The sequence below is a fragment of the Benincasa hispida genome, chromosome 2, assembly GCF_027475165.1.
Source record: "Benincasa hispida cultivar pf3 chromosome 2, pf3_genome.v1.1, whole genome shotgun sequence".
NCBI classification, from domain to species: domain Eukaryota; kingdom Viridiplantae; phylum Streptophyta; class Magnoliopsida; order Cucurbitales; family Cucurbitaceae; genus Benincasa; species Benincasa hispida.
The window spans coordinates 33,622,546-33,694,634 of NC_143479.1; the positions used below are offsets into that span (position 1 = coordinate 33,622,546).

A 72,089-nucleotide genomic window follows, 5' to 3' on the forward strand; every position below is an offset into this window, starting at 1 on the left:
ATAACAGAAGGAATAATATCCCTCCATCTGCAGAATTACCATAACCATCAAGTGGGGACCACATGGCCGGAGTCAAAGGATCTGCTCCTATAAATACCCAGCGAATTTAGAGAAAATTATGCTATTTGATACTGGGCTAAGTGCTGTAAGATTTTAGAGAGAAAAAGGCTGAGTTGAGTGCTGAAAAGAAGAAATCCGGGAAGAGAAAGAGATAAAGCTGAGAGGTAAATCTCATATCCGACTAGCTGTATACCCGATCAAAGCTTTATGCAGAGACCTCTGCTACCGATGGAGTAAGCCTGCGAGGGAAGCTCTTCCTGCCATTAAAACCATCATATCCGGCAAGCAGATATCCATTGAATCTATGCCAAGACATTGGCACTTGATTGTATCTGTTCTATCTCTCTTTCACTGTATTCCATGTTTTCTTTATCTCTACATTCATACATCATGTATCAAACACTTAGTAGAAATATTAAATATTTCGATAGATTTCATTTACCATTCTCTGTCTATTTCCATTCACCCATTAGTCACTTTCTCCATGATGTTTTCTTAATCTCTTGATGAGCAATATGAATCACCAAGAACTTAATATGTATTAAAGTTATCAAATACTTTTAGCTAAAGCATGCTAGACGGCATCTTCACCTGTGAGAGCATAAGTGAAGATGTCATTCTGATCTATCGAAAGAAGGTCAGAAGAGTGCATTAACTTGCAAGTAGTACTTCTAGACATGGAAGCAACCTTGCATTCATTACGTTAGACTCTGTTTCACCACAGACATGTGGGAAACATGGCAGATCACTGAAAGGTGTACGCCAAGAGAAGAGCGGAACAGTATTTGTACCTTCAATTCGATTAAGAACTTGCCTTGTTTGTAATACTTATCTTTCTCTTTCTAATCTGTTCACAAGACTTGTCGTCGCATTCCACGTCTTTGCACAACCTTCACAGCTAGCCTTAATCCTAGTATGTTACACATAAACCCTATATCTTATAACATCGAGTTTAGGTTTATTGTATTTTCATGTTTTATCGCATCTTAATGCTTTCCTTTATTTTACTGTAATTTACATACTGTACACACTTCTATAAAGAATTAAAAAACCCAGTCGCATATACCATGAACATACCGCAATAACCGGCACCACTTCCCCATGTTCGACCTCGGATCACACCAAGAAACTTGCGGTGGAATTACACTTGGTTCCATCGTAAGGAAACTTGTGACAATGCAGGGCATACTACTTGAGCATCTCTTATTAACACATAAATAGTAGTAGTATCGCATCATCATGAGCATTGAATATCATACATATAAATCACGTTACAATTGGCAACGTTTATTGTTGATTATGTTTGTGGTATTTTGCAGGACAGATCTCTATTGTACTGTCTGTTTAACATGGAGAACAGGCTGACGGTGTATGAGTACTGAGACTGAACCAGAATTCGAAGCCGACCCAAAGATCGAGTGTATTTTTTGTGCACAAGTACGCGAGAACCGTATAAGGCGAAGAAGGAACATGGCTAACAACAAGGATAGGTCCGAGGGGAATCAAGGGGTAAACTGGCTAGTGCAAGATCCAGTTTTTCTTACTGCCGACCGCAATATCCCAATGAGGAACTATGCGGCGCCCAATTTATATGACTTCTCGCCCGGAATTGCAAGACCTACGGTGGAGGAGAATGCAAGATTCGAGATCAAGCCGGTCATACTTCAAATGATCCAAAATGTGGGACAATTTAGAGGTCTACAAGGAGAAGTCCCGCATGCTCACTTGACCAACTTTGTTGAAATGTTCAATACATTCTCCATTCCTGGCATGACTCCTGTAAGACTTAGACTGTATCTCTTCCCGTATACATTTTGGGATGAGGCAAAGAGATGGACTGATTCATTAGAGCCAAATGAAATTAACTCTTGGGACCAGTTGGTCGAGCGATTCATGAAGAAATTCTTCCCGCCCGCATCAGTTCAAGAAGATGGAGGAACGTGTTGAATTTTGAACAGATGGAAAATGAGACTCTCAACACCGCATGGGTGCGATTCAGAAGATTGGTGAAGAGCTGTCTACACATCAGGATTCCCAATTGCGTTCTGATGGACAGATCGACGCAAGTTGTTGTTGATGCCTCCACGGCAGGAGGATTGATGGACAAAACGTACACTGAAGCCAAGGTCATCTTGGATCGCATTTCGCGAAATACAGATGACTGGGTAGATGATGGGTATGGAAGAAGAGGCCCCGTACGAAGAAAAGCAAAAAGCACCATTGTACCTATTGATACAATGACCACATTGGCTACACAAATGGTCGCAGTTACCTCTCTCCTCCAAACGATGGCGATTAATCAGGGAACCCTCTCCTAGTGTGCAGTGCAAGCCAATGCGCTAACACAAGTGGCAGCGATAAGCTATGCACAATGCGGAGGGGGTCATTCAGTAGAAATGTGCCTATCAAACGCATAGACAGTGTACTCCATTCAGACCTTCCCCGAATGTAAAAAAAATAAAATAAAAAAAATAAAATAAAATATTGGGTTTGCAGAAACGTAAAATGCAGCAGCCTTAGTTTACGTTGATCTTAAATTCTGTGAATGAATGTTATAAGTGAACACCGCAATGTCTTATCAATTTGGTTTTGGGATAAGCATTGTGATGTTGGTGAAACATAAATAACATCCGGTATGCATTGCGACGACGGGTGTATCTTGCGCTAATGGATACACTTTGCGCTCATCTTCCAAAGATGCATTGCGTTGATGGATGAGTTGCGCACGTATGTATACTGTGCCCGTCCTCTGCAAATACGCACTATGTTGATGGTTGTGTTGCACTGGTAGAAATACCGTGTGCCCGTCCTCTAGAAATGCATTGCGTTGATGGGTGTGTTGTGCTAATACATACGTTGTGCCCATCCTCCGCAAATATGCATTTGCGGTAACGGATGCATTGCGTTGATCACTTAACATTGCACCCTCTTACTAAATAAGAGAAAAAAATGTTAAAATATTCGCAGAGAGAGTAGTCGAATCGCTTCAACTCCCAAGGGAATTATTACTTAGAAGACGAAAAGACGTCCTTTCCTGCTAAGTCATAATGGGAGGGGCGCGAGGCAGGATTTTTGGAATACCGAAGCTTGCCACGTAGCGATCGTGTTGGGCGATCAAGGCCTAACCTATAAATCGCACCTTCTTCAAACGAGGAGCTTATTTGTATCTTTTCACGAAAGAAAAAAACCCTAAGCACAAAGTTCTCTCTGTATACCCATCCCCTTCTGAGCTTCTTCCTAAGACAAAAAAATATATATATATATTCCAACTTCTTTCACTCAACCAAACAAATGGCTAGACAATCATCTCACTCTTCCTCCCAGCCATCATCCCCTTCCCATGCCCCCATCACCGTGTGGGAGGCGACTTTCCTCACTGCCAGCCGTCGCCTCGCTGGCCAGCCTAAACCATCCCCAAGAATCGCTAGAAAACCCCGGTAAAAAACCTCTGTAGCCGAAAAACCACCCACCAACGAGAGGGGCCGAGCACGGAGAGTGCCCCCGCCACTAGACCTGAGGTAGCGCTCCCAGTACTTCGACTGAAAGCAAACTGAAATGGAAAGACGACAAGGAGGTATACGGATCCTAAGGAGACTGTCCCAACAGACTCCAATGAGGGACCCATTAGAGCTGTTTTAGAGGTTGTAAAGGCGAAGAAGTAGTCGAGGACGACTGAAGATAAGAAGAAGAGAAAAAGTAAAGAAAAACGGGCAGAAGAAGATGAAACCGCCCGGCTGAAGAAGAAGAAGAAAGAAAAGAAGAGAAGTAAAAGAAAACAACGCAGGCGAGAAGAGAAGCGCCTGAAGAAAGAGGAGGAAAAAAGGAAGAGGGCGGAAACTTAAGATTTTGACGGAGAATCAACCACCGCAAGGGTGGAAGAGGGGGTGTCAGCGTAAGCTATAGCATCAGCACAACTACCAATTTCATCGCCGCATACCAAATTAGTTGCGTCTGAAGACAAAGAAGACCCTGACATCACCCCTCTAATATGGCGTCGCAAGGAGAATGCACCGCAAGGGTCCACAAGCGACCCATCATTATTTGAATGCATAATAGGAAGAAGAAGGCAAGAAAAAGAGAATTGGAGGAGAATAAAGAGAAGATGTCACGTGTGCGCCAAATCATCGCAGCAGGCGATTTGGCCAGAAAACTTCACGATGAGGCGGTGCACCGTGACAAAGCAAGGGAAAAAGAAGAAGAAAGAAGAAGGCTCGAGGATGAGCAACGCATTGCACTCGCCTAGGAGAAATTTGAAAGAGAAATGAGAGAAGAAGAAAAAGCAGATAAGTAGGAGAAGAAGGAGAAGGAAAGATGCCGCAAAGCAAATATGCAGTGCGTCAGAGAGAGGAAGAGAAAAGAAGTGGAAGAATGGGAAAGGGAAAAAGAAGAGCAACGCAAGGTGAGGGAACACAAACAAAGACAAAAATTCCACCTTGCGTCTGCTCAAGAAAAGGGCAAAGCTAAAATGGAGAGCAGCGAGCTTGCGTCGACTAGGAGGCACCCAGCAACCAAGAAAGAAAATGATGACTTATGGATGGAAATGGGCTTCTTTCCTGTGTCAGTGCCACTACCGGATTTAATCACCAGCGTTGTAGTGGAACATGGGTGGGAAACTTTCTGCCAATGTCCATCCATCGTTATTCCAACGGTAGTGAGAGCCTTCTACCATGGCCAGCTCCATGACACCGAAGCTGCGATGATCATCAAAGGGAGGGTAGTGCCATTTAGCGCAAAGGACATCAATGAGCTCTATCAGTTGAATACTTTCCCGGAAGCACCGGGTAACAAGCTGATTAATGATCCTGAAGAAGAGCATATGGAGGATGTGCTGTAAGTATTAACGCAACCGAGCACCAAGTAGTCGGTGTCATTAACAGGAATAAGAACCCTCGCCTTCAATAGGTTGCTGCCAAAAGTGTGACTTTGGGTCTATTTTGTGAAATAAAGACTCATCCCAACAACGCATGACAAAAAAATTTTAAGGGATCGAGTTATGGCCGCATACTGCATAGAGTGCGGCATTCCGATCGATGTAAGCCAGCTCATTATGAAGCAGATTCGAGGTTTTGTTGGCCGTGTGAGAGGTCAGTACTTCTTTTCGTGGACAATTTCGAGCCTATGCCTCTCTGTGGGCGTAGGCATTGACGAAGAGCCCATGCCTGAAGTTCACAACATCGTCCACATAAAGATCATGAGAATGCTTCTCAAGGATTCACCTTGCCCCGAGCTTCCAACAAAAAGGCCCCTCATTTAAATGTGCTGCAACCGCCAAAACCAAAGAAGCAGCGCCGCAATGATAAAGGAAAGGAAATCGTCCAAGGATGTTCACTGCAGAAGCAAACCAGTCTACCCTTGGACCCTTTGCCTTTAGTCATTTGCCCACCAAGCCCTCCAAATGAACCCCTTTTCCTTCTTCCCGAAAAATTCACAAACCTCCTCCTTGCCCCCGACTCCAACCCCATATCTCCAGTAGCATCCCCTCGCCATCTCTACCTCACTTTTCACCAACATCGCTGCATGTTGATGACCCACACGGTTTGGGAGTAGGCCCTTCCGCTCAACCTCAAATTGATGCTGGTGAAACATCGACGATGCAACCCACCACCGCATCCCTTGCTGCTACATTAGAAGATATGCAGGCCTTCTTATCTCAAGAGCTCACCTTCTTCTGCCATTCATTAATGGAGTTGCAAGAGAGCAACACAGAGTTGTGTGACAGCAACGCAATGTTGCGACAGACAATGGTCAATATTCAACGCAACATTTTTACCATTCGCCTGAATCAAAGACAGATGGCCGAGCGCAACCATGAGTACTTCAATTTCTTAACAGCATGTCTACATGGTCCCATGGTGCTTCCACATCTATAGCAACCTCTGCAATTTCAAGAAGCACTACAAAGAGCTCCTCCGCAACATCCTCCTCACCAAGAGCCCCCGCCGCAACTCTAAATTTGGGGGTGTACCACCTTCTCCACAATTTTGCATTTTTTTTTTTTGCGGCCATTCATTTTCTTTTTTATAGATAGCTATACCTTGTATTCTTTTGTACATGCTACAATTTTTTGTTTGCGATAATTATAATTCTTTGTGTACTTAGACAAATTTTATACAATAGAGTAATCATTCTTTCCTTATGTGTTGGCCTCTTTATTTTTATCATCCTTTGTCAATTTATTGTGGTAATTCTTTTATTTTCTTTTGCGTTGTTTATTTGCACTGCCATGATGAGCAGTATGTGTAATCTTAGCGAAATTTCTTTATACATTGCATTTTTTGCCTAACACTTAGACAATTCATCACAATAGTTCTACTTTACCTTCTCTATTTTAAGACTCTGCTCAAACCTTCTTTGCAATGAGGACCTTATGCATCTCTATATTTGGGGGTGGGGAAGGTCTGAGCACATGCGATCAAGCGGATGCGGTCATATCAGGCAAATGCGGTCATCATCATTATAAAAAAAAAAAAAAAAAAAAAACTCCATTGTCAGCGCAAGGGAAAATCCCAACCTGATAAAGTTGAGTTGTGAAAGGAACATGCTCATAGTTGGATGTTCGCATGACACCCATGGGAGCAAGCCAAAACGAAGTAGGTTACCAGGATAGATGTAATACAAAAAAAATGAGAGAAAATAAGAATTAAAGAGACAACTCCACTGACCAGCAAAAGTAAAACTTGGCTGAGGATCAAGAGTTGAAGTTGAGCTTGGTACACAACCGAAGTTGGATGCTTGCATGACACCCATGGGAGCAAGCCAAAATGAAGGGTGTAACCATGATCAACGTTCTCTATAGGATGACGCATAAAGACGCATTTCGTTGTTTTCGCAAGAAGAGGTAAAACATTCTTCTCAAAACTAAAAGGGAACTTTGGGCAGAGGTTTGTCTTAGATAAGAATAAAGTAGAGCATGTTGAAGAAATGTCAAAGGATAGAAGGAACTTGTAGGTGTGAGAAATTATGTAGAGGTGAAGCATTCGGAGTAGCCGATCGATGCAAAGTTAGGATAGGATTTGAGTTGAATTTCCTTAGTCGAGGATATGCTTGAGGACAAGCATATATCTAAATTTGGGGGTGTGATAACTTGTAGAAATACAAGTTATTTATATCTTTTTATTTAGATTATGCAGTAAAAAGAAGGAAAAGTTGCATCAATCGTATAGAAATTGGCTTAAAAACGTGAAAATTGTAAAGTGTCGTAAGCACACCCACTAACCCTATTACGATGGCAAAATGGAATGTCTAAGTCTTTGTTTTGTAGGAAACAGGTCACTGCATGCAATAATCGCTCGAGGGCAAAAAGAACAACGCATTATCATAGCATGCGGCAATCATTCAAGAACGAAAAATAACAACGCAATTGCAGCGCATGCGACGATCGATCATGGACTCAAACGATCAATACATTTCCACCGCATGCGACAATCGATAAAAGATCAAAATAATTACACCGCATGTGGCGATCGATCATAGATGTAAAGAACAACGCATTCGCAAGGACTTCTGACATTGTCCATCTTTTCTGTTGTACCATTCTGACAAATCAATCGTGGAGCAAAACAAATATTTCCACCAAGCCATGGTAGGAATTATTAGATTTTCAGAGCGGGACCACTAATACAGAATGAGCCAAGGTCTATAAATAGCTACCTCAAATTCAAAGAAAGAAGGCTGGTTTGAAGAGACAATTTAGAGAAAATTCGAGAGACAGATGAGACAAGACCGAGAGGTAAGTCTCTGGAGCAAGCAATTATTTCCATTCCCAAAGAAGAAGCTCTGTGCGAAAGGTCACTTCTACCTAGAAAGCAAGCTTGAGAGGCAAGCTTTCCACTTCATTTTTACCACACGCCGACAAGCAATCATCTCCGATCGGGATCTGTGTCAAGAGCTTGACACTCTTTCCGTATTTGTTCTTATTTTCTATTCATCTACCGTGTTCATCTCTAAAATTTCATTCATTATCTATAACAAACGCTTATCCTTAGATTTTAATATCATTATCGTATTCATCGTTATTTCTCTGTTCCTCTCCATACATTCATCATCCATTTTCTTCATCATGTGTAACTAATCACCAGGGTAAAGAGGAGGGATTAAGCGAGTAAGTTAATCCTTGTTAAGGAAATCGACTGAGTTTATCTAAAGCATGCTCGATGGCATCTTCACCTTTGAGAGCAGAAGTGAAGATGTTATTCCGCCTCTCGAAAAAAGGTTGGAAGAATGTGTTAACTAAAGCGAGAAGTATTTCTAAAGATGGAAACAACCTTGCGTTCATCACATTCATCCCTGTTTCACCATAGACATATGGGAACGCGGCCGATCACTGAAAGGTGTAAGCCAAGGGAAAGCGGAACCTTAGTTATGTCCTCAACAAGATTGACAAACTTGCGACGTCCTTTCCCTCAACCCATTCTCTTTCTGACTCATTTCACAAAACTTGCCACCGCATTCATCAGATTCCTTTGCACAACTTCACAGCCAGTCCTTAACTTGTATATTAATTGTTTAATTCATTTATTTTATCATCGCAATTTATATTACTGCAACTTATTTTATTACCACAATTTATTTTATCGCACTCTTTTTATCATCGCATTCTATTCTTTATCGCAATTTTACTTTTCATCGCATTTTACTTTTCGCAAATCAATTCATTATTCTTTATGTTTAACAGGTCGCATATACCACATCAGTATCGCATTAATCATCACAATCCCCGTGTTCAACCTCAGATCACTCTGAGAAACTTGCGTTGGAATTATACTTGATTTCAGCGTAAGAAAACTTGTGACACACGCACTACACGAACGCATACTACGAAGCATTTAAGCATCATCGCATACATTTAGAACGTAGTATCACATATTATCATTGTCCTAAAGCGCATACGTACATCAGCAACCTAACAAGTTGTTAGCGATACACAATCAATGCAATTCAATTCATTCAAATTTATCATTATAGTGATAAGTTCATTTGAAGCGTTCAAATAGAATTAAAGAAATTAGTAATATATGTGAAATAATTACGTGTTAAATTTTGGAATTAAATGGAATTGAAGAATTAATTAATATTTAAATATGATTTAAATATTAAATTCATGAATAGGGATTCATGATGATGGAATTTGTGTAAAATTAATGTAATATTTGATATTAAATTATTTTGAATTAATTAAATTGTTTAATTATTTGTTTATTATTAATTTTATTAGAAAATTAATTTATGAAATTTTGTAAAATTAAAAAAGTTTTTTCAATTTCGAAATCAAAATTGATTTTTTGAAAATCAAATTGAATAAATAAAAAATTGGAAAAAATTGAAATTGGAAAAAGTGGGAGAACTCCACTTTCTTCTTCAACTAGCTCACTCAATATCCACCAAATTATTTATTCAATCTTCCAAGCATGAGGTGCTCTTCATGTAAACCCCAAATCCTAATTTCTCTACTTGAGTATGTTCCCTACTGAGACTAGTGTGGTGAGTAGGTTGATGTGGAAACTAGTGTGTGATAGTAGAGAAAAGGGTGGAAAATTAGAAGAAAAGTGTGTATTTGGAAGCTTGACTTTTGGGGAAAAACTTGGAAAATTTGGCTAAGTACAAAATTTTGTGTGGGATGCATTGGATGTGTTGGATGCATTGGATGCGTTGGATGATTGATGCATTGGATGCGTTGGAAGGGACCAATGCGGCTGAAGGAAGTGAAGTGATGCGTTGGAAGGCTGCCCATGTGTCGAGCGGCCAAGCCAAGCACCCCTGCCCATACGTCGAGCGGCCATGCCTATGCGTCAAACGCCCTGCCGAGCGGCCATGCATTAAGCACCCAGCCATGCGCTGAGTGACCTGCCAAGCGCCCATGTGGCCGAGCAAGCCCTACGAGCGATGGCCAGCATCTATGCAGCATGCCCATGCGTCGAGTGACCAGCGCCTATGCCCAGCGCCATGCACCCATGCCGAGCAATTCGAGTGATGATACCTAGTGAGCCATGCATCAAGGATGAGCGGCCATCCTATGCGTTGGTGGTGGCTGGCTCTTATGATGGCTAGGTTGGATTGCGATGGTAGTGGGTTGGCTTGCTATGCATTGAACATCCAAGGGCTGTGGACGCATATGAAAGATGAGCTCACCTAAAGGACGTCATCGAACATGTGTCTTCTTGAGAGGAAACCTTAAGCCTTAAGAATTTGAGGTGGTTGCATAAGAGGACATGCAATTTGAATCCCTTGCGTTGGCTAGTTAGGAGAAGGACACTTAGGATGCATTGATCAAAGAGTTGTGTCGTTAGTGTGAGGATGAAACACTTGGACATGCAGCCAAGTAGGAGGTGTCGAGTTTGGAGAGTGTTTGTACGCCTATAAATAGGACCAAGGATTTCTTTTCCAGACCACAATTCAAAAAGACATTAAAAAGAGTAGGAAAGTTGATTAAACTTTGCGTTGAGAGAAAAATCCATGTGTTGATCATAGAGCTTCAAAGAGGACGCATTGGACAGTGAAGTCTTGAAAACAGCATCAACTTAGGACGAAGAGTTCTCCCAAAATACTCGTGCGTTTGGAGTGATTATAAAGCCACCTAAAAACTATGGAATTCTAGTTTTTAGAGTAGGGCTTCCGGAGAAAATTCTCTAAAGGATTGGGCTGGAAAGGGAGAAGAAGATAGAAGGGTCAGGCTGTCGTATAAGCTTGGGCCAGTCTTAAAGATTTTGAGATTCCAGCCAAACCACGAGGAGTTCTGAGCTCATATTTTAGGGTATGTTTTCTGAGACATTTTAGAACATGTTTGTAGAAGTAAGTATCTCGAAATAAGGTTAGAACTATGAGTAATCTGAGTTGTAAATTGAATCTGGATTCTAGGGGTAAAAAAGGGAGCCCGAGGTAGACAAGGAACTACTAGAGTGAAAAGTTCCTAAGCAATCGAGGTGCTAAAATATTTGACTAAAATGTTTGATTTACAATGTTTTAAAGAAAGCATGTTTTAAAGAAGATTATTCTCATGTTAGCTAGTTTTACAAAGTGATTTCTAAGCAAACCATGAGTTATGTTTTAAACGCATGCATGTGTGGGAAGTTTATTGAAAAGCTATTTATATGTGTTAAATATACCCAACATGTGTTACTATCTTTAAAGCCATGTTTTTATATGTGTTATACTTTACATTCTTTAAAGAGAAAGTCATTTATGACTAGTTTTACTTAAAACGCGATACCGAAGGACATTTGAGAAGGTATCCGCCCAACTAGATACCGAAGGACATTTGAGAAGGTATCTATTGGTACTAAAGGATGTTTGAGAAGGCACCAAACCAACTGGATACTGAAGAACGTTTGAGAAGGTATCCTAGCAGCTCGATACAAAAGGACATTTGAGAAGGTATCTGAGCAGAAGTACCTAAGGTATGATGGTACTTAGTATGGCCACGTGCACGTAGGTAGATAGAGTCAGTGATTGAGCAAAAGGTTCTCTCTTGACTAGCAATTGGTGTTGGGATTATTTTTACCCACAGTGAGGTTATTTTCAATTGAGAAATAGTTTTAATGTTTTATGATTAAAACAACTTTATATGTTTTATGCTTGGAAAATGTTTATACTGCAGTACAAGGTATTGTAGAAGCTTATATTTTAGTTTAAACTCTTTATTGAGATTTTTGCATGAGAATCAGTTATCTTTCTTAAGTCACTCACTGGGCTAGCAAGCTCACCCCATTTTCAAATGTTTTCCTTTCCCCCAGGTAGCGGTCAAATCCTCAGAAGATAGCTCTGCATCTGCTCTGCCACTAAAGGATAAAGATATTGTAACCCGTCTGTAGGTGGTTATTGTAATTATTGTACACATGTTTCTGTTTTTCATATAGGGACTAGGGTTTTGGGCTTTGGGACTTGTGAATCTAGTATTGTAATGACTCTAAACATGTTATATTTTTTAATTAATAAATTTATGGCCTATAAGGCATTCTGCTATATATGAGTTATATCTTGGTATCAGAGTTATTTCGCAAGAGTTATTAGGCAGTAAGTGTCAACAAAAGGGTTGATAACTGCTGCAGTCACGCCCTTTTCTATGCTGAAAGGGTGGTCTGGGGCGGGGTGTGACACTTCATGCAACTTTCTTCTTTGCATGATGGTCTTGCAATAAATAGAGGAGATTGGGCTAAGAATCGAGCATGCAAAATCTGATATACTTGTTACGTTTTGCTGAAAACATGAGATGTTCAAGAAGGTGAACTCAAGTTGCATCAGTGAGTTTCTTCTCCAAATTCCCTTCATTCAAACTTATTTTGAGTCCCAACACTCAATCTAAGGCTCCAAGAGAATAGTAGAGAAGGCCTTGAGGTGGTTTACAAGAGGATTTGGAGAAGATTTGTAGCTGAATTCGAGTTTCAAGAGGTTCTACAAAGGTATGTCTTCAAACCCTCTTATTATTGTATGAGCATGCTTTATTTATAACCAAAATTAATGAATTAGAATGTGCCCAAGTCTTACTGAGCCCTCATACCGAAATAGCAACCAACTCGATAAGCCAACATATCCGACGCTTAGCTGCTCTGCATGTATGCAAGCATCGACCTTGCATAGCATCATCGGACAATTTAGGCAACCCAATGTTCCGACAAGGATTCCGCTGCACGTGGATATACTCCTACAATTGGTATCAGAGCATCTTTTAAGCATTCAATTTGGTTTAATTTTGGTTTGGTGGGTGTTTTTTCATGAAATATATGAAAGTGGTGCACTAATATGGTTTTTTGAGATTTGGCATGTAAATTCTCTTTGATTCCTAAGTTAAATTTGTAATTGGCTATTATTTGATGAGCTTATATGTGTGCTCAAGAATCTGTAATTTATTTGGAGTCATAATAGTTGAAATTAAGTTGTAATTGAAGAAAGAAGTGAAGCAGGCCGAGTTGCATAAAACTGATTGCGAGCTTCTGTCCAGGCAGTGTTGCAACACTGTCCTTGAGTGTTGCAACGTTGCTCATATTCGAGTGACGATCGAGTTTCAACAAGCGTCGAGCAGCGAATTGAGCCATCGAACAACGAGTTGAACCGGTCGAGCAACAACTTTGAACTAGCCAATGATCGAGTTTTCTTCATCATGCCATCGAGGATCGAGTTTCAACTGAACCAAACGAGTTTGACCAGCTTAACGAGCGTTGACCGAGCGAAAAAGTGAGTTCTTGACCAGTTTGATGTTCGAGTGAGTGATTTTTGAGCTGGTTTGATCAGTTCTTTTCTTGTCCGATCCGGTTCAGCTTCAAAAAAGTTTTGGCTGGTCTATTTCAAGTGGTTCACATCTCATTCAAGCTATTTGGCTCAGGTTTGGAGCAGTTTGGAAGAGTTTTGGAGTTGTTTCTTGCTAGTTTTTGTAATAATTAGGCCTTTGTTTGCTTAAAAATACCAAAACTAAAACCATATCAGTATGTATTTAATTATTTATACATGTGATGTATGTTATAATTTAAAAAAATCTTGTATGTGCATACAGTATGCCATGTAAATTTAAAATCCCACCATAGGAAGCATGTTACATGCATTGAAAGTATGTTATAAAGTATTATAATATATAGTATGCATGTTTAGGGTTTCTTTTATTTAATATAAATGTTATATTAAATATTGAATGCCTTTGATGAATTTTGTGGATGTTTAGCATGTCTAAAATTTTGTAAGTTGTTATAAAATTGGGTTAAGACATTTAAAATCCATAATAAAGAACAGTTGCATGCTTATGTTGGTTAACCACTTGTTTTAATAGTTAAAATAAGTCATTAAACTTATAAAACTCGGGTTACCAACTCAAACCTGTATATAATCCTGTCAAAGATCGGGGGTAAATCCAAATATAAACGTTATGCTTGGATAAACACCTAGACTTAGGTTGTTTTAATAGTTAAAATAAGTCGTTAAACTTATAAAACTCGGGTTACCAACTCAAACCTGTATATAATCCTGTCAAAGATCGGGGGTAAATCCAAATATAAACGTTATGCTTGGATAAACACCTAGACTTAGGTTGTTTAATTTAGTTGGAACAAGCCTAAGAAATATATACTCCGTTTAACGTTAGAACACTTCATTCGGAGTTTAGTAACATATATGATATTCTATTAGAACACTTCAGTGAAAATCAAATAACATATATGATATGTTAGAATGCTTCGGTGGGAGATTAATGAACATATATAATATGATTATTTCTAGCTCTCATGTCCCTAAGAGTTCCTGATCGAAATTTATGTAGCACTTTGTGTCACCTTAGGGGTGACCTCCATTTGGGAAGTGTTTACATGAATCGAGATTTTGGTGAATGGGGGAAATTGTTCACCTTAAAATAAAATGTGGTGATTTTTATTTTAAATTTTCATGTTCTTAATATGTTCACACCGAAAGGTTCATGCAGCAATTCGTGTCACCCTGGGAGTGACCTCCATTCGGAAAGTGTTCGTCATGAGATCAAGACCAAAGCAAATGGGGGAAGTATGCTCTCTTCTGTTGGTTTGAACCGTGAGATTTCTATGTTGCACCTGCTTGTCTTCTTCAAGTTGACCTCGCTAGTCGTTTAACGACGACTATCCCCTCGGAGAGTTTAAACATGGGATTCGGAACAACTCAAACTCTAGAAATGGATAGGACTTCTAAAGTCAGTTTCAACTTTGACTGTCCAACTTCGAGAGCATCGTCAGCTTCTGAGGTCTAAAAACAGAGGGCTACCTTACAGAATTACTAAAGAGTTAGTAATTTCTAACCAAAAATGATAGCTAAATGAAAATCGGAATATGAGTTATTTTGGAGATAGTATTTAGTCCAGAATGTCTTGTTGTAGTATCGTTGCAAAAATAATCTTGGGTACATTATTACTTTGCTAAAACTTGATTGGGTTTAAAAAACAATTCACTGATAAAATTTATCTATAATTTTTCGGAATGACGAGTTCATTAGTACAATTGTTGCCGTCTAATAAACTGATTGGGGATAGTTATGCAACTTGGAAGTCAAACCTGAATACTATACTGGGGATAGACGATTTACGGTTCATTTTAACAGAGGATTTTCCTCCCATTCGTGGCTCAAATGCAAACCAAACTATTCGGGATGCATATGATAGATGGATCAGGGCGAATGACAAAGCTCGTGCCTATATCCTTGCCAGCATATCTAATGTCTTGGCAAAGAAACACAAGAGTATAGGTACTACTGAAGAGATTATGGATTCTCTACGTAGGATGTTCGAACAACCATCCTTCTCCCTAAGGCATGATGCTATTAAATACGTTTACAACTATCGAATGAAAGAAGGGGCCTCTATTAGAGAACATGTCCTGAACATGATGATCCAGTTCAATGTGGCAGAAGTAAATGGAGTTGTTGTTGATGAGAGAAGTCAAGTTAGTTTTATTCTAGAATCTCTTCTGAAGAGTTTTCTGTAGTTATGCACGAACGCGCTTATGAATAAAATAGAATACAGCTTGACTACTCTTCTCAATGAGCTACAGGCTTACCAGGAAATGATGAGAGCTAAAGGTCTGGAGCCAGAAGTAAACGTTACTACCGCTGAGAAGAGAGGAACGTCCTCCAAAAATCCTGATGTTGCTTCCTCTTCACAAAGTAAGAGTATTCCTATTAAGAAGAACAAAAGGAAAGGGAAGAAGAAAACCGTTGGTAGAAAAGGCAAGGCTAATGCTGTAGACAAAGGAAAGTGCTTCCACTGCAATAAGGAAGGGCACTAGAAGAGAAACTGCCTTCAGTACCTTGCTGAGAAGAGAGCCGAGAAAGCAAAACATGACCAGTGGGAGATGTTGCTACCTGAAGATAATCTTATCAAGTTTTGTTTTTGTAATAAAAGTTACATTATTTTATTATAAAAAACAAATTGTATATATTTTTGTAGTAAATGAAATGTTCCCAAAAGTTATGTCTATTCTATTGCATAACTTCTGTTAAGAACCAACCTAGTTAAAAGCTATTTGCAAATATTCAGATATTTAAAACAACTAGAAATCAATAAAGGCAAGTAGTTATTTAACCTAAGTGATAAGTTTAGAACACTTGAAAAGTTCAAAGTATACAAAACTTGTTAGATAAAATAAAACCAAAATACTTCGATTGGATCAAAGTATAGAAAGTTTAAGATTTTTAGGTCTATTTGATAAAACATGAAATCCAGTGAAAAACTTTCGAGTTGCCTTAAATTGTTTTCTCAACATCATTCCAATTATTGGAACATTGTTCAAGATAACTGATGCGTTATTTTATTGAATAGAAATATGGATTATATGCATTGATGGAATTACGTTGTGCACTCAAGTTTCCCCAACGGAATCCAAGTGTAAATTCCTCTGAGTTTCCTGGTAAGTCCAGGGTCGATCACAGGGACTTGTGAAAATGGTTTGCATTGATAATTTTCTTATGAAAACTTTGCGGTAACCGATAAATAAATAAGGTTGTTGGTTTGTTGTTGCATTAATGAAAATAATAATAAATGCGGCAGAGTTCGAAAAGAGTTGGTAACGGGAAATGCGATGAATATGCGGTGAACGGGTTGAGAAGGGTTTCGATTAACACTCCCTAAGTTGCGTTCATGCCTTGCGATCATGCAACATGCATACAATAGTAAACCACCTCTCGGCGTGAAAGCCACAACTTCTAAGGCTAGAACGCATGCGATAAGTCTATAGGGTTTACACATAAACCTCTATTTCTATTTATGCAATGACAACATGACGTTCACACAAATATGCGACCACATAATATCATTCCTATTCCTAGGATGCAAGCGATGCATGTTGACAAACAGAGCTTATCTCAAAGTCCCTATTTCTTGTTTATGCAGGCCTAATCTTGCTCTTTTAAGTTAGATTCTAACCTAGCTCTCTCGAGACATTAGGTTCTTTCTTTAGATTCTCTCTCGAGCAACTCTAAAGGGATGTTTCGCACAACATAAAACAAGACAATCGCAAGCAATAAACTTCCTAGATCATCCAATGCGCTGACGCACGCAGCCGCAATATTATAGATTTTATGCTCAATGAACGCAATCTATCATTCTTTCATCAACGCAATCCAACATTGTTTAATAACTTAGCGCTATGATAACGTGCATTTCTGCCTATTATCACACTCCCAAATTTAAACAATGCTTTTGCTCAAGCATAAGCTAAAGATTCCTTTAGCAAGTCCACCGCAAAGTTCTTTTCCTAAATTTCTCAAGGATACTTCATTAAAATCATATATACCAGAATTTTCTTAAGTCTTATTCAAGTCTATTCTTAAAATATTTCTAAGACCTGGGGACTGCAAGTTTAACTTTCAAAAGGACTTTACTGAATTCTTGGGCATTGCATGATTTATTTCATAAAAAATTTTCTACCGAGGTGACAAAAGATTTATCCTTGCACAAAATTTTTTTTTATTGCTATTTTTTTTTTACCTTGCGCTGATGCAAGTGCCTTGCCTTCGTTTTGGCTTGCCTCCACGGATGTCATGCGGACATCCAACTACAAGCAATGCACTCTTTCTCAGACTAAACTCATACCGATTTGGCATTGGAGTTGCGGTCATCGATTTATGTGTTGATCCTGATAACTTACTTTCGTTTTGGCTTGCCCCCACGTGTGTCATGCGGACATCCAACTACGGGTAAGTGCCTTTCACAACTTAACTCTTATCAACATGGGTTTCCCCTTTTCGTTGACAGTGGAGTTGTTATTCTAAAAAAAGGGTTTTTTTTTGTATAAATATAAATAGCAAGGTCGAAAAATAAATACCTCACCCCCAAATTTAAAATGCGGCAATGTCCCCATTGCCAAAAGATTAAAATAAATTATACGATGTTCTAAAGTACGTTGTAAAGAGAGTTTGAAAGAAAGCTAGCAAACCCCTAACTTCTAGAAATATTTTATAAGGCGACTATCTTAAGATTAAGTTAACTCTAATATATATGAAAGAAATAGAAGCATATTTTTCATCATTGAAATCTTACTTGGTAAAGAAACCGAATGTGGTAAACTAATAAATTTATCTACTTGTTAAATGATTATAGTAATCAAGAAGGATGCGGTGATAAAACTTCGAAAAGCGAAATGCAATATGATAGCGAAAAATTTGAAATAAAGATAAGGAAAAGTACACCCCCAAATTTTGCACTGTCGCCTGCATTGTGTTGACGCATCCATCCTCACGGCGATCTTTCTTTTGTGGGTTGTGGTGATGGAATAAGATGAATGCTTCTTCACGTAACATCGTCGTAATTCAGTACCTCGACCGTTGTATGAAAAACAAAGAGAGGGTCAAATTATTTTAAACAAAAGAAAAATTGTTAACGTAAATTAAAATTATATATATATATATATATAGAAATAGAATTGAAAAATGAAAAGATAGCTGAAAGATAGTGAAGATTCTGAGTAGTGGAGAAAAGAGTTGAAGACTTGAAGTTTTCCAAAACTTGCGTCCCTGAGAAATTGCGATCATGTGATAACGCAGGGACCACCTACTTCCTTCTTTATTCAAAGTTTCTTAATTCCATGGAGTCGACTTGGTGATGCCAATCTTCTCCATGATATACCTTTATTCGTTACCCGTTGACTTTGAATATGTTGGTACCATCGTCATTTGATAATTCCACCATGCCATGCAGAAGTACTTGTCAAATTATGAATGATTCGGACCAACGAGACTTTAGCTTTCCCGAGAAGAGCCGCAGACGTGAATTGAAAAGCAAGACTTTCTATCCGACTTGGAGGTTCTTGCCGCATACGCGTTGATCGTGCCAGTGCTTGGTGCGCTCCTTATGAATTTTTGCATTTTCATATATGTTGTTCCTCCATTCTTCTAGCTCGACCAATTGCATTTTTCGCGCTTCCCCTGCGTCCTTTAAATCGAAATTCAGTTTCTTGACCGCTCACAATGCTTTATATTCCAGCTCCAAGGGCAAGTGACACGCTTTGTCGAATACCAACGCATAGGGGGACATACCTATTGGTGTTTTAAATGCGGTCCGGTATGCCCACAATGCATCATCAAGCTTCACTGCCCAATCCTTCCGTGAAGGTTTTACTACCTTTTCAAGTATCAATTTAATTTGATGATTGGACACTTTAGCCTGGCCATTTGTTTGCGGATGGTATGCGATGGCCACTTTGTGAAGTATATTGTATTTGCACAGCAGCTCCTTTATATGGCGGTTGACAAAGTGTGATCCTTCATCACTTATGATGGCTGATAACTTGTAGAAATACAAGTTATTTATGCCACCTTATCTAGATATTGTGGCCAAAAGTTAGTAAATATGCACCGATTGTATGAAAATTGGCCTAGTACTACAATAATTATAAATGTTTGTAATTACACCCACTAACACAATAAAGATGGAAGACAAGTCAAATTTTACTCTGTTTTGCAGGAGACCAAGTCACCACTTGCGCTCAAGGCTCACGAGAAACTGATCAATGTATCTCTGTCACATTGCGCCCATCAATCAATAATGAAGAGACGATTACCGCAATGACGACGCAATGCGATAGTTGACCCAGAGCTGTGTTTCAACCGCATACAGTAATGAAAACAACACCGCATGCGAATCCATGATCGAAGGATGCAACTGAGCAACCCAAAAGTGGAGGATTGAGACACGTGTACAACTAACGGTTATGCAGAATTAACGGTCTGATTGCATAAGAGAAGGAATAATATCCCTCCATTTTTGGAATTACCATGACAATCAGGTGGGGATCATAAGGTCAGAGTCAAAAACCTGCACCTATAAATACCCCATTGATTTCAGAGAAAAAGTATGCTACGGGATACGGGGTAAATGCTGCAAAACTGTTGAGAGAAAAGGTTGAGCTGAGTGCTTGAGTGAAGAAATCTGAGAAGAAGATGAAATAAGGCCGAGAGATGAATCTCAGATCTAACCTGCCAAACACCCGATTGAAAGCTCTGTGTAAAGATCCCTGTTACCGGTGGAGCAAGCCTGAGAGGGAAGCTCTTCCTACCATCAAATCCATCCTATTCGGCAAGCAGATCTCCATCGAATTAGTGCCAAGACATTGGCACTTGTTTGTATCTGTTCTATCTCTTTCATCGTTGTATTTCATGTTTCCTTTATCTTTTCATTCACACACCATGTATCAAACGCTTAATAGACGTATTAAATGTTTCGATAGCTTTCATTTACCATTTTCTGTCTATTTTCGTTCACTCATCAATCAATTTCTTCATGATGTCTTTTTAATTCCTTGATAAGCAATATGAATTAACTAAGTACTTATTCTGTGTTAAAGATATAAAATGCGTTTAGCTAGCAGGCTAGATGACATCTTCACCCGTGAGAGCAGAAGTGAAGATGCCATTCTGATCTATCGAGAGAAGGTCAGAAGAATGTGTTAACTAAAGCGAGTAGTACTTCCAGACATGGAAGCAACCTTACGTTCATTACGTTAGTCTCTGTTTTACCACAGACATGTGGAAGTGCGGCCGATCACTGAAAGGTGTACGCCAAGAGAAAAGCGGAACAACATTTGTAGCTTCAACGCAATTTAGAACTTGCGTTGTTTATATTATTTGTCTTTCTCTTTCTTTTCTGTTCATAAGACTTGCCACCGCATTCCACGTCTTTGCACAACTTTCTAGCCAGCCTTGACCCCAGCATCTTGTACATGAAGCTTGTATCTTGTATCATCTAGCTTAGGTTTATTGTATTTCATTTTATTATCGCATCTTTACCACTTTACTTTATTTTATCGCAATTTATATACTTGTACAAACAAATTTTTAAAGATTGAAAACCTAGTCGCATATATCATGAACATACCACAATAACCTAAATCAGTCCCCGTGTTTGACCTCGGATCACACCGAGAAACTTGCGATGGAATTACACTTGGTTCTATCGTAAGGAAACTTGTGACAATGCATGGCATACTACGTGAACACCCATCATTAACGCATATCTAGTGGTAGTATCGCATCATTTCGAGCATAGAAAATCATCAATCATATCTTAATCTTATGCATTACAATGGCACAGGGAGTGCCAAAACGGGTGAAAATATTTTTCTTCGGGAATTGGGAGACTACTGCCGCATCACTTGCGGCACATGCAATTGCCTCTACCCACTTGGAGACATAGTCAACGACTAATAGAATATAATGCTTACCGTTTGAAAAAAGGAATGGTCCCATGAAATTAATCCCTCATACATTGAATAATTCCAACTCCAGGATAGTATTCATCGACATTGCGTTCTTCCATGAAATGTTGCCAGTGCGCTGGCACCGATCACATTTCATTGTGTAGTCAGCAGCATCCTTGAATAATGAAGGCCAAAGGAATCCACTTTGCAAAACCTTGGCTGCAGTGCGTTGTCCTCCAAAGTGCCCTCTATAAGGTGAATCGTGGCACTGTGACAATATGCGTTGTTGAGCAGCACCTGGTTCGCATAATTGAATGATTTGGTCTGCACCTCTTTTATACAGATTCGGCTCATCCCAATAGTAGTGTCTGCATTCATTCTAGAGCTTCTTCCATTGATGGTAGGTGTAATCTTCAGAAAATTGTTCACAGACCAAATAATTAACGATGTCCGCATACCATGACAGTTCTTCTATGCAAAATAGCTGCTCATTCGAGAACACGACACTCACTTCAAATTCATTGTGGTCAACTTCAGGATTCTCCAGTCTGGACAAGTGATCCACAACTTGATTCTCTGTCCTCTTATGATCTTATCTCAATATCAAATTCTTGAAGGAGGAGAACCCATCTGATCAATCTCGGCTTTGCGTCCTTCTCTGTCATCAAATATTTGATTGTTGAGTGATCAGTATGAATGAGTACCTTGGTTACCAACAAGTATGCCCGAAATTTTTCCAACGCAAAAATCACAGCCAGGAGCTCTTTTTCAGTGGTGGTGTAATTAAGTTGAGCAGGGTTCAGTGTTTTACTCGCATATGCAATGGGGCGCAAAATTGTTTTATTCTTTTGCACTAATGCAGCTCCCATGGCATACCCACTTGCGTCACACATGATTTCGAACGGCAATGTCCAATCCGGCGTAATTAAGATGGGTGCGGTAATCAACACATCCTTTAAAATTCGAAATGCGTTGAGGCAATTGTTGTCAAATTCAAACTTTCTATTTTCCTCTAGTAACGCACTCAATGGTCTTGCTATCTTAAAAAAGTCTTTAACGAATCGTCTGTAGAATCCAGCATGTCCCAGGAAGCTTCGTACTGCCTTCACGTTGGTTGGAGGTGGAAGCTTTTCAATTGCGTCAATCTTTGCCTTGTCCACCTCCAACCCTTCTCTAGAGACCTTGTGCCCCAACACTATACCCTCTGTCACCATGAAGTGACATTTTTCCCAATTAAGCACCAGGTTCGTCTCTTCGCATCTTTTCATATTTTTCTCCAAATTGGCCAGGTAGACTTCATAAGTGTTCCCATAAATGGAGAAGTCATCCATAAATATTTCTACTAAGTCCTCGAGAAAATCTGAAAAGATTGCCATCATGCACCCCTGGAACGTGCTTGGCACATTGTAGAGGCCGAACGACATTCGGCAGAAAGTGAATGTCCCATATGGGCAAGTGAATGTGGTCTTGTCTTAGTCTTCAGGAGCTATCATGATCTGGTTGTACCCCGCGTATCCATCCAAGAAGCAGTAAAAATCATTCCCTGCTAGTCTGTCCAACATTTGATCAATGAATGGCAAAGGGAAATGATCTTTCTTTGTGGCCACATTCAATTTGTGGTAGTCCATACATATGCGCCATCAAGTGATGGTTATTTGCGGTATTAATTCATTGTTCTCATTAGGGACTACCGTCATTCCACCCTTCTTCGACACACATTGCACGGGGCTGACCCATGTGCTATCTGCAATAGGATAGATAATGCCCGCATCCAGCCATTTGATAATCTCCTTTTTGACGACCTCTTTCATTGCAGGCTGCGTTGATTCTCAATGGTTGCTTTGTGGTCGTCCTCAAGACGAATGTGGTGCATGTAGTACGCGGGGCTAATTCCTCTGATATCAGCGAGCGTCCAGCCGATTGCTCGCACATGCTTTTTGAGAATGCTCATCAATGCATTCTCTTGATCTGCGTTAAATGCAGAGGAAATTATCACTAGCAGCTTCTCATTCTGCCCCAGGAGTGCATACTTCAGATGTGTTGGTAGGGTTTTTAGTTCAAGGGTTGGTGGCTCTACGAGAGAAGGTTGCGTTATTTTTCTTTCTTCCTTCGGCTCTTCTTCTTGCATTGCGATCGATCATTCTTCTTTGTTTGTTTTTGCTATGATCTCATTGCAGGTAGCTACGGATGTGTTGGCATCCTCTTCTTCATACTCTTCATCAGACTTTTCTTCTTCAATCAAATTTACATTATCTTCCGAATCTGGTAGGTATTCCTCATCAGGAAATTTCATGGCACGGATTATATTAAATTTGAGCTTCTGTCCGTTTATGCTCAAAGTGATCTCGCCCTTGTGCACATCAATTTGAGCAGGACCTGTTGATGGGAAAGGTTGCCCCAAAATGATGGGCACATCTTTATCAGCCTCATAATCTAGGATGATGAAGTCAGTTGGCAAAATAAATTTATCAATCGTGATCAACATGTCCTTCACCTTACCCTCTGGATAAACCAGAGATCTGTCGGCCAGTTGGAGAGTCACGGATGTGGGCACAAGTTGCCCCACATTTAGTTGTCGAATGATTGACAGCGACATCAAATTTATGCTGGCCCCCAAGTCACATAGGGCTTGCCCAATATAGAGTCCTCCTATGGAGTAAGAAATAGTGAAGCGCTCAGAATTGCTCATCTTCGGTGGGATAATAGATTTGGAAATTTTCGTTAATGCCACCATGGCTAATTTTCTAGTGCCTCTTTTCTTGGTTACAATGTCCTTCAGAAACTTGGCATAGGCAGGCATTTCCTCAATCACTTCACTGAAAGGAATGTTAACATGTAATTGCTTTAACATAGATAGGAAGTGTTAGTACTGTACCTCTTCTTTTTTCTTCTTCTTTAGCCTCTGAGGGAAAGGTGGTAACTAAACTATCACGGTTCTTGTTTCATTTGTCTTTGAGGTTGACGCAACCACAGGTTCTACTACTTCATTCTCTTTTTCTTCTTCTTGCATTGCCGCAATCGCAGGATCAGCTACGATAGAGGTTGATCTGTTCTGATTCTTCTTTTCCCCCTCCACAGTCTTTCCACTGCGCAATGTCACAATCTGACATTGCACCTTACCTGAACCCCCTGGGTTGCGTGGAAGCTCGGTTGAACTTGGCAGTTGTAACGCAAAAATTGATCTTATGTGACACAACGCATGGATGCATGTGATGCAAGTTCATGTCCCAGTAACCAGTTCCCCAGCAATGGTGCCTTAAACTTGTAACACAAATTTTATTCTTAAACAATACGCTGATACAAAATTTATATCTTTAAGCATGTGGACAAATATGCGATACTAATTCTAGATATGCGTTAATTATTAATATTCTTGTAGTATGCCTTGCGTTGTCACAAGTTTCCTTACGTTGTAACCAAGTGTAATTCCACCGCAAGTTTCTCAGTGTGATCCGAGGTTGAACACAAGGACTGTTTGAGGTTATTATGGTATGTTCGTGGTATATGCGACCAGGTTTTTCAATCTTTAAAGAGTGTTTTTTACAAGTATATAAAATTGCAGTAAAGTAAAGGAAAGTAGTAAAATGCAATAATAAATAAGTACAATAAACCTAAGCTAGATGATACAAGATACAGACTTCATGATATAAGATGCTGGGGTCTAGGATGGATGTGAAGGTTATGCAAAGAGCATGGAATGCGGCGGCAAGTCTTATGTACAAACAGAAAGAGAGAGATAACTAATATAAACAACGCAAGTTTCTTAATTGCGTTGAAGTTATAAGTATGGTTCCGCTTTTCTCTTGGTGTACACCTCTCAGTGATCGACCGCGCTCCCACATGTTTGTGGTGAATCAGAGATGAACGTAATGAACGCAAGGTTGCTTCCATGTCTGGAAGTACTACTCGCTTTAGTTAACGCATTCTTCTAACCTTCTCTCGATAGATCGGAATGGCATCTTCACTTCTGCTTTCACAGGTGAAGATGCCGTCTAGCATGCTTTAGCTAAACACAGTTATCTCTTTAACACAAGTTAAGTACTCGTTTATTTCAATATTAACTACCAGGGGATTAAGAAGACATCATGGAGAAATTGATTCACGGAGGAACGGAAGTAGACAGAAAATGGAATATGAAAGCAATCGAAACATTTAATATATCTATTAAGCGTTTGATACATGGTGTGTGAATGAAAAGATAAAGAAAGTGAAATAAAATGATGAAAAGAGATAGAATAGATATAAACAAGTGCCAACTTCTTGGCACCGATACGGGTGGAGATCTGCTTGCCGAATTGGATGGATCAGATGGATGGATAAGCTTCCTTCTCAGGCTTGCTCAACCGGTAGCAGGGTTCTCAGCACAGAGCTTTTCGATGGGTACTCGGTAGAATGGAACTGAGACTCACCTCTCGGCCTTGTCTCATCTTCTTCCTGGATTTCTTCAGTTAAGCACCCAGCTTAGCCTTTTCTCTCAACACTTTAGCAGCAATTAGCCCCGTATCCAATAGCATATCTTTTCTTTGAAATCTATGGGGTATTTATAGGTGAGGATCTTTGACTCCGGCCTTGTGGTCCCCACTTGTTGTTATAGAAATTCCAAAGATGGAGGGATATTATTCCTTCTGTTATGCAAACAAACTGTCAATTCTGCACAACCGTTAGTTGTACACGTGTCTCACTCCTCCGCTTTTGCGTTGCTCAACTGCGTGTTCACATGCAGTGTTTATTTTTATTACCGCATGCAGTTGAAAGTCAGCTATGGATCGATTATCGCATTGCGCCGTCATTGCGTTAATCGTCTTTTCATTGTTGATTGACGGGCGCAATGTGACAGAGATGCGTTGATCAGTTCTTCTTGACCCTTGGGCGCAAACGGTGACTTGGTTTCCTGCAAAACAGAGTAAAATCTCCTTTTCTTCCATCTTAAAGATGTTAGTGGGTATAATTGCGATAATTCATAATTATTGTATTGCGAAGCTAATTTTCATACAATTGACGCATATTTATTCTCTTTTGGCCGCAATATCTAGGTAAGGCAGTATAAATAACTTGTATTTCTACAAGTTATCACACCCCCAAATTTAGATATATGCTTGTCCTCAAGCATATCTTCTACTTAGGCAATAAAGCTTAATTCCTATCCTATATTTTTGCGTCGATTGGTTGCTCCGAATGTTACACTTAGGCACATTACTTGACATCGCAACTTCTTCCCATCCTTGCTAATTCTTAACAGAGCCCTACTTTATTCTTCTATATAACAAATTTTTGCTCAAAAATGCTTTTCTAAGTTTTCAAAATAGAATGTTTTTCTCTTCTTGTCAAAACAACTCAATGTATCTATATGCGATGGTCAAAACTTTGCGTTATTTATTAGAGACTGTTGGTCGTGGTTACACCCTTTGTTTTAGCCTGTCCCCACGGGTGTCATGCGAACATCCAACTACGGTTGTGTGCCAATTTCAACTTTAACTCATGAATTTCAGGGGAGTTGTCTCTTGTATTATTTTTTTCTTTTTCATATTGCGTTGTTCTTAGAAACCCACTTTCGTTTTGGCTTGCTCCTACGGGTGTCATACGAACATCCAACTATGAGCAGGCTTCTTTCACAACTAAACTCTTATCAGGTTGGGAATATTTTTAAGGATTTCTCTTGTGGCACATTAGAGCTTTGTATGAAAACATTTTTTTTTTTTTTTGAAAAGTGGACGCATTTTTCTTAAATACTGCATATTCTTGATCTCATCTGCTCAGACCTTCCCACCCCCAAATTTAAAAATGAGCAAGGTTCTCGTTGCGTTTTTTGGATAGACTAGACAAACACTTAGAAGAAAATTTCAAAAAGAAGGTTTGAGCAGAACTTTGAAAGATAAAAGATAAAGTACTGCTAAACTAAGAAATAACTAAGTGTTAGTCGGAATTTACTAAGTATGGGAAATGTTTCTAAGTACAAACATATATTACATTATAGCAACGCAATGAAGAACACAAAAGTAAAAGATTGAGAATATCGTAAATATTGACAAAGGATGATAAAGAAAAAGGCACAGGAAAAATGGAGTGAATATGTACTCATTGTATTGAATATTAACAAAGTATACAAATAATTATAAATTAATGCAATACAAAAATTTTGTGCCTGTACAAGAATCAAAGAATTCGATCTTTTCTTTTAAATTTGATTCAGATGGGTGCACGATTAACATTCACACCATGCTACCAATAAATACAAATACATTTTTGCTGAGGACGAGTAACAACGTATATATCCCCGCAACACACCCCTTACCTGAACACATTTCTAAAGGATACCTCAACATAGTGCATTTAGCTAAGGATGGGCAAAGGACATATACGCAGGCAACACACCCCTCACCACAATACAGTTGAGTGTAATGGACGCAGGGTGTCTCTTGTTACTCACAATGCACCCATCATCGCATTACATATTAATTTCTTTTCTTTTTATGTCATCAAAAATGCAAGTCGAAAAGACTTTGCGGTGTCTAATGTTTCATCCCATCATTCACAAAAATTAAAGAATAGTGCTACTAATGCGTACGAATTAAAGGTATTTAAACATGACATGAAAAAATAAATTGAAGTGAATTACAGAAAGCATTAAATGCTACTCCTAAAAAAAACAGTAAATAACGAGATGTAGAAAACAGTAAAGGAAAGCAATAAGGAAAGCAATAAAGAAAGCATTTAAACATAGATTTAGAGACCCATTGAAAGACAAAATTTCTCAAGGTTACCGCAATCCACACCTCTGCAGGCAGTCAAGCTTGCCTATGCAACGCCATCAAGGACATTGTTCTCCTCCTTGCCTCATCCCGCAGTGTATACGGGGAGAGATATGATCTACTTCCTTCGGAAAACACACCAGTTATGGGGAGTGCGTTGCACCTTACCTTCTCCGCAACCATAGATCTTGAAATTCTGGTGCTTAATCTAGTCCTGATGTGCTCCTGCACGAAAAATACACCTGATCTTTGGGTCTGCTTAGAATTTCTGGATTACTCCAATACTCATAAGCCGTCAGACTGCTCTCTGCAATAAATAGACAATACAAAGAGATTTGTCCTGCACACACCATAAACACACTCAAACAATAAACCGTTAACCACACCTCGGCAACGACGCCATAAACTTGTAACGCAAAAATTGATCTTCTGTCACACAACGCATGGATGCATATGATGCAAGTTCATGTCCCTGTAACCAGTTCCTCGGCAACGGCGACATAAACTTGTAACGCAAATTTTATTCTTAAACAATGCGCTGATACAAAATTTATATCTTTAAGCATGTGGACAAATATGCGATACTACTACTAGATATGCATTAATTATGAATATTCTTGTAGCATGCCTTACGTTGTCACAAGTTTCCTTACGTTGGAACCAAGTATAATTCCACCGCAAGTTTCTCGGTGTGATTCGAGGTCGAACATAGGGACTGTTTGAGGTTATTATGGTATGTTCATGGTATATGCGACCAGGTTTTTCAATCTTTAAAGAGTGTTTTGTACAAGTATATAAAATTGAGGTAAAGTAAAGGAAAGCAGTAAAATGCGATAATAAATAAGTACAGTAAATCTAAGCTAGATGATACAAGATACAGGCTTCATGATACAAGATGCTGGAGTCCAGGATGGCTATGAAGGTTATGCAAAGAGCATGGAATGCGGCGGCAAGTCTTATGTACAAATAGAAAGAGAGAGATAACTAATATAAACAATGCAAGTTTCTGAATTGTGTTGAAGTTATAAGTACGGTTCCGCTTTTCTCTTGGTGTACACCTCTCAGTGATCGACCGCGCTCTCACATGTCTATGGTGAATCAGAGACGAACGTAATGAACGCAAGGTTGCTTCCATGTCTGGAAGTACTACTCGCTTTAATTAATGCATTCTTCTAACCTTCTCTCGATAGATCAGAATGGCATCTTCACTTCTGCTCTCATAGGTGAAGATGTCGTCTAGCATGCTTTAGCTAAACACAGTTATCTATTTAACACAAGTTAAGTACTCGTTTAATTCATATTAACTACCAAGGGATTAAGAAGACATCATGGAGAAAGTGATTCACGGAGGAACGGAAGTAGATAGAAAATGGAATATGAAAGCAATCGAAACATTTAATATATCTAGTAAGCATTTGATACATGGTATGTGAATGAAAAGATAAAGAAAGTGAAATACAATGACGAAAAGAGATAAAACAGATACAAACAAGTGCCAACATCTTGGCACCGATTCGGGTGGAGATCTGCTTGCCGGATTTGATGGATCAAATGGATGGATGAGCTTCCCTCTCAGGCTTGCTTAATCGGTAGTAGGGTTCTCAGCACAAAGCTTTTTAGTGGGTATTCGACAGAATGGAACTGAGACTCACCTTTTGGCCTTGTCTCATCTTCTTCTTAGATTTTTTTAGTTAAGCACCCATCTCAGCCTTTCCTCTTAACACTTTACCAGCAATTAGCCCCGTATCCAGTAGCATATCTTTTCTTTGAAATCTATGGGGTATTTATAGGTGAGGATCTTTGACTCCAGCCTTGTTGTCCCTACTTGTTGTTATGGAAATTTCAAAGATGAAGGAATATTATTCCTTCTGCTATGCAAACAGACCGTCAATTCTGCATAACCATTAGTTGTACACGTGTCTCACTCCTCCGAATTTGCATTGCTCAACTGCATCTTTCGATCGAGTGTTTGCATGCGGTGTTTGTTTTTATTACCACATGCAGTTGAAAGTCAGCTCTGGATCGACTATCGCATTGTGTCGTCATTGCATTAATCATCTCTTCATTGTTGATTGACAGGCGCAATGTAACAGAGATGCGTTGATCAGTTCTTCTTGATCCTCGAGCGCAAGCGGTGACTTGGATTCTTGCAAAACAAAGTAAAATCTCCTTTTCTTCCATCTTAAAGATGTTAGTGGGTGTAATTGCGATAATTCATAATTATTATATTTCGAAGCTAATTTCCATACAATTGAAGCATATTTATTCTCTTTTGGCCTAATATCTAGATAAGGCAGTATAAATAACTTGTATTTCTACAAGTTATCACACCCCCAAATTAGATACATGCTTGTCTTCATTTGCAATCTGGCCCATTTGCAATACAAGGTTGTGGATGGACATAGCCTGACTTTGAAGCGCCGTCTCATTTTTCTTTATATAATGCTTCAATAGGCCTTCTAGGGAAGAAGATTGCGGTGGCTGTTGTGAGCTACTTGCTTGGTTGCTCTGTTGACCGTTGCTGCATTGAAAGAACCCTTGTGGCCCTTCTTTTTGTGCCATAGATGGAAAGTTTTGTTGTGGATTCTTCCGAGCAAAGTTTAGGTGGTTTTTCCACCTGGGGTTATAGGTGTTGGAAAAAGGGTTGTTATTTACAAAATATACAGACTGTGGGTTTTGTGGGCAATCTTCGATCGCATGCCCATCACCGTAAGTCGCACACCTTGCGGTGTTTGGACTTATTGCGTTGATTTGCCCACCTTGCAGTGTTGAGCTGCTGATCGTCATTCCTTGAATCAAATTTATCATTGCAGTCATTTGGTTCTGCAATGAAACAATAGCACCGTTATTTGTATTAGAATCTTTGAGTCTTAATCTCTGGTCACTCTCCCTCCAATCTTCATGATTCTTAGAGATGCGATCCAAGATATTTTTCGCCTCATCATAAGTCTTGTCAAGTAGACCACTAGCTGTTGCCGCATTGGCAGTGGTCTGCGAAGTAGGATTCAAACCGTGGTAGAAAATTTCCATCTAAAGGCAGTTTGGCAGCCCATTTTGTGGACAATCTCGGACCAACCTTTTAATCCTCGCCCAGGTATCACTGAGTAATTCGTCCATGTCTTGTTCAAAATTAGTAATAAGCTTTCTTCGTCTTGCGTTCTCTGTAGGTGGGAAATTTCTTCATAAACTTTTCCACCATCTGCTCCCAAGAAGTGATCTCTCCTGGTTCGAGCGAATAAGCCCATTTCCTAGCCTGATCACAGAGAGAAAATGGAAATAGCGTTAATCGAACCTCCTCAGCAAAGATGTTCGAGAAGGCAGGCCTCATGATTTCAATAAAACTTCAGAGGTGGCCGTGCGAATCCTCGTCATGCTTTCCTCCGAATTGACCTGCAGCTTGGATCATCTGTAGCATCACCGATTTCATTTCAAATCTACTTCCGTCTAAGGCAGGCCTCATGATTCCCGAAGAGAAATCATAAAGGTTTGGTGATGCATAGTCCTTAATGGGCCTATTGCGATCGTTGGCCAACAGAATTGGTTTTGCAATGACATTGTTGTTGTTTGGTGCTTCATTCCTAAGCTGCTTTGCCATCTCTTCTTTATCGGATTGTGGTTGCTGATGGCAATCTCTCAATCTTCTCCTAAAAGTATTTTCAATCTTCAGGTCGTAATTCACCAGAGATTGAGAATCCTGCAAAGAAATAAAAAAAAACTACCGTTAACAAACTATTTTGCCGAAGTTCCCAATAACGGTGCCAAAAACTTGATGCATTATTTTATTGAATGGAAATATGGATTATATGCGTTGATGGAATTACATTATGCACTCAAGTTTCCCCAGCGGAATCCAAGTGTAAATTCCTCTGAGTTTCCTGCTAAGTCCAGGTCGATCACAGGGACTTGTGAAAATGGTTTGCATTGATAATTTTCTTATGAAAACTTTGCGGTAACTGATAAATAAATAAGGTGGTCGGTTTGTTGTTGCGTTAATGAAAATAATAATAAATGCGGCAGAGTTCAAAAGAGTTGGTAACGAGAAATACGATGAATATGCAGTGAACGGGTTGAGAAGGGTTTCGGCTAACACTCCCTAAGTTGCGTTAATGCCTTGCGACCATGCAACATGCATACAATAGTAAACCACCTCTCAGCGTGAATGCCACGACTTCTAAGGCTAGAACGCATGTGATAAATATGCGATAAGTCTACAGGGTTTACACATATACCTCTATTTCTATTTATGCGATGACAACATGACATTCACACAAATATGCGACCGCATAATATCATTCCCATTCCTAGGATGCAAGCAATGCACGTTGACAAACAGAGCTTATCTCTAAATCCTGATTTCTTGTTTATGCAGGCCTAATCTTGCTCTTTTAAGTCAGATTCTAACTAGATTTCTTGAGACATTAAGTTCTTTCTTTAGATTCTCTCTCGAGCAACTCTAAAGGGATGTTTCGCACAGCATAAAACAAGACAATCACAAGCAATAAACTTCCTAGATCATGTTAGCTTAGTTCCTCTCAACCCATTCAACTAGTTTAGCTACTCATGCATATTAAGAGAGTGAGCAGATGTAGAAATATAGCTTCCATTAAATAGATAAAAGATGAAGTACAGAATAACAATGAAAGTATAGTAAAGAGCCTGAAGCAATTTCTTGCCACCAGGTGTTACACTATTCTACTCGTGCTCTAAAGATATTCTCGCTTTCACCAGAGTTACGCCCCAAGGTTCTCTCTCGAGCCGCCTTGGACAATCTCCGGTGTCACCACTCTTCTCTAGCTCTTCCGTGTAATAAAAAAGAAAACTATAAACAGAGGCGTGAACTTGTAAAGTGATGGAGTAATTGACTGCTTAACCCTTTCTCTAAAGAATGCAGTTGGTATTTATAGGGCATTGAAGGTGAAAGGCGGCTTTTCTCTCCTGGCTGTACAGATGGGACTGCTTTAATTCCTGACTGATGCGCTGGATAATTGTCACCGATAAAGCTGGATGTACTTTGTGACCGTTATCGGCTGTCAACTTAATTTCAATTCGACTCATTGATCTTAATTGTCCTTTCGTTTGGATGCACCCACCTTGTTGCGGTGATTCTTCTTGGGTGAATATTTGTGAGCACGATCAATACAAAGTCTTGCGGTGAAGTTGCGCTCTACCGATGAATTCCTATGATCGCAATCTCTACAATGCGTTAACGCATATTCTACACAAAAAATACAAAAATCAATAGTTCCAATGCGCTGACGCATGCGGCTGCTTATCATTTTTATGCTTAATGAACGCAATTTATCATTTTTTCATCAATGCAATTGTTTAATAACTTAGCGCTATGATAACGTGCATTTCTGCCAATTATCAATAACCATGTATTATTTGTTTCCATGTAATCTTGAATATATCAATAAAGAGTTATTGAATTGACACTGTAAACAAAAGTTATTTAGATAGGTCAGATGCATCGTACTCAAAGAGTTGAGAATATCTCGATGTAGTGGGAGGAATGTATGACTTCCTAGCCAGTATTGAGAAACAAAGTGCTATGAGAATAAGATGCATTTCCCATATAGTTTAAACAAGAAGTCTATTATACATTAATATGTTTACACCGATTCTCGCTAAAGTGTTTTAGAATCTCCTAGTAAGACTAGGAATACTAGGTATATAACCTAGGGCAAGTGGGAGAATAACTGGGTATGGGATACCAAATGGTAAACCATGGGTATTTGATGTCCGAGTTTATTGTATTTCTCTATAAAACTTAAAAGCTCAGTACTATATCTTCAGATATAGGTTACCACTGGAGTTTTAGTCTAAGTGGGAGTTTGTTGGGTTTTATATCCTAAAACTCGTGGTTTGTAAACAATGAAACTTATTCTAAAAATTCAATAAGCTGTTATTGAATATATGAATTGCTTATTTCATTTTAGAAATAAATCCAATAAACTAAAAGATCCATGACTATTACATTTGTACTTGAACTTTATGTGGAGACATAAAAGTTGATCAGGTTCGAGTAAATAGTCAAAATAGTCTATAGTATATAAATAAGATTGGGTGTCTTATTCTGGCAACACTATTGGATGCGGCTCACTCTGTAGTTATTACAAGGAGTTGTGAAGTTCTACAGACGATGTGATCCTAATTCGTACATGTTTTGACATGAGAAGTAGGGGCAACCTATGCAATGGGTTTGTACTACGAAATTAGTCACTTTTACATTATAACGTTGTTTACTGTTTAAGACTAGTCATTCCGAAGCGATGACCTAAGTAACTTTACCTTAATCCTAGGATAATTATGAACTCCTGTTTATTCGGGACTATCCTTAGATTTGCATAGGTGAGGGTTAGCTCAACAGTGCTGGCTCAATAAACCTCCATTTCAGGGGTAAGAACGGGTAGATAGCAGGGGACATAGGGTGCAAGATGGAACTCACTCCTACCTGCTTTTAGGGATAGTAGAGAGATTGTTCCCTTAAGTGCTGACTCCAGGTCTTGAACAAGGGGCCTCACACTCTCATTGGCCCGAGAGGGACTCGGTTTGTTGATCGAATCACAAACCAATTGTTCATTAGAGGATTAATGGGACTTAAAAGCAAGAGGTAATCTCGGGGGTAAAATAGACATTTGACCTAACCATTATTACGAACAACTTGTGAAGGGTTAACTTACTGATCATGGTTATATCGAGTGGAGATAATATATATACAGTGAGGGGAGTACAACTATGGACTTTAGTGGAGTGACCAATTAGTTAACGAATGAGGGTTAATTCGGTGTAAAGAGTTTAGCCAATTAATCTCGAATTGTTGGAGCCCATGATCTGTAGGTCCACGAGGCCCCCCTACTAGCTCGTAAATGGATTAGCCTTAGAGTAGCGTGATAAGTTAATTTGAAATATTCAAATTAGAATTAAGGGAATTAGTAATTATATGTGATATAATTACGTGTTTAGTTTTGGAATTAAACAGAATTGGGGAGTTAGTTCATATTTAAATATGATTTAAATAATAAATTCATGAATAAGAATTCATGATGGTGGAGTTTGTGTAAAATTAATTTGATATTTGATATTGAATTAATTAGAATTAATTAAATTGTTTAATTAATTATTTATTATAAATTTTATTAGAAAAATAATTTTGTAAAATTAATAAAGTTTTTCAATTTTGAAATCAATTTTTTTTTTTTGAAAATCAAATTGAATAAACAAAAATTGGAAAAATGGAAATTGGAAAAAGTGGGAGAACTCCACTTTCTTCTTCAACTAGCTCACTCAATATCCACCAAATTCTTGATTCAATCTTCCAAGCATAAGGTGCTCTTCATGCAGATTTCTTCTTTGCATGATAGTCTTGCAATAAATAGAGGAGATTGGATTGAGAATCGAGCATGCAAAATCTGATATACTTGTTAAGTTTTTCTGAAAACTTGAGAGGTCGAAGAAGGTGTTCTTCAAGTTGAATCAGTGAGTTTTGCTCCAAATTCCCTTCATTCAAGCTTATTTTGAGTCCCACAACTCAATCTAAGGCTCCAAGTGAATAGTGGGGAAGGTCTTGAGGTGGTATACAAGAATATTTGTAGAAGATTTGCAGCTGAATTCGAGTTTTAAACAAAGGTATGTCTTGAAACTCTCTTATTATTATATGAGCATGCATTATTTATAGCCAAAATTAATGAATTAAAATGCTTATTGATCTTTGTTGCTTCCACTGCATGCTGATATACTCCTACATTCATATAGTGAGACCATCCCAACCTTCGTTGGGGAGGTCAAGGAGACCACTAGGGAAGTATACACGAGGGGGTTACTTTTATGATCCTATGGAAAATATAGTGTTTATGTCTACGAATACTATCTTTCTGGAGGAGGATCATATTAGGGAGCACAGTCCACGTAGTAAGATCGTGTTATGTGAGCTTTCCAATGAAACTACTGAAACATCAACAAGAGTTGTTAAAGGGCCTGCTTCATCAGCAAGAGTTGTTGATGATAGTTCATTTGGTAGGTCAGTTCCACCTCAAGAGTTGAGGGAACCTCGACGTAGTGGGAGGGTTGCAAACCCACCTGTTCGCTATTTGGGTTTCACGAAAATCCTGACTATGGTAGCTGATGGCGACGTTGAGGATCCGTTGTCTTATCAAAAGGCAATGAAGGATGTTGACTGGGATGAATGGGTTAAAGCCATGGATCTCGAGATGGAGTCGATGTACTTCAACTCAGTGTGGGATCCTGTAGATCAACCTAATAGGGTAACACTTATAGGTTGCAAATTGATTTAAAAGAGTAAACAGGGTACCGATGGGAAGGTCAAACCTTTAAGGCTAAACTTGTGGCAAAGGGTTATACCCAGGTGGAGGGAGTCGACTATGAGGAGACTTTCTCGCCTATTGCGATGTTGAAGTTTATCTGAATCCTTCTGTCCGTTATCATTTATTATGATTATGAGATATGGCAAATGGACGTGAAGACTGACTTTCTGAATGGTAATCTTGACGAGACCATTTATACTGTACAACCTAAAGGATTCATAGCCTAAGGTCAAGAGCAAAAGGTTTGCAAATGGAATCGGTCCATTTATGGGCTGAAACAGGCGTCTCGATCTTGGAATATTCGGTTTGATACTACGATCAAATCATACGGCTTTTCTACCAACAGTTCAGTAGTTTTCCTAGTGTTGTGTGTAGACGATATTCTACTCATTGAGAATGATGTAGGACTACTGATTGCAGTTAAGAACTGGCTAGCGACCCAATTCCAAATGAAAGATTTGGGAGAGGCTCAGTTTGTTCTTGGTATACAGATCTTTCGAAATCAGAAGAACAAAGTGCTAATGCTGTCTCAAGCATCGTACATTGATGACGAAAATTAGTGAATGCAATTATGCGATGATGACTTAGGTTATGCGTTGATTCTTATGCGTGGTGGTCATGCTTTGGAATGAAACTAGGCGTTAATGAATGTATGCGATGACCATGCGTTCTCGTCACAAGTTTTCTTACGCTCGCACCAAGTATAATGCGAACGCAAGTTTCTAGGGTGATTCGAGGTCGAACTCAGGGACTTGTAACTAAACGCTATGCAGAAATGTATTGGCGGCGGTTGAATAAAAGAATGATGGAGGGTATAAGCTATAAACTACTCCTACTCCTATCTAACAGACAAAGCATTGGAAGTATGAATGAGAGGTAGAGACACGAAAACTGTTGACACGTAGTAAATGCATGGAAAAATAGACAAAATGTGAAGTTGTCTTCATCGCAACCTTAAGTTTTTCCCACAAGGGCAACCTCAGCCAACGAAAGCTATGCCATCATGCTACACACACTTGTGCCTATTTCTAGGACGCATGCGATGTATATGCGACAGTGCCAAGAAGCCTATGCCTAAGCCTTCATAACCCACTCACGTCCTCTCGCCACATGAGCGTGATAGCCGCATACCACTGTATCCTACTTCTGGATGCATGCAATATCCTCTCCGTAGGGTGCATAGCTGTGTAATCGCAAACTGAGCTTATTCCTAAGTTCCTCATTCTTGCTTATGCGTTCCAATCCGCTCTCTCGAGTCTTAGATTTGGTTTTTAGACTACTCTCTTAAGTATTCCTAAATGATGAATGATGCACTCATAAGACAAGGTAACTGCATAAACCTGACTAATGGAAGATTATTCCTATCTCTATTGAACACTGGCTTACATTGCTTAATACGACCAACCACTTACCCTCTCGGGTAGTTGGTTGTTGCTGACGTTATTCATAGACAAGCATTGCGTCCCCCTATAGACAAGCGTTGCTACAGCTTCATACTAAGCAAATAAGGTTTTCTCACAGACTCGCACAACGCATACCTTCCGGTGGTTTGCTACATGCTTCATATTCCTATGCCTCATGATTAAGTATACGATACTCTAGCAATCTCACTAAGTGATGCAATGAAAGTTAAGGATGCTAAGCAAAGAAAGATTGAGATGGAATTGAAGGAGACATAGAAATGCATTGAACACAAAATGTATTAATTTCTTAATCCAAAATGTAACACAATACAATATAAGAAAAGAAGAGAAAATGAAAGGACCAGCTGGAAGCAATGTCTTGCTTCCAGTGGATGTGTGTCAAGGCTGCCGATGGTGTCATGGAAGGGTGGTGGAGCTGACTCTCTCGAGCTCTAACTCAGACGAAGGCTCCGGTCGTCACTCGAAATGGATGAAGGAGATGAAGAACTCTCAAGCTTTCTTCTAACGTGTTCGTCTGGATCACAAGGATCCACCCGAAGGTAGGAAACCTTGGATGAAAACCTTGGATGATTTGAAATTCTTCTCATCAACTTCTATTTATAGAGCTTGATCACAGAAAACATTAATAGACCTGTTCTGATTTTGACATTTGCAGCATGATGGTCCTTTTCTGAATCTCTGCTGCTAACGGCTTGGTAGGTGAAATGTCAACATCATCTTTTTATTTTCTCGAGATATGCGTTGATGCTTCCACTCCACCAACCTTGTCGTTCATCCCTCTATTATGGTTATCATCATGTAGCCGCAATCTTGCAATGACCGCATTCACTTGATTACCTTAACTTCTACACGATGACCGCAATCGCTTGACGATCGTAACTCCTATGCGATGGATGCATGCAGTTGATTACCGCAAAACCCATGCGTTGAACGTATGCGTTCGCATTTGCGATGGAGAATTTCTCCGCTGCGGTCGTCTATGCGATAGCCCGTCTTTCGCGTCTGCATCTGCTTTTTGCGTTAACTACAAAGATAGACAATTGAACTCATAATAATGCATAATAGTGGGTTAGCCGATATTCTTAATGTTGAACGACGCAAACTCATTTTTTTATGAATTCCTAATATAATTGTCGCATATTCTGCTTAACTGCCCTCATAATTCTAAATAAAAGGCCTAAAATGATGTGCATTTCTGTATATCATCACACCCCCAAACTTAGAATCATGCTTGTCCTCAAGCATGTGTTATACTCAAGAAATTTTTACTCACCTTATGCGTTTCCTTTGCGATGACCAGCCTCTCATAATATAATTACCCATACCGCTGACCATGGCCGCAATGCTCTCCTCTACTTCAGCTGCTTCTTCAAAAATATATTTTCTAAGTTTAAATCTGGCAAGCCTTTGTTCAAGAACTTCTTATTCATTTACCGTAACTTTGCGTTTAGCTTTTGAGAATGTGTTTAAAATACTTAAAAAATTTGCGATGACTTATTCAAATGCGGCGTCGAACCTGGTCACGCTCTTCGTTTTGGCTTACCTCCACGTGTGTCATGCGGGCATCCAACTTCGGTTGTGTTCCATATTCAACTCAACTCTTGTCTTGCTTAATTAGGCTTGCGCCCGACAGAGGAGTTGCGCTTATGTGTTGATCTTGGCGGCTTACTTTCGTTTTGACTTGCCCCCACGTGTGTCATGCGGACATCTAACTACGGGGTAAGTGCCTTTCACAACTTAACTCTTATCAACATGGGTTTCCCCATTGCGTTGACAGTGGAGTTGTTATTCTCAAAATTATTATATATATATATATATATTTGTAGAAATGATTGCAATGTAATGAACGTAATTCTTCGGGATCGCTACCACCTTCAAACTTAGAGGTTGGCAGCGCTTTCACCGCAAAGCTAAAAACAAAATCAATAGGAATGCGGTAATAAATGTTTGAGCCAAGGTTTGCACATAATAAAACTTAAGACTTTAAAAATTTGAAGAAGCTATTAAAAGTAGGGAGCACCTTGCGATGCGTAGCTAGTAGATGCGGTGAATTATACGTACCATCATAGATGCATCACAAAGGAACGAAATTAGACAAGGAGAATTTCAAAAGGATAATGCATAAAGGATAACAAGAAAGGACCTTGGCGGAATAACGCATGCGATTATGCGTTGGAATCCACGCGATCGAAGCCATGCATTGAACGATGAAGGGAATTTTTCCGTTGTAACTGCACATCGAGGAGAATTATTATCGCACCTACAAGGAGCAAACGCACCAAAACCAAGGAAGCAGCCGTATATCCAAAATAACAAGAAAAATAAACTAAACTAGAAGAGCAAGGTAAAGATAGAGTAGAAGACGTCCCTGTAGAAATTGGAGTGTTGTCACCACAAGGAGTCTCCCATACAGGAGATTGCTCTCAACTGCTTAGGTCAAGGGACTCACCCTGACCATTGGAACTTCCGACAATTGTTGGGCGCATGTTGGCCACCATGTGCTTAGAATTACCTTCAGCTCATGCAACTGATTGCCCTTCTATCTTAGGGCCAATACTGGCTTTCGGTGCATCGCCTACACTTCAATATTGGTTGCAACTTGGTCGCACAATCTGTAATACTCCCAAGATAAAAAGGTTGCCTGCAGAGACACAAAACTCAACAAACAATTAGCTGCCAAGTCCTCAACAACGGTGCCACGAAAATTAGTGTTCACTAATTTTGCGATGCATGACTTAGGTTATGCGTTTATTATCATGTGTCGGTGGTCATGCGTTGGAAGGAAGTTATGCGTTAACGAATGTATGCGATGATCATGCGTTCCCGTCATAAGTTTTCTTATGCTCGCGCCAAGTATAATGCAAACGCAAGTTTCTCGGGTGATCCGTGGTCGAACTCAAGGACTTGTAACTAAATGCTATGCAGTAATGTGTTTGCGGCGGTTGAATAAAAGAATGGGTATAAGCTATAAATGTCACACCCCCTCCCAGATTACCCCTTTTAATCTAGAAAAGGATATGATCGTGGTAGTTACTAGCCCTACTGCCAAACCCCACTATTAAAGCTTTCTCATCTAAAGACCAACCTGTTTAAAACATTAATAGTATATGCATACAACAAGCCTCCTTAAGGTTCTAAAAAATTATGTAAACACATGCATACGGCCATGGCATAACATCTACGAAAAAATATTTACAGATGGCCCAAACATTTCTAACAAGCCCTAGTCCATCTTAAAAAATATGTACATAAACATGCCATCAACCTAAGTTCTTCTGAACAAGTCGGGCCTTTCAGTGGCAAGCAGCAGCAGGATCAACCTTGAGGAATCTAACTGCTACTTGAAAAAGGAAACACAGAAAATATGTGAGCTAGTAGCCTAGTGAGTGACTATAGAATCATATTACATCACTATAAACATGTAAATATACTGATGAGTATCTCAAGAAACTCTCTAAATATAGCTTTAAACCATGCTTAGACATCATTAAACATTATTATTCCTTAGTTGAGAATGAGCCTATAACGCTCTAGCTCCCAACATCTATTACCGATCAAGAGACCCATACTTCGGCCTCCCTTTGATGTTGTATGGCCCAGGAGACCCATACTTCGGCCTCTCATTTAGAACTACCTACGTGCACGTGGAGTTTTCTAAATATCGTCAATACCTTAGGTACTATTACCCAGATACCTTCTCTGTGTCCTTCAGTATCGAGTTATTTCCTAGTATCAAATTAAGTTTCTTTGCATGTCATTTACACAAGAACTCATTTTATCATAGCCTTCCTCTAGGATGAATATTTCAACATTAGAAACTTAACTTTTGTAATGTTCACAACATACCTTGGCCGGTGTTAAACATATACAAGCCGGGAGAGATACGTTAAGCTATTCATTAACCATTTGTTGTTTGAAGGAGTATAAATTCACCATTTACATCAATGTAACTTACTTGGCCTTATATGCATAAATATTGAAAACATTTGGTTCACTTAGTCACTCACAGCTCCTTGGGGCTCTTAACGGTTTATACGTCTCTCCTAGCTCTTCTTGGCCTGAAAGGACATGATTCCCGATTAAACTACTTAGAATTCTTAGCAAAATACCTCAAATAGTTCATTTACTAATGGTACTTTCATCAACAAAGACAACATTACCAGTGAGATAATCATCATGAGTGAATTCATCCTCATGAGCGAGATCCTCCTCATGAGTGAGATCATCATCATGAGCGAGATCCTCCTCATGAGCGAGATCAAGCTTTTCCTAGCAAATTTTCATCCTAGCGATACTCACCTTACCAGCGAGATTCAGCCAAATTTCAGCGAGATGTCCTTCTTAAGCGAGATTCAGCTCAAAATTAGCGAGATTATGATCTTAAGTGAGATCCTCATGCCCTTAATCTCACTCTTGCTCTCTACGGTGAGCAGTTTGCTTGTTCTTCCCATGCAGCTGTCAGCTTCTGCACAAATTCTCTGTTTCAAATTAAAAAATTTATAACTCAAAATCCAAAACTTGTTTCTAGAAACTTCCTTCTACAAACTTGTTTGGAATTAAGTTATCTTTCTTACCTTTAAATTTCAGCATAAAATTTCTTATGGTTTTGCCTGGAGCTTCCAAACTTCACCTCAGGCCCTGATTAATCTAAGATCCTACCTCTTCTGCAATTTCTTCATTTTTTGTTATGCTCCTTCTGTAACCATTCTTTGGAAAGACAACCTCGAAAACTAGATTCTTCCAGGTTTCAAATTGCACTGACTTCATTAAATTTGCTCATGCCAATTGCCGAAACCATGCTTTTGAATTTTCACTTCCTTCTTTTATCTTCCTGCTGCCTCCCGAGTTCAAGGGTTAAACCGCCACGTCACCCCATACTTAGTGCCTCAGCCAAACCAATAAATGGGCTTCCTTATTTAATATATTTTTCCTTTCCTTTCTCCACAACTCCTACAAATACATATAGATTTCCATTGGTTAAATATTTAATATAACATTCCTTTGACTAACATGCTTATCTAGGAAACTTAGAGTTTGGGGTCCTGACCATTGATCAATATCTCATAACGATTATAACATTTATCTACTATTATCATATCTCCCAAAGGGGTAGAGATAAATAACTCTTCGAGCATAGGCTTAACAAACCTATCTATACTAGATGCATACATGCTAGATATAAATAAATGAATTTGTGGCACCAGGGTCAAATAAAACATAAGCGGGCTGTCCACATAATATGACATTACCGATTACAACATCTGGAGACTCTGCTGCCTTTTGGTGTGTCACGGTGTACACTCGCCCCTATTGTTGGGGTCGACCTATGATATTCTTCTACTTAGCACCACTTGACCCTTCGCCTTTATTTCCAGTGCCCTTTGGTTGGTTAACTTTCTGGGAGGTTGTCTGTTGTGCTACTGGGGCGTCCCTGTTCACCTGGGGACAGTCCCTCTTGAAATGCCCTGCTTGTCCACATTGGAAACATACACCTCTGCCACTATAGCATACTCCGAGATGCCTCTTGCCACAACTAGGGCATGTCGGTTTCCTATCTGTGCTGGCTACCGTCTCACCAGCTCGTGGCATCTCTGGTCGGCTAATTGCACTGGTCGAGGGTCTCGATTTTCTTTTCCTGGATCCCTGCAAACTTGTACCCCTGAATTGGCTTCCACTAGTCTAAGTTGCAACGGGAGGTCGGGATCCCCTGTCTCTAGGCCCTACTATTGACTCACTAATCCTTGGCAACTGCTCATCATTTGCCAAACTCTGTTCGACTAGTGTCGCCACTTCTACTAACTGGTTAAAATCTAGCCAATTAGCCGTGGATGTCACAGGAGTTCTAATTTTTTTCCTCAAACCTTGTTCAAATTTCCTACATCTATCTCTTTCCTCAGCAATAATCGGCAGATCATACTGTGATAGCTCTGTAAATTTCTGCTCATATTCTGCCACTGACATCGTTCCCTGTGTTAGTCTGAGGAACTCATCCCTTTTTGCATCTCGGAACGAGCTGGGGTAATACTTTTCTTCAAAGGCCTTCCTGAACTCAGACCATAACATCGCATTTGTACTGGCTCGCCTGGCAAATATCACTTTCCACCATTTCTCTGCTCCTTTCTATAGTAGAAAGGTGGTTAGCCCTACTTTTCTGTCCTCTGGACAACTCATAACATTGAAACATTTTTCAACTACATCCAGCCATAACTCGGCTTTAGCCGGGTCTGTTGTACCTTCAAATGTCACAGCCTCTAGGGCTTTAAACCTCTAAATACCATATTTCTTCTCTGGGTCTGCTCGTACTGAGCCCATACTAGCTGGCTAACCTTTGCTCTATCTTGTCAAAAACTATATCTTCTAGCTGAGAATTTTCCCTTGCCTGGGGGGTACTAAACTCTCCCTCAGACGTTGTTTCCTGACCCACTGGATCATTCACCTTCTTTTTTCCACCCGGTGCATTTTTTCTAACCTCCAGGCCCCTATTGGTAGGGTCAGTATTCCTGCCTCCTATCTACTTACTCTATCTGCCACTTTGCCTCGACATTTCACCTAATACAATGTACACATGTTAGGGACTCACACTTTAGGGACTTAGACTTATGCATGAACTTTCCCTTCTATTCCCAAAACCTTATACTCTTATACCAATTTGTCACACCCCCTCCCAGATTACCCCTTTTAATCTGGAAGAGAATATGATCGTGGTAGTTACTAGCCCTACCACAAACACCCACAACTAAAGCTTTCTCATCTAAAGACCAACCTGTTTAAAACATTAATAGTATATGCATACAGTAAGCCTCCTTAAGGTTCTACAAAATTATGTAAAAACATGCATATAGCCATGGCATAACATCTACGGAAAAATATTCACAGATGGCCCAAACATTTCTAACAAGCCCTATTCCTTCTCAAAACATGTGTACATAAATAGGCCCTTAACCTAAGTTCTTCTCAACAAGCCGGGCCTTTCAGTGGCAAGCAGCAGCAGGATCAACCTTGAGGAATCTGACCGCTACCTGAAAAAGGAAACATAGAAAATCTGTGAGCTAGTAGCCCAGTAAGTGACTATAGAGTTATATTACATCACTATAAACATGTAAATATACTGATGAGTATCTCAAGCAACTTTCTCTAAATATATCTTTAAACCATGCTTAGACATCATTAAACATCATTATTCCTTAGTTGAGAACGAGCCTATAACGCTCTAGCTCCCAACGTCTATTACTAGCCAAGAGACCCATACTTCGGCCTCCCTTTGATGGTGTATGGCCTAAGAGACCCATACTTCGGCATCTCATTCAGAACTACCTATGTGCACGTGGAGTTTTCTAAGTACCGTCAATACCTTAGGTACTATTACCCAGATACCTTCTCCATGTCCTTCAGTATCGGGTTATTTCTTAGCATCAAATTAAGTTTCTTTGCATGTCATTTACACAAGAACTCATTTTATCATACCCTTCCTCTAGGAAGCATATTTCAACATTAGAAACTTAACTTTTGTAATGTTCAAAACATACCTTGGCCGGTGTTAAACATATACAAGCCGAGGGAGATACGTTAAGCTATTCATTAACCATTTGTTGCTTGAAGGAGTATAAATTCACCATTTACATCACTGTAACTTACTTTGCCTTATATGCATAAATATTGAAAACATTAAGTTCACTTAGTCACTCACAGCTCGTCGGGGCTTTTAACGGTTTATACGTCTCTTCTAGCTCTTCTTGGCCTGAAAGGACATAATTCCTGATTATACTACTTAGAATTCTTAGCAAAATACCTCAAATAGTTCATTTACTAATGGTACTTTCATCAACAAAGACATCATTACTAGCAAGATAACCATCATGAGTGAATTCATCCTCATGAGCGAGATCAAGCTTTTTGTAGCAAATTTTCATTCTAGCGATACTCACCTTACCAGCGAGATTCAGCCAAATTCCAGTGAGATTTCCTCTTGAGCAAGATCTTCAGCTCAAAATTAGCGAGATTATCATCTTAAGCGAGATTCTCTATTTCAACTTCAAAAAATTCATAACTCAAAATTTATAACTCTTTTCAAGAAAATTTCTTCTACAAACTTGTTTAGAATTAATTAGCTTTCTTACCTTAAAATTTCAGCGAAAAATTCCTTATGGTTTTTCCTAGAGCTTCCAAAATTCATCTTGGGCCTTGATTAATCCGAGATCCTACCTCTTCTACAAATTCTTCACTTTTTGTTCTTCTCCTTCTGCAATCTTTCTCCGGCAAGATAACCTCGAAAACTAGATTCTCTCAGCTTTCAAATGGCACTGACTTCACTAAATTTTCTCATGCCAATTGTCGAAACCATGCTTTTGAAGTTTCACATCCTTCTTTTATCTTCATGCAACCTCCTGAGTTCAAGGGTTAAACTACCACGTCACCCCATACATAGTGCCTCCAGCCAAACCAATAAATGGGCTTCCTTATTTAATATAATTTTCCTTTCCTTTCTCCACAACTCTTACAAATACACATAGATTTCCATTGGTTAAATATTTAATATAACATTCCTTTGACTAACATGCTTATCTAGGAAACTTAGAGTTCGGGGTTTACAATAAAATACTCGTATTCCTATCTAAAAGACAAAGCATTGGAAGTATGAATGAGAGGTAAAGACACGGAGACTGTTGACGCATAGTAAATGCATGGAAAAATAGAAAAAATGTGAAGATGTCTTCATCGCAACCCTAAGTTTGACCGCCAAGGCAACCTCAGCAAACGTAAGCTATGCGATCATGATACACCCACTTGAGCCTATTTCTAGGACGCATGTGATGTTTATGCGATAGTGCCAACAAGCCTATACCTAAGCCTCCATAACCCGCTCACGTGCTCTCACCGTATGAGCGTGATAGCCGCATACCACCGTATCCTACTTCTAGATGCATGCAATATCCTCTCCGTAGGGTGCATACGATGTGTAATAGCAAACGGAGCTTATTCCTAAGTTCCCCATTCTTTCTTATGTGTTCCAATCCGCTCTCTCGAGTCTTAGATTTGGTCTTTAGACTATTCTCTCAAGTATGCCTAAATGATGAATGATGCGCTCATAAGACAAGGTAACCGCATAAACCTGGCTGATACAAGATTATTCCTATCTCTAGTGAACACTAGCTTACATTGCTTAATACGACCAACCACTTACCCTCCTGGGTATTTGGTTGTTGTTGACGTTACTCATAGACAAGAATTGCATCCACCTATAGACAGGCGTTGCTACAGCTTTACACTAAGCAAATAAGGTTTTCTCACACACTCGCACAACGCACACCTTACAGTGGTTTGCTACATGCTTCATATTCCTATGTCGCATGATTAAGTATGCGATACTCTAGCAATCTCACTAAGTGATGCGATGAAAGTTAAGGATGCTAAGCAAAGAAAGATGGAGATGGTATCGAAGGAAACATAGAAATGCATTGAACACGCAATGTATTAATTTGTTAATCCAAAATGTAATACAATACAATATAAGAAAAGAAGAGAAAATGAAAGGACCAGCTGGAAGCAATGTCTTGCTTCCAGCGGATGTGTGTCAAGGCTACCGGTGGTGTCATGGAAGGGCAGTGGAGCTGACTCTCTCGAGATCTAACTCTGGCGAAGGCTCCGATCGTCACTCGGAATAGATGAAGTAGATGAAGAACTCTCAAGCTTTCTTCTAACACGTTCGTCTTGATCACAAGGATTCACTCGAAGGTAGGAAACCTTGGATGAAAACCTTGGATGATTTGAAATTCTGCTCATCGGCTTTTATTTATAGAGTTTGATCAATTAATGGTCGTGTTCTGATTTTGACATTCGCGGCATGATGGTCCTTTTCTGAATCTCTGTTGCTAATGGCGTGGTAGGTGAAATGTCAACATCATCTTTTTATTTTCTTGAGATATGCGTTGATGCTTCCATTCCACCAACCTTGCGTTCATTCCTCTATTATGGTTATCATCATGTAGCCACAATCTTGCAATGACTGCATTCGATTGATTACTGCAACTTCTACACGATGATCGCAATCGCTTGACGATCACAACTCCTATACGATGGAAACATGCAGTTGATTACCGCAACACCCATGCGTTCGCATTTGTGATGGAGAATTTCTTCGTATGCAGTCGTCTATGCGATAGCCCGACTTCTGCGTCTACATCCGCTTTTTGCATTAACTACAAAGATAAACAATTCAACGCATAATAGTGGGTTAGCTGAGATTCTTAATGCTGAACGATGAAAACTCATTTTCTTATGAATTCCTAACATAATTGCTGCATATTCAGCTTAACAGCCCTTATAATTCTAAATAAAAGGCCTAAGATGACGTGCATTTCTGCATGCCATCACTGACAAGATGTTGCTCAAGTACTCAATGCAGAACTCCAAAAGGGGCTTACTGCCTTTCAGGTAGGGAGTTACATTGTCTAAGGAAATATGTCCTAAGACGCCTCAAGAAGTTTAGGAGATGAGATGGGTCCCATATGCATCCGTCGTTAGCTTGATGTATGTGATGCTCTATACTAGACCAGACATCTGCTATGCTGTGGGAATAGTTAGTAGGTATCAGTCTAATCCAAGACAAGGTCACTGGACCACAATCAAGAACATCCTCAAGTATCTTCGGAGAACGAGGGACTACATGCTCGTGTATGGAACTAGGGATTTGATCCTTACTGGGTACACAGATTCTGACTTTCAGACTGATAAGGATTCTAGGAAATCCACTTCAGGGTTAGTTTTCACTCTTAACGGAGGAGCAGTAGTGTGGCAAAGCACTAAGCAGGGGTGCATAGCCGACTTCATGATGGAGGCCGAGTATGTAGCCGCTTGTGAAGCTACTAAGGAGGCCGTTTGGCTCAGGAAGTTCCTGAAAAATCTGGAAGTTGTTCCAAACATGTCTAGGCCCATCACCCTCTATTGTGATAATAGTGGTACTGTGACAAACTCCAGGGAGCCTAAGAGTCACAAGCGCGACAAACATATAGAGCGGAGTATCATCTCATCCACGAAATAGTGCATCGAGGGGACGTGATAGTCATGAAGATTGCTTCGAAGCACAACGTTGCTGACACATATATGAAGGCTTTCACGACTACAACTTTTTAGGGTCACCTTCAGAGCATGGGTCTACGAGACTGCTCGTGGCTGGACTAGGGCAAGTGGGAGATTTTTGTATTGGGCCTTGCTGCCCTAGTTTATTGTTTTGTACTAGTTGTTTGTACACCCCACTCACTTTAGGACAAGTGGGAGATTGTTTAGCTTGATACTCAAAACACTCATTGTGTTCTGTATTGACCAAACGTTTGTGATGTAATAATATATGATATTTTTCTTCACTATTATCTATGAAACATTGAATGTTTTAATTGCTTTACCACAAACCAATAAACTTCCTTGGTTATTGTTGTAAGTTCAGCATGTATGTGGAGACATGCAGGTGGATTATGTTTTAAGAGATAACCAAAATGGTCTGTAGTGTGGATACTTATCCTGGTGACGCTATGGATGGGACCCGCTTTGTAGAATAGTTACAAGTGTTGTGACTTGATAAAGATGGTCTAATCCTGATCATTCATGTGGAGACATGCGAGCGGGGGCGTCTTATATAAAGGAGTCTGTATAAGACCGGACCACGAAGTGTTATAGTCTTGTTATATAACGTCGTTCATGACAGACACTTCACTTCACTAGGATGACCATAGGTAACATGAACTCAATCCTGAGTCAGTTGGGAACTCCTATCTTTGAAGGTAGTCCTTTGATTTGCATCGGTACGAGTGGCCAAATTGCTGACTCAAACCTATCACTTTGGGTATTCGTCTGATTTGGGAACTGGAAATTCAGCTACACAAGATGGAATTCACTCGTTCCTCGAAGCAAGAGTAAGGAGATAGATTGTTCCCTTAAGGGTTGATTCTGGGCCTTGAACAATGTGGCGCCACACATCTTTTCATGGCTCGAGAGGTGTCCACACATAGTAGGACTATGTTGTATTATTCATTAGAGGGATCAGTCGTACTTAAGGACTTAGATGTAACTACAGGGGTAAAATGGTAAATTGGCCCAGCTATACTTACGAGCATCTGTGAAGTGTTATCGTACTATTGATTGGTTATATCCGATGGACACACAAATATATCTGTGGTGAGAAGAGTGTAGCCATCGGTTTTTAGTGGAATTTCTGGCAGTTAACGGACGGTGGATCTCGTGGTTAAAGTGTTTAGTCAACTATTCACGTATCGTTGGAGCTTCGAGCCACAGGTCCATAAGGTCCCCTTGGTAGCTCAATGGATTCAAGTTGAGAATCAATTTTTGGGTCAATTTGAAGTGTTCAAATTGACAAGAGGGAGTTTGATTATATATAATATGATTGAACTGGTCGATTATATATGATATAGTTGACATGATGTATGAGATACATTAATTGGAGGAAAAGGAAGTAAATATGATTTATATCTATTGGAGGAGAAAAGGACTATGGTTTATATGTTGCATATGAAATGTGATACTAAACTATAGGTTATAAATATAATATGATCATATTTATTTTTAATTAAACAATTATGAGATAATTGTTAGCGGTTTTTCTCCATAACCGAATGAGATGGGATAATTGCTTAACGATTGTACACTGCCCATCCTTTAGTAAACGAGAGCATACACGATAGCTCAAGTTGTCCTAAACGATTGAGTACACATGCGCATTTCCTAAATGATCACATAGTCTTTTCTAAACGATCGCACACCTGCAATTTTACTAAATGATCGTCTAAACGATCAGGCCCTTTTTACAATGATCGTGCACCTTTTGCTAAACAATTAAACACCTGTCTACGCGATAGACACCATATCTCTCCCACTTGCTTGGTTGTGGTAAACGATCGCCATTTCCTCATCCCCTCTACCAAATCCAACAGAACCCACACCTTCTAGATTCTCACTTCGAGAATACCGAGGTTTCTGAGTGGTTGTTTCCTTCTTGACTGTTCGTGCTGAAGACCGTTTGGTGGTAGACGACAATGAGATTTTGTGGACGATAGGCTTTGTGTGCACAACGATAACAAGAGTTGTTGTTCCTTGACGAGATCGAGATTTAAAGGGAAGAAGAGTTCTTCAAGAGGTATTCTCTCGCTCCTTTACATTTAAGTTTTGAATAGCATGTCGTAATTTGTTGTTAAATGCATAACTAGTATGTTTGTTTGTGAATGCGGTCTTTCTATCACAGTGAATTTTGAGCGATCTTGCTTCCGCTCATAGGTACTCTTTGATAAAAGTTCCTTCAGTTATCATTATAAGTTTATATTTTATTAGTTTATAAGCTTAATAAAAGCCTGTTTTAAACCCTAAAATTATAAGGATGTTTTCAGTTGCTATTTGAATTATGAATCAACTAGTTTAGCATATTAAGTTCTAAGTCTAGAAGTCTATGATTTATGTGAACTATGTTTTCACTAAACTAGTTGAGAGTACGATGTTTTCATTTGCTATACATTTCAAAAGAGTTTTCTAAGTTAAAGCTGGAATAACATGCTAATGATTTAGAGAGTTGTTTGGAAAAATGTATTTCCATAGTAAAAACTTATATTTTTTACTATGCCACTCACTGGGCTCCCCAACTCACATTTTCCAATATTTTTGTTCCCTTCCCACCCTAGGTGGCAGGAGAGTTCCAGGAAACCAGGATTGCTGATTGCTTAGGAAGGTCTAGTTTGCCACCGTTGTAAACTATTTTTTAGTCAGATGTTAGCATAGAAGTGGTCGATAATAAAATAGTTCCTACAAAGTTAGAATTAGGGTTTGGTCTATAAGAAGATATCTTCTGAATGATGACGTTGTAAATGGAGTATTGTGATGATGATTTAAGTTGTGTTATGTGATAGAATTATTGATGAGCAGGATCATAAAGTTAAGCCCATAGTAGTACAGGCTCATAAGGTGTGCAATTAACAGGTTCAATTGGTGGTAGACGTTATAAGAGGGTTGGCATTTGTTGTCTTCACACCTTCTCTTAGGTTAAAAAGGTAATCTGGGAGGGGATGTGAAATATTGAGTTAGCGAACTGGCCTCTTTCACCCATACAATTCAAAGGACAATCCCTCATGAACAAGAGTTCATAATACATTTAGGATTAAAACTAAGTTACCTTGGTCATCCTAGTGAAATAGAAATCTGACTAGTTAACGGTGTTACATCTAATGGTTACTATTTTATGGTCCGATCTTATGCAGACTCATTGCGTAGGATACTCCCAACCCTATGTCACCTACATGAACACGTTGGATCATTGCGTTTGTATCAAATACAAAGTGGACTGTATCCATAGTATTACCAGGATAAGGTACCCATTCTTATCCCTATACTATAGACCCTTTAGGCTTTATCTTGAACATTGATCTCTATATGTCTCCACATACTATTCAAGACTCATAAGACATCCTAGGATGTTAGTTGATTAGATTTAGAGTTATTAAGACAAAAAAGAATACAACACAATCAATAACATTTATTGAAATAACACTGATAACTCTTTATTGATAAAATAACATTGATAACTCTTTATTGTTGACAATCAATTACATTAACTATCTACGATTTTTAAGGCATAAAACCCGAAAACTCCCACTTGAACTAAAACTCTAGTTAGTGGGATGTACATGTCACACCCCCTCCCAGATTACCCTCTTAATTTGAAAAACAGTGTGACGACAGTAGTTACCAACCCTTTGTGGCACTTACTGCCTAACTAACATCCTTAACTTGCTTAGGAAACCCTGGAAATACAACTTAAAATTCAATAAGCTTTAAGAACTTAGAACGATTTCAATAACCACCAGGTTTCAACAAACAACATAATTACATCATACATATATACAGAAACAGAGTTTAATGGGTCCCAACACTTAACACTAGTCCCTAACATGAACACACGTATGTATAGAAAATTACATGTAAACACCTAAAACTTTTCTTGGTGTTAAATTGGCGTCTTTGACTGGCAGAGCAACAGTGCAGTTAACTCTTAGGGAATTGACCATTACCTGCAGAGGAGAAAAACATTTAAAACAAGTGAGCTACTAGCCCAATGAGTCACCAAATAATCATAAACATCATGCTTTAAACTGGAAATCACTAAACAAACTCATACTCAAATCTTTAAAACATGAACTGCTAGAAAACATTAAACATTTGTATCCTTAGTTGAGAGAGAACCCTTTTGCTAAATCCCTCAACATCTATCCTTAGTTGGTGTGGAATAACCTCAACACTACCAACGTCTACTCTACCTATGTGCACGTGGTAAACATTAAAAATCTGTATCCTTAGTTGAGAGAGAACCCTTTTGCTCAATCCCTCAACATCCATTCTTAGTTGGTATGGAATAACCTCAACACTACCAACATCTACTCTACCTATGTGCACGTGGTAATAACTAAGTACCATCATACCTTAGGTACTATGGCCCAGACACCTTCTCAATCTCACTGTCCTTCAGTATTGGGTTCATCATAAAACTGTCATTGAAAACATGTATACATAAAAGTATAGTAACATAAAAAAAAAATGCTTAAACATCTTTATTTCATAGCCATGAACTTCCAACGCATGCTCATAAAGTATATAAATACTTAAACATGCTTTCGTAAACTTCCTTTTAAACTAGCATGCGTTAATAACCCTTTAAAACTTAGTGTTCTTGGAATTTATCATTTTAATACACTTTACATTAAAACTAGCATGAAAACTGTTCCTTTGACATCATGCGTTTACTAAATATTTAAAAATATATTTAGTTTGTCACTCACAACCTTGGACATTTCTCAGAGGGATGATAAGCTGCTCCTATTGGCGTCAACCCTGTGGAGATGATAAACATACTTAGCTAATGCCATTGGTCTCTTGCGAGACTAACTCACCTAAATGAGCTTAACATTTAACTTAAAACATTATTTCACATCCCAATGCATACCTCTTCTATGCATTCAAGATTTAGAAAATTCTTGGGTGTTGATGCTAAACCATATGGCCACAAGCGCCACCTAGGTGCCAGTGCATGCCTATACACCCACTCAGTCGTGCGCTCTAGCACATTTCGTATAGCCCTTGCCTCAGCGCCTCGCGTGCCTACTTGCACAATCTTGCACATAACCTGCCGCTCAGCCTATCGCATCCCTCACATGCAACATAGCCCTTCGTGCACACATCCACCAGTGTCATCGTCTGGTCGTTCAAGTTACTTGCTCACTCATCCTAAGCAGTTGCCTGCTTATTCAAACAAAAATTCTAGATTCATCTTTGAGCTCGAATAACATATTTTTCAGATCTTATCTTGGAAAATTTCCTTCTACAAACTTGTTTATAAATGTCTTTCTTACCTTAAAATTTGAGCTCTAAATTGCTCATGATCTGGCTGAAAACCTTCAATCTTCACCTATGGCTGAGATTCATCCAAGAGCCTGACCTTCTTGGAGAAACTTTAGATTTCACCACAATTCCTTAAGAATCTTCTTCCAGTAACCCAGGAGCTTCAAATACACCCTTAAAGCTTTCAAATGGTTCTAAAGTCTCTCTTTTAGCACAAGTAAAATGTTCAAACCGAGCTCTTGAAGTAGGGCTTCCTTTTATACTAGAGACTGCATGCCAACAATTCATCCTTAGGCTGACAACTCACTTACTAAGTGGGATGAATTATCCTAATCTTGACAACTAGCCCACTCACATCGGTGGTTAAGCTGTGATCATTCTTTAAACCAATGCATGGTTCACCATCCTCTTACCATCGCATGGCACATCTGGATGCACAGCTTCAATGCCAACACACATACTCAATGTGTTTTGCACCCATCACTTGCCCAAGGTCATCGCCTGGCTTTCCTTGCTCACAGCCCTTGCCTTGCCAATGCATAGCCCATGCCCATTGCATGGCACACTCTCAGCCAACACTTAGACATTTTCTCCATTCTTCACGTCCATCATGCGCTCATTTAACCTCTATGAGCATGGTTGCCTCCTACCCATCAATGCATCAAAGCCATCAATGCTAGGCTTCCACACTTAGCCAAATTTTTCCTTACCAAGTGCCTACACAGTACACACATTGCTTCCCGAGCGCTTCATCTTCAACACTTAGAACATTTCCTCCTTCTTTAATCATCCACAAGCTTTTCCTTACATACATAACATTAACTTATACTCAACCATAATTAACATACTTGAGTAGGGAAAATAGGGTTTGGGGTTTACAGTACATAATATCACTGTCTAAAGAAATAAGAATGGTAAATAAATATAATAAACTAGGGCATTCTTATACCCATTACACATCTCACTTGCCCTAGATTATATAATGTACATGTTTCGTAGATCTAGACTCTTTAGATAACTCTCAAACACTTTAGCTGAGAGAGCCTTCATAAATGGATCAGTAATGTTGTGCTCCAAAGCGATCATTATAATGATCACATCTCCTTGTTGCACAATCTCCGTATCAGTGATACTTCCTTTCAATATGTTTTCCTTGTTTATGATTGCGCGGTTCTTTAAAGTTTACTACTGCCCCACTGTTGTCACAGTATAAGGTGATTGGAAAGTTCATATTTGGAACCACTTCCAAATCGCTTAGGAACTTTCTGATCCAAACTACTTCCTTTACTGCTTCACAAGTAGCTACATATTTGACCTCCATAGTGGAGTCTACAATGCATCCTTGCTTGAAGTTACGCCATACTACAACTCTCCGTTCAAGGTAAACACTTATCATGACATGGATTTCCTAGAAAACTTGTTAGTTCGAAAATCAGAGTCGGTGTATCCCGTAAGGATCAAATTCTTAGACCCATACACCAGCTTGTAGTCATTCGTTCTCCTAAGATACTTGATGATATTCTTAATCGCTATCTAGTGGTCTAACCTTGGATTGGACTGGTACCTGCTCACTATTCCCACTGCATAACAAATGTCTGGCCTAATGCAAAGCATAACATACATTAAGCCACCCACAGCCAGGGCATAGAAAATACATCTCATATATTCAACTTCTTGAGGTGTCTTAGGACACTGTTCCTTAGAAAAGTGAACCTCGTGGTTGAAAGGTAATAAACCCTTTGTAGAGTTCTGAGTCAAATATCGAGTAAACATTTTGTCAACATAAGTGTTGGGAATGTCCTAAAACTCGCAGTTCATAAATATTATTAACATATTAAATTTATTAATAAAATTATTATTGAGTATTTTATTCAGTAAATTGTTATTGATATTGCATTCTGTTATAAAAAGCCAATAAACGAATCCATGGCCATAATATGAATACTTTAACTTTATTAGGCGACATAAAAGAGGATCAAGTTTTAGTATATAGCCAAAATGGTCTGTAAGTATATGGATGAGATTGAGTACCTCATCCTGGTGACACTATTGGATGCGACTCATTTTGTATACTGATACAAATAATGTGTTCCCAAAATCATTCATGTGGAGACATGTGAGTGGGGGTATCTTATATAATGAGTTTGTGTTGGGTTTTATGTCCTAAAACTCACAGTTTGTAAATCCAATAAACTAAGACCCATGACTATTTCATGAGTACTTGAACTTTATATGGAGACATAAAAGTAGATCAGGTTCGAGTAAATAGTCAAAATGATCTATAGTATATGAATAAGGTTGGGTGCCTTATTTTGGTAACACTATGAGATGCAGCCTACTCTATAATTGTTACAAAGAGTTATAAACTGCTACAAACGAAGTGATCTGATAGGTCTCCAATTATGTTGCAATATCAAAAAATAAAGAATAAAAGAGAAAAGGGGAAGTCGGCGGTTGAATCGATTAAGGATTATTGTCAATGCTGTTGGGAGAAGTTGAGGTTTAAAAGAAGGAAGAAACCGGAAGGGAGGGCAGTGAGGTCTGAAATATCAAGAGTGAGGAAGGGGAGCTCTCGAGAGTGGGAGTTCGGAAGTCTCTGTCGTGGAGAAGTCATCGTAGTATGCCGCTCATCGTCTACTTCTACTAAATGATCGTGTAGCATTTGTAGGCGATTGTGTAGCATTTGATAGGCGAATGTAGAGAATCTGGTAAGCGATCGTGTAGTAGTTAGTAAGTGATCGTGTAGTATCTTGTAAGCGATCGCATAGTGTTTGTGGACGATTGTCTAGTGTTACTCAGTGATCATGTAGAGACTGTAAACGATCGTATAGAGTTTTGTAAATGATCGTGGGAAATTTGATAAGTGATCGTCTAGTCACTGTTTTACTTTTATCATTTAATAAAGAATTTGTTCATCATCTAGCTATTCTAGAAGATTGAACCAACTCGTTACGTTAATAAAGAATTTCAAGAATCAGTATCCTAATAAATTGGTATTAGAGGAATCACCTGGGCAAGCATGGTTCAAAAACGTTTTGAGGAGAAACTGGAACTACTAGAACAAGAGATCTTGGGATTCCGAGTCAAAATACAGACAATGCCAACCATAAAGGATAATTTGGCATTGTTAGCGAAGAGCATTGAGAGTTTGGGATTGCAGGCAGAGAAACATCAACAAATGCTCATTTATTATGTTATGGAAATGGTCAAGGGAAAGGCAAAAGTGACGAAAGAGGCAGAAAGATTGAATACTCTTAATGTGTGCGAAGCAAATAGTTCGGTGAAAGCCGCCAGAGAAGATGAGATTTGCGAAGGAAGCAAATTCAAGAAAGTAGAAATGTCGGTGTTTAGTGGAATCGATCCAGACGCATCGTTATTCAGAGCAGGCCGCTATTTTCAAATTCATAAGTTGACTGAATCTGAGAAGATGACGGTGGCAGTTGTGAGTAACGACACTGCATTAGATTGGTACTGGTCGAAGGAAGGTAGAGTCTCATTCAAAGATTGAGAAGACTTGAAGAAACAGATGTTAGTGCAATTTTGATCTTTAAGAGACGGATCGATCTATTAAAGATTCTTGGCTATTAAACAAGAAACGACAGTGGAGGCATATCGAAATCTGTTCGACAAGTTAGTAGCACTGCTGCCGCATCTACCAAACAAAGTTCTTGAGGAGATATTCATGAACGGTTTGGCACCATGGATAAAGGCAGAAGCTGAAAATGTGAGTAAATCAGTCAGCAGAAGTGAACCGAAATAGGGAGAGAAGACCGGAGAGTCATTTCCAATGAGAACCATCACCTTACGAGGAACATCGAATAATGATAACTAGAGAGAAATTCCGACAAGAAGATTAATAGATGTTGAATTTCAGTCGAAGAGAGAAAAAGGGCTATGTTTCCGATGCGGTGAAAAGTACACTATTGGACATCGGTGCAAAGGGCGAGAGTTGAGAGAATTGAGATTGCTTGTGGTGCAGACGTCCGGTGAGGAGTGGGAGTTGCATCAAGATGACAATGCAAGAGAAGAGACATTAAAATTGCGTATGCTGATGCTGAGTGAGGAAATTTCATCTATCCATGAACTGTCCATGAACTCAATTGTGGGATTGATGAACCCATGAACAATGAAGATTAGAGAGGATACAAAGAAGAATCGGTAGTGGTGTTGATAGACTCTGGAGCTACACATAACTTCATATCAGAGGGTCTAGCGAATCATCTGCAATTGAACATCACAGCCACGACCAATTACGGAATAGTTTTGGGATCTGGAACTGCTCTACAAGGAAAGGGAGTATGCAAAAATGTGGAAATGAGGGTTGGAGATTAAAGAGTGTGTGGCAGTTTCATACCATTGGAGTTGAAAAGTGTTGACGTGATTGTGGGGATACAATGGCTACACTCTTTGGGGAAACAAAGGTCGATTGGCAGAACCTAACAATATCATTTATTCATGAAGGTCGGAAGATTACTCTATAAGAGAATCCATGTCTGACAAAGGCAAAGGTTAGTCTGAAATGTGCAATGAAGATATGAGATGAGGCCCTGGGAGTACTTCAGAAGCATTTGAGGGTGGCTCAAGAGAAAATGAAGAAGATTGTCAAAAAGGTAGTTGGATAGACAGAACCTTACCTCGAAGACAAGTTAAAAGTGGATGGGGGAGGTAATGATAAGTCTCTAATTATGTTGCAATATCAAAAAAGAAAGAATAAAAGATATAAAGGGAAGTGGGCGGTTGAATCGATTAAGGATTATTGTCAATGCTATTGGGAGAAGTTGAGGTTTCAAAAGAAGGAAGAAACCAGAAGGGAGGGCAGTGAAGTCTGAAATATCAAGAGTGAGGAAGGGGAGCTCACGAGAATGGGAGTTTGGAAGTCTCTGTCGTGGAGAAGTCATCGTAGTGTTCCGCTCATCGTCTACTTCAACAAAGAGATCTTGTAGGAGAGCTAAGAGATCGTGTAGCATTTTGTAGGTGATCGTGTAGCATTTTGTAGGCGATCATGTAGCATTTGGTAGGCGAACGTATAGAATCTGGTAAGCGATCGTGTAGTAGTTAGTAAGTGATCGTGTAGTATCTTGTAAGCAATCTAGGATGTTTGTGGGTGATTGTCTAGTGTTACTCAGTGATCGTGTAGAGACTGTAAACGATCGTATAGAGTTTTGTAAACGATCGTGGGGAATTTGATAAGAGATCGTCTAGTCATTGTTTTACTCTTATCGTTTAATAAAGAATTTGTTCATCATCTAATTGCTATTCGGGAAGATTGAACCAACTCGTTACGTTAATAAAGACTTTCAAGAATCAGTATCCTAACATGATCCTAATTCGTACATGTTATGACATGATGAGTGGAGGCATCCTGTGCAATGAGTTTGCATAAGATCGGACGAAGAAATAAGTCACTCTTACTTTATAACGTTGTTTACTATATAAGACTGATTATTTCACTTAGATGATCTAGGTAACTTGATCTTAATCCTAAGCTAACTATGAACTCCTGTTTATTCAGGATTATCCTTAGATTTTCATAGGTGACGGCTGGATCAACAGTGCCGGCTCAATAAACCTCCCATTTTAGAGGTAAGATCGGGTAGATAGCTGGGGACATAGGGTGCAAGATGTTATTCACGCCTACCCGATTTAGGGATAGGAGAAATATTGTTCTCTCAAGTACTGAATCTAGGTCTTGAACAAGGGGCTTCACTCTTTCACTAGGCTGAGAGAGTTTTGGTTTAGTGTCTGGATCACAAACCAGTTGTTCATTAGAGGATCAATAGGAACTTGAGGAATAAGACATAATCTCAGTGGTAAAACTGATATTTGATCTAGCCATTATTACGAACAACCTGTGAAGGGTCAACTTACTAATTATGGTTAAATCATGTGGACATAATATATCTATAGTGAGGGGAATGTGACTATGAGCTTTAGTGGAGTGACCCATTAGTTAACGAATGGGGGTTAATTTGGTGCAATGAATTTAGCCAATTAATCTTAGATCGTTGGAGCCTATGATTTGTAGGTCCGCGAGGTTCCCTTACTAGCTCGTAAATGGATTAGCTTTAGAATAACGTGATAAGTTAATTTGAAACGTTCAAATTATAATTAAGGGAATGAGTAATTATATGATATATAATTACATTAACGGAATAAAAGAATAATATTTAAATATGATTTAAAAATATGAAGGTGGATTTGTGTAAAAATTAATTTTATATTTGATATTAAATTAATTAGAATTATTTAAATTGTTTAAATAATTATTTATTAATTTTATTAGAAAAATTAATTTATGAAATTAGTTTTATAAAATTAATAATTTTTCCAATTTTATAAATTAAATTGATTTTTGAAATCCATTTGGAAAAGCTGAAAAAGATGGAAAAACATATAAATGGAATTTTGGTTTATTCCATTACCACCTTTGAAGTTGCTCACACAAAACCCATCTCTTTAGGCTTCAATTACTCCAAGCATGAGCTGCATCTCATGCACCCATCTTTAGTGCATGATAGTTGATGACGAAAATTTAGATGACCAAGTTGTCAAAGACTTGATAACTAAAATTAAGTGAATGCAATATACGATGCATGTTCTTATTGTATGCGTTGATTATCATGCGTCGGTGGTATGCATTTGAATGAACTATGCGTTAACGAATGTTTGCAATGACCATGCATTCCTGTCAAGAGTTTTCTTGTGCACACGCCAACTATAACGCGAACGATAGTTTCTCAGGTGATCCAAGGTCGAACTCAGGGACCTGTAGCTAGACGTATGCGGTAAGTGTATGCGGCAGTTGAATAAAAGAATGATGGAGGGGTATAATCTAACACTACTCCTACTCCTAACTAACAAAAAACGCAATGAGAAGTATGAATGAGAGGTAGAGAAACGACAACTGTTGACGTGAAATAAATAGATGGGAAAATAGATAAAATGTGAAGATGTCTTCATCGTAACCCTTAAGAGTGATCGTAAGGGCAACCTCAGCCAACGCAAGCTATGCGATCATGCTCCACACACTAGAGCCTAAATCTAGGATGCATGCGATGTGTATGCAAAAAGGTCGAAATGACCGCATACAACCACCATATCCTACTTCTTGGACGCATGCAATATCCTCTCTGTAGGGTGCATACGCTGTGTGATAGCAAACGGATCTTATTCCTAAGTTCCTCATTCTTGCTTATGCGTTCCAATTCGCTCTCTCGAGTCTTAGATTTGGATTTTAGACTACTTTTCCAAGTATGCCTAAATGATGAATAATGTGCTCATAAGACAAGGTAACCGCATGAACTTGGCTGACGCAAGATTATTCCTATCTCTAGTGAACTTGCTTACCTTGCTTGATGCGTCCAACCACTAACCCTCCCGGGCAGTTAGTTGTTGCTGACTTTACTCATAGACAAGCATTGTGTCCACCTATAGACGGGCGTTACTACAGCTTCGCACTAAACAAATAAGATTTTCTCACACACTCACGTAACGCACACCTCCAACGGATGGAGTCCTTTTAAAAGACCCAACAGATCGGAACCGAGCCTGCAGGTAAAGGTGTTAAGTCAAATGGGACCGATGGAAAAGACTCCCACGGGTCCAAAGGTAGCTCATTGAGTCGGTCATCGATTGTCCTGTCCCAAATAGATGAACAGGAACAAGCTGAAGAAAGGCACGATTGCCAACCCAACCAATCGATGTGGAAGACTTCGCGGTGGTTTCCTATCTAAAAAAGTCTTCTTTGTGGCCTTCCTTCTCTTCTGGTTAATCCTATGAATCGGTAACATGTTTCATATCTCTAATCCACATGACTAAGTATGTGATACTCTAGCAATCTCACTAAGTGATGTAATGAAAGTTAAGGATGCTAAGCAAAGAAAGATGGAGGTGGAATTGAAGGAAACATAGAAATGCATTGAACACATAATGTATTAATTCCTTAATCAAAAATGTAATACAATACAATACAAGAAAAGAAGAGAAAATGAAAAGACCAGCTGGAAGCAATGTCTTGCTTTCGACAGATGTGTGTCAAGGCTACCGGTGGTGCTATGGAAGGGCAGTGGAGCTGACACTCTCAAGATCTAACTCCGGCGAAGGCTCCGATCGTCACTCAAAATGGATGAAGGAGATGAAGAACGCTCAAGCTTCTTTCTCACGCATTAGTCTGGATCACAGGGATCCGCCCTAAGGTGAGCCTGAGGCAAAAAACTCTAGATTAGTTAAAATTTTGCTCAGCGGCTTCTATTTATAGAGCTTGGATCACCGACAGCATTTATGGACTTCTCTGATTCTGACAATCACGGTGCGTTAGTTCTTTTCTGAGTCTCTGCTGCTAACGGCGTGGTAGGTGAAATGTCAACATCATCTTTTGATTTTCCCGAGATATGCGTTGATGAGTTCATTCTACCAATCTTGCGTTGATCCCTCTATTATGCGTTATTGTGTACCTGCAATGGTGCAGTGACCACATTCGCTTGATTACCGTAACTTTACACGATGACCGCAATTGCTTGATGATCGCAACTCCTATGCGATGGACGAATGCGGTTGATCACCACAACACCTATGCGTTGATCATATGCGTTCGCCTTTGTAAAGAGTTTCTCTGCATGCAGTCGTCTATTCAGTAGCCCGGCTTCCGCGTTTGCGTCCACTTCCTGCATTAGCTACAAAAATAGACAATTGAATGCATAATAACACATAATAATGGGTTAATCGAGATTCTCAATGCTGAATGCCGCAAACTCATTTTCTCGTGAATTCCTAACATAATTGCCGCATATTCAACTTAACAGCCTTCATAATTCTAAATAAAAGACTTAAGATGACATGCATTTCTGCATGTCATCACACCCCCAAACATAGAATCATGTTTGTCCTCAAGCATGCATTATACTCAAGAAATTCAAACTCACCTTCTTGCTTTCCTTTACGATGACCAGCTTCTCAGAATATAATTTACTCATACCACTTGCCTTCATTTTGGCTTGGCCCCACGTGTATCATGCAGACATCCAACTACGGGTAAGTGCCTTTCACAACTTAACTCTTATAAACATAGGTTTCCCCATTGCGTTAACAGTGGAGTTCTTATTCTCAAAATTCTCACTTTTTTTTGTTTTTTTTTTTGGATAAATTAACGCAATGTAATGAACGTAATTCTCCGAAACCGCTGCCACCTCAAACTTAGAGGTTGGCAGCGTTCTCACTGTAAAGCTAAAAACAAACTCATAGGAATGCGATAGTAAACGTTTGAGCGAAGGTTTGAACCCGACCACTATATCACATATACCATATACTTGTCGGTTTCTCTCTCTTCACCTAATTCGAACAATTCGAATTATTCTATCATACTATTCTAAGTTTATTCCATATGAGCTAGTAGGGGAACCTAATGGACCTATAGACCATGGGCTCCAATGATCCGAGATTGGCTGGCTAAACTCTTTAGACGGAGCTAATCAACATTTGTTAACTAACGGGTCATTCCATTATAGTCCCGTAGTTGCACTTCCCTCACTATAGATATATTTGTGTCCATTTGATATAACCATGATTAGTAAGCTAATCCTTCACAGGTTGTTCGTAATCTCAGTTGGGTCATAAAAACTGTTTTACCCCCAAGACTACATCTTGTTCCCTATGTTCCACTGATCCTCTATTGAACAATTGGTTTAAGATCCAACCTATAAACCGAATCCCTCTTGGGTCAAGGAGAGGGTAGGGCCCCTTGTTCAAGACCTGAATTCAATACTAAAGGGAACAACCTATCTACTATCCCTATAACCGGTAGGAGTGAATTCCGTCTTGCACCATATGTTCCCAGCTATCCACCCAATCTTACCCCTGAAATGGGAAGCTTATTGGGCTAGCGATGATGAGCTGCTCTTGCCTATACAGATCTAAGGATAATTTCAAGTGAACAGGAGTTCATAGTTAGCTCAAGATTAAGATTAAGTTACCTAGGTCATCAATAATGTAAAAAGTGACTATTTCATGGTTCAGTCTTATGCAAATCATTGCATAGGATGCCCTCACTCACATATATCTATATGAACGATTTAGGATCACATCGTTTGTACTAACTACAAAGTGGGCCGCATCCATAGTGTCCCCATAATAAGGCGCCCAACCTTATTCATATACTATAGACCATTTTGGCTATATATTTGAACTTGATCCACATTTATGTCACTACATAAAGTTCAAACTACGTTAAATAACCTCAGGACCTTAGTTTATTGGATTCAAGATTATAATTTCAATAACAACTTTATCGAAAAACAAAACAGAATATGTTTATTAATTTACAAACTATGAGTTTTAGGACATAAAATCCAAAACTTCTTGCTTTCCTTTATGATGACCAACTTCTCAAAATATAATTTAATCATACCTCTAACCATCGCCGCAATGCTCTCATCCACTTTGGCTGCTTCTTCAAAAAGATATTTTCTAAGTTTAAATCCGGCAAGCCTTTGCTCAAAAACTTTTTATTCATTCACTACAACTTTGCGTTTAGCTTTTGAGAATGCGTTCGTCCAAAACATTCAAAACTTTGTGATTACTTATTAGAATGCAACGTTGAACCTAGTTATGCTCTTCGTTTTGGCTTACCCCCACGTGTGTGCGGGCATCCAACTTCGATTGCGTTCCATATTCAACTTAACTCTTGTCTTGCTTGATTTGGTTTGCGCCGGACAGAGGAGTTGCGCTTATGCGTTGATCCTGGCAACTTACCTTCGTTTTGGCTTGCCCTCACGTGTGTCATGTAGACATCTAACTACGAGTAAGTGCCTATCACAGCTTAACTCTTATAAACATAGATTTTCCCATTGCGTTAACAGTGGAGTTTTTATTACCAAAATTCTCACTTTTTTTTTTTGATAAATTAACACAATGTAATGAAAGCAATTCTCCGAAACCGCTGCCACCCCAAAACATAGAGGTTGGCAGCGTTCTCACCGTAAAGCTAAAAACAAACTCACAGGAATGCAGTAATAAACGTTTGAGCAAAGGTTTAAACAAAATAAAACTTAAGACTTTCAAAATTTGAAGAAGCTAATAAAAGTAGGGAGCGCCTTACGATGCTTAGTTAGCGGATGTGGTGAATTATACGTACCATCATAGAAACACCACAAAGCAACGCAATCGGACAAGGAGAATTTCAAAAGGATAATGCATAAAAGATAACAAGAAAAGACCTTAGGCAGAATAACGCATGCGATCATGCGTTGGAATCCACGCGATCGAAGCCATGCATTGAATGGTAGAGGGAATTCTTCTGTTGTACTGCGCACCGAGGAGACTTATTGTTGCACCTACAAGGAACAAACGCACCACAACCAAGGAAGTAGCCGTATATCCAAAATAACAATAAAGATAAAAACAAACTAAACTACGAAAGCAAGGTAAAGATAGAGTAGAAGACGTCCCTGGAGAAATTGGAGTGTTGTCACCGCAGGGAGTCTCCCGTGCAGGAGATTTCTCTCAACTGCTTAGGTCAAGATGCCTTGACCATTGGAACTTCAGGAAATTGTTGGGCGTATGCGACCGTCATGTGCTTAGAATTACCTTCAGCTCATGCGACTGATTAACCTTCTACCTTGTGGTCAATACTGGCTTTCGCCGCATCGCCTACACTTCAAAATTGGTTGCAACTTGGTCGCATGAGCTACAATAATCCCAAGATAAAAAGGTTGCCTGCAGAGACACAAAACTCAACAAACAATTAGCTGTCAAGTCTCCGACAACGGCGCCATAAACTTGATGATGAAAATTTAGATGACCAAGTTGTCAAAGATTTGATAACTAAAATTAAGTGAATGCAATATATGCATGTTCTTAATGTATGCATTGATTATCATGCGTCGGTGGTCATGCGTTGGAATGAACTATACGCTAACGAATGTATGCGATGACCATGCGTTCCTTTCACAAGTTTTCTTACGCTCACGCCAAGTATAACGCGAACGCAAGTTTCTTGGGTGATCTGAGGTCAAACTCAGGGACTTGTAGCTAGACGTATGCAGTAATGTGTATGCGGCAGTTGAATAAAAGAATGATGGACGGGTTTGCTAACACTACTCTTACTCCTAACTAACAGACAATGCAATGAGAAGTACGAATGAGAGGTAGAGACACGACAACTGTTGACATGAAATAAATGGATGGGAAAATAGATAAAATGTGAAGATGTCTTCATCACAACCCTTAAGAGTGTCCGCAAGGGAAACCTCAGTCAACGCAAGCTATGCAATCATCCTACACATACTAGAGCCTAAATCTAGAACGCATGTGATGTGTATGCAAAAGAGTCGAAATGACCGCACATAGCCACCATATCCTACTTCTTGGACGCATGCAATATCCTCTCCGTAGGGTGCATACGCTGTGTGATAGCAAACGGAGTTTATTCCTAAGTTCCCCATTCTTGCTTATGCGTTCCAATCCGCTCTCTCGAGTCTTAGATTTGTATTTTATACTACTCTTTAAAGTATGCCTAAATGATGAATGATACGCTCATAAGACAAGGTAATCGCATGAACTTGGCTGACGCAAGATTATTCCTATCTCTAGTGAACAATAGCTTACCTTGCTTGATGCGTCCAACCACTTACCCTCTCGGGTAGTTAGTTGTTGCTGACTTTACTCATAGACAAGTGTTGTGTCTGACTATAGACAGGCGTTGCTACAGCTTCGCACCAAGCAAATAAGGTTTTCTAACATACTCACGCAATGCACACCTCCCGATGGTTTGCTACATGTTTCATATCTCTAATCCACATGACTAAGTATGCGATACTCTAGCAATCTCACTAAGTGGTGCAATGAAAGTTAAGGATGCTAAGCAAAGAAAGATGGAGGTGGAATCGAAGGAAACATAGAAATTCATTGAACACATAATGTATTAATTCCTTAATCCAAAATGTAATACAATACAATATAAGAAAAGAAGAGAAAATGAAAAGACCAGCTAGAAGCAATGTCTTGCTTCCAGCAGATGTATGTCAAGGCTGCCAATGGTGCCATGGAAGGGCGGTGGAGCTGACTCTCTCGAGATCTAACTCCGGCGAAGGCTCCAGTCATCACTCGGAATGGATGAAGAAGATGAAGAACTCTCAAGCTTATTTCTCACACATTAGTCTGGATCACAGGGACCACCCTAAGGTTAGCCTCAGGTGAAAAACCCTAGATTAGTTGAAATTCTACTCAACGGCTTCCATTTATAGAGCTTGGATCGCCGACAGCATTTATGGACTGCTCTGATTCAACAATTGCGGCGAGTTAGTCCTTTTCTGAGTCTCTACTGCTAACGGCGTGGTAGGTGAAATGTCAACATCATCTTTTGATTTTCCCAAGATATGCGTTGATGCATTCATTCCACCAACCTTTCGTTGATCCCTCTATTATACGTTATCGTGTAGCCGCAATCGTGCAGTGACCGCATTCGCTTGATTATCGCAACTCTACACGATGACCACAATCGCTTGACGATCGCAACTCCTATGCGATGGACGCATGCGGTTGATCACCACAACACCCATTTGTTGATCGTATGCATTCGCCTTTGCGATGGAGAGTTTCTCTGCATGCGGTCTTCTATGTGGTAGCCCGTCTTCTGCATTTGTGTCCACTTCCTACGTTAACTACAAAAATAGAGAATTGAACGCATAATAACGCATAATAACGGGTTAGCTGAGATTCTCAATGTTGAACGCTGCAAACTCATTTTCTCATGAATTCCTAACATAATTGTTGTATATTCTACTTAACAGCCTTCCTAATTCTAAAAAAATGGCCTAAAATGACACGCATTTCTGCATGTCATCAATAGTGTACAATATATTGAGAAGATTGGACTGAATTTGAGGCATGCAATCGATAGAATTTTTGCTAAAAAATTTATGGTGAAGAAGGTGTTCTTCAACTGTATTGCTGTTGTGAGCTCTTCTCAAAATCCCTTTATTCAAGCTTATTTTAAGTCCCACAACTCAATCTATAGCACCAAGAGAATAGTGGGGTAGATCTTAAGATGGTCTACAACAAGATTTGGAAAAGTTTGCAGCTGGAAATCGAGCTTTGAAATAGTTCTACAAAGGTATGTCTTGAAACTCACTTGTTTCTACAAGAGTATGCTTTATATTCTGCCAAAATTAATGAATTATAGAGTGCTTAGTGATCCTTGTTGCTTCGACTTTTGCTAATACAATCCTATAGTTCGCATAAGATCAGACCTCAAAATAGTCACTTTTCTTTATAATGACCGTTTACTATTAAAACTGATTATTTCAAAATCAATGACCTAGGGTAACTCAATCTTAATCCTTAGCTCACTATGAATACCTATTTATTCTTAATTATCCTTTGATCTGTATAGGTGAGAGTAGTCCAACGACACTGTTCAATAAGCCTTCCGTTTGGGGATAAGACCGAATAGATAGCTGGGGACATAGTTCTGCAAGATGGATTCACTCTTACCCGACTTAGGGTTAGTAGGATAGGTTATTCCCTTAAGTGTTGAATCCTATTCTTAAACAATGAGGCCTCACCCTCTCATGATCGAGAGGGTCATGGTTGATAAGTTGAACTATAAACCAATTGTTTAATGGAGGATAAGTGGGAGCTTAAGGAGCAAGATGTATATATAGCGGTAAAACAGTATTTTTGACCTAGTTGTAAATACGAACAACCTGTGAAGGATCGACTTACTAATTATGGTTAAAATGGACAGAAATATATCTAGAGTGAGGAGAGTGCAACTATCGAGCTATAGTGGTGTGTCTCGGTAGTTAACGAATATTGATTAATTTGGTCTAAAGAGTTTAGCCAATTAATATTAAATCGTTGGAGCTCATAATTTGTAGGTCCATAAGGTTCCTCTACTAGCTCGTAAAATTATCTTGGATTAGTGAATTGAGTGAATTTGAAATGTTAAGCTTTGAAATTAAGGTTTTTAATTTGAAGTGTTCAAATTCAATTAGGGTTTCCATTAGTTGTATTTAATACAACTAAAACGTTTCATTTTGTTTAAAGAGTTCAAAAATATTTAAATAATGATTTAAATATTTGATAAGGTGTTATATAATATTTAATATTTGATATTAAATTAAATTAATTAAATTCGTTTAATTAATTATTAAATTTTATTAAATTTTGATTTTTTTTCCAAAATTGGTATTTTGATTAATTAGAATTTTAGATTTTTTGAAAATTCAAAATTATAAAAATTCAATTACAAAATGGTTTTTGAAAAATAAATTTTAATTTAAAATTAATTAATGAAATTAAGTTAATGAATTGAATTAAAAATTAAAAGTGGAAAAATCCAATTTTGGAGTTTCCCACTCAAATAAACACCTCATGCCAGAAATTGAAGTGGCATCAACCTTTTACTTAAATCTGCATAGTCTATCTATATAAATGGAAGTTTTGAACTTCAATTAAACACCCATGCAATCAAATCTCATGGTGAAACTCTGCTAAAACTGAAACCATTCAAACCCTCTTCACTCTCAATCCAATTCAGCTTAAATTCAGAGATTCCACCTCTCAATCTAAGTTAGAGAATAGTAGTGAAGGTCTCTGTGGTGGTCCTTAGCTGATTTGAAGCTCTAATTTGTGAAGAGAAGCTGGTATTGAAGAGATTTATCAAAATTTGTACTCCATGAAACCCTTCTCTTTGAAATTTTGTTTCAATGCATAGTTTAAACTCAAATTATGCTTATTGATTCTGTTTTTTCCGCTGCATATTAGTTTACTCTATCAATAAGTTGCTTGAGACAAAGCCAATGTTTTGCTCTTGCAATCCCTTATAATTTGGATTCCAAGTACATACTACGCCTCTCCCAAATCTTTTATTTGGAATTGGGCTTCTAACCAATTTTTAATATCAGGGATCCACTTTTAATGTAGGGACAAAGTATTAAAAAATCTACTTTACCGTTGATTATTTTCTTGTATATCACAACCCTTTGTCCCGGCTATTGTAGCACGTGTGTCGCCTAGGGCATAAGGTGTTAGGTTTTATGTCCTAAAACTCATAGTTTGTAAAAGATAAATATATTATATAGTCAATAAACTTATTATTGATTCTATTAATTGCATACGTAAAAGACTAAATCCAATAAACGAAGATCCACGACTATTATATGAATACTTGAACTTTATGTAGAGATATAGAGATGGATCAAGTTCGATTAAATAGCTAAAATGATCTATAGTACATGATTAAGGTTGGGTACCTTATTCTGGTAACACTATTGGATGTGGACTACTCTGTAGCTGTTACAAATTGTTGTAAAGATACTGTAAACAAAGTGATCCAAATTCATTCATGTACTGACATGAGGAGTGGGGGCATCCTATGCAATAAGTTTGCATAAGATTGGACCAAGAAATAAGTCACTATTACTTTATAATGTTGTTTACTGTCTAAGACTGACTATTTCACTTAGATGACCTAGGTGACTCGTTCTTAATCCTGAGCTAACTATGAACTCCTGTTTATTTAGGATTATCCTTAGATTTTCATAGGTGACGGCTAGCTCAACAGCATTGGCTCAATAAACCTCCCATTTTAGAGGTAAGATCGGGTAGATAGTTGGGTATATAGGGTGTAAGACAGAATTCACGCTTACCCGATTTAGGGATAGGAGAAAGGTTGTTTTCTTAAGTACTGAATCCAAGTCTTGAACATGGGGCCATACCCTCTCACTTGGGTGAGAGGGATTTGGTTTAGTGATTGCATCACAAACCAAATTGTTCATTAGAAGATCAATAGTAACTTAAGAAAAAAGACGTAATCTCAGTGGTAAAACAGACGTTTGACCCAGCCGTTATTATGAACAACCTGTGAAGGGTCAACTTACTAATTATGGTTAAATCATGTGAACATAATATATCTACAGTGTGGGGACTACAATTATGGACTTTAGTGAATTGACCCATTAGATAATGAATGAGGATTAATTCGATGTCAAGAGTTTAGCCAATTAATCTCGGATCGTTGGAGCCCATGATCTATAGGTCCGTAAGGTCCCCCTATAGCTTGTAAATGAATTAGCTTTAGAGTAACGTGATAAGTTAATTTGAAACGTTCAAATTAGAATTAAATGGAATCAGAGAATTAATAAATATTTAAATACGATTTAAATATTACATTTATGAAGGTGGAATTTGTGTAAAATTAATTAGAATTAATTAAATTTTTTAATTAATTAAGTATTATTAATTATAAAATTAATTTATGAAATTAATCTTTTAAAATTAAAAATATTTTTTTAATTTTTGAAATCAAATTTGTTTTAGAAATTAATTTGAAAATTTCAAAATTGAAAAACACAAATTTTTTTAAACATGGGATTTCTCCACTACTCAAACAACCAGCTCACAAAAAGTCCACTTAAGTTTGGCTTCAATAATCCAAGCATGAGCTGCATCTCATGCAACCATCTTCTTTGCATGAATGCCCTACTGTAAGTAAAGAAGATGGAAGTGGAATTGGAGAGGATCAATAGAGTTTTTTGTTGAAAAATTCGAGTTGAAGAAAGGTGTTCTTCAAGTGGATGCTGCAGTGAGCTCTTCTACAAGTTCCCTTCATTCAAGCTTATCTTGAGTCTCACAACTCAATCTAAAGCTTCAAGAGAATAGTGAGGAAGATCTTGAGGTGGTTCACAATGAGATTTGAAGAGGATTTGGAGCTGATTTTGAGATTAAAGGACTTCTACAAAGGTATTGCTTGAAACCCTCTTATTATTATATGAGCATGTTTTATTTATAGCCAAAATTAATGAATTAAAATGCTTAATGATCCTTGTTGCTTCAGCTTCATGATGATATACTCCTTCAATTGGTATTAGAGCATCATTTAAGCATTCAATTTGGTTAATTTTGGTGTGGTGGGTGTTTTTCATGAGTTATATGAAAATGGTGAACTTATATGGTTTTCTTAGATTTGGCATTTAATTTCTCTTTGATTACTTGATTAACTTTGTAATTGGCTCTTGT

General features: G+C 38.9%; 1 protein-coding gene across 1 annotated transcript; it reads left to right on the plus strand.

Annotated features, from left to right (window-relative positions):
* The first annotated feature begins 14,981 nt into the window (after positions 1–14,981).
* Positions 14,982–32,913, plus strand: LOC150037847 (uncharacterized). Its single transcript, XM_090311047.1, has 2 exons — positions 14,982–15,443; positions 32,845–32,913. The coding sequence occupies exons 1-2, from the start codon at positions 14,982–14,984 to the stop codon at positions 32,911–32,913; spliced, it is 531 nt and encodes a 176-aa protein (XP_090167173.1).
* The last annotated feature ends 39,176 nt before the right edge of the window (positions 32,914–72,089 follow it).

Coding starts and splice junctions, on each gene's coding strand:
- LOC150037847 (XM_090311047.1), top strand. CDS start 14,982: ATGACGAGTTCATTAGTACAATTGTTGCCGTCTAATAAACTGATTGGG. Junction 15,444..32,844: donor TTGTTGATGAGAGAAGTCAA/GTTAGTTTTATT, acceptor TGGTATTTATAG/GGCATTGAAGGTGAAAGGCG.